Raw genomic sequence first — 72089 nt, forward strand, 5'->3', positions numbered from 1 at the left:
GTAATGACTGCACTTTATATAGTAACTAATAAACTAAATACACTGCCTCAGTATAAACAGCTAATAGATGAATAATGTAATGACTGCACTTTATATAGTAACTAATAAACTAAATACACTGCCTCAGTATAAACAGCTAATAGATGAATAATGTAATGACTGCACTTTATATAGTAAATAATAACTAAATACACTGCCTCAGTATAAACAGCTAATAGATAAATAATGTTATCACTGCACTTTATATAGTAACTAATAAACTAAATACACTGCCTCTCTGTATAAATAGCTAATAGATAAATAATGTAATTACTGCACTTTATATAGTAAATAATAACTAAATACACTGCCTCTCAGTATAAACAGCTAATAGATAAATAATGTAATCACTGCACTTTATATAGTAAATAATAAACTAAATACACTGCCTCTCGGTATAAACAGCTAATAGATAAATAATGTAATCACTGCACTTTATATAGTAAATAATAAACTAAATACACTGCCTCTCGGTATAAACAGCTAATAGATAAATAATGTAATCACTGCACTTTATATAGTAACTAATAAACTAAATACACTGCCTCTCAGTATAAACAGCTAATAGATAAATAATGTTATCACTGCACTTTATATAGTAAATAATAACTAAATACACTGCCTCTCTGTATAAACAGCTAATAGATAAATAATGTAATGACTGCACTTTATATAGTAACTAATAAACTAAATACACTGCCTCTCGGTATAAACAGCTAATAGATAAATAATGTTATCACTGCACTTTATATAGTAACTAATAAACTAAATACACTGCCTCTCTGTATAAATAGCTAATAGATATATAATGTAATCACTGCACTTTATATAGTAAATAATAACTAAATACACTGCCTCTCAGTATAAACAGCTAATAGATAAATAATGTAATCACTGCACTTTATATAGTAACTAATAAACTAAATACACTGCCTCTCAGTATAAACAGCTAATAGATAAATAATGTTATCACTGCACTTTATATAGTAACTAATAAACTAAATACACTGCCTCTCAGTATAAACAGCTAATAGATATATAATGTAATCACTGCACTTTATATAGTAAATAATAACTAAATACACTGCCTCTCTGTATAAATAGCTAATAGATAAATAATGTAATCACTGCACTTTATATAGTAAATAATAACTAAATACACTGCCTCTCTGTATAAACAGCTAATAGATGAATAATGTTATCACTGCACTTTATATAGTAACTAATAAACTAAATACACTGCCTCTCTGTATAAACAGCTAATAGATGAATAATGTAATGACTGCACTTTATATAGTAACTAATAAACTAAATACACTGCCTCTCTGTATAAACAGCTAATAGATGAATAATGTAATCACTGCACTTTATATAGTAACTAATAAACTAAATACACTGCCTCTCTGTATAAACAGCTAATAGATATATAATGTAATCACTGCACTTTATATAGTAAATAATAACTAAATACACTGCCTCTCTGTATAAACAGCTAATAGATGAATAATGTAATCACTGCACTTTATATAGTAAATAATAACTAAATACACTGCCTCTCAGTATAAATAGCTAATAGATAAATAATGTAATCACTGCACTTTATATAGTAAATAATAACTAAATACACTGCCTCTCAGTATAAACAGCTAATAGATGAATAATGTAATCACTGCACTTTATATAGTAACTAATAAACTAAATATACTGCCTCTCAGTATAAACAGCTAATAGATAAATAATGTTATCACTGCACTTTATATAGTAACTAATAAACTAAATACACTGCCTCTCAGTATAAACAGCTAATAGATAAATAATGTTATCACTGCACTTTATATAGTAACTAATAAACTAAATACACTGCCTCAGTATAAACAGCTAATAGATAAATAATGTAATCACTGCACTTTATATAGTAACTAATAAACTAAATACACTGCCTCAGTATAAACAGCTAATAGATAAATAATGTAATCGCTGCACTTTATATAGTAACTAATAAACTAAATACACTGCCTCAGTATAAACAGCTAATAGATGAATAATGTAATGACTGCACTTTATATAGTAACTAATAAACTAAATACACTGCCTCTCAGTATAAACAGCTAATAGATAAATAATGTAATCACTGCACTTTATATAGTAACTAATAAACTAAATACACTGCCTCTCAGTATAAACAGCTAATAGATAAATAATGTAATCACTGCACTTTATATAGTAACTAATAAACTAAATACACTGCCTCTCTGTATAAATAGCTAATAGATATATAATGTAATCACTGCACTTTATATAGTAACTAATAAACTAAATACACTGCCTCTCTGTATAAACAGCTAATAGATATATAATGTAATCACTGCACTTTATATAGTAACTAATAAACTAAATACACTGCCTCTCTGTATAAATAGCTAATAGATAAATAATGTAATCACTGCACTTTATATAGTAAATAATAACTAAATACACTGCCTCTCGGTATAAATAGCTAATAGATAAATAATGTAATCACTGCACTTTATATAGTAACTAATAAACTAAATACACTGCCTCTCAGTATAAACAGCTAATAGATGAATAATGTAATCACTGCACTTTATATAGTAAATAATAACTAAATACACTGCCTCTCGGTATAAATAGCTAATAGATAAATAATGTAATCACTGCACTTTATATAGTAACTAATAAACTAAATATACTGCCTCTCAGTATAAACAGCTAATAGATAAATAATGTTATCACTGCACTTTATATAGTAACTAATAAACTAAATACACTGCCTCTCAGTATAAACAGCTAATAGATAAATAATGTAATTACTGCACTTTATATAGTAACTAATAAACTAAATACACTGCCTCTCTGTATAAACAGCTAATAGATAAATAATGTAATCACTGCACTTTATATAGTAACTAATAAACTAAATATACTGCCTCTCTGTATAAACAGCTAATAGATGAATAATGTAATCACTGCACTTTATATAGTAACTAATAAACTAAATACACTGCCTCTCAGTATAAACAGCTAATAGATAAATAATGTAATCACTGCACTTTATATAGTAACTAATAAACTAAATACACTGCCTCTCTGTATAAACAGCTAATAGATATATAATGTAATCACTGCACTTTATATAGTAACTAATAAACTAAATACACTGCCTCTCGGTATAAACAGCTAATAGATAAATAATGTAATCACTGCACTTTATATAGTAACTAATAAACTAAATACACTGCCTCTCAGTATAAACAGCTAATAGATGAATAATGTAATCACTGCACTTTATATAGTAACTAATAAACTAAATACACTGCCTCTCTGTATAAATAGCTAATAGATAAATAATGTAATCACTGCACTTTATATAGTAAATAATAAACTAAATACACTGCCTCTCGGTATAAACAGCTAATAGATATATAATGTAATCGCTGCACTTTATATAGTAACTAATAAACTAAATACACTGCCTCTCGGTATAAACAGCTAATAGATAAATAATGTAATCACTGCACTTTATATAGTAACTAATTAAATACACTGCCTCTCAGTATAAACAGCTAATAGATAAATAATGTTATCACTGCACTTTATATAGTAAATAATAAACTAAATATACTGCCTCTCTGTATAAATAGCTAATAGATAAATAATGTAATCACTGCACTTTATATAGTAACTAATAAACTAAATACACTGCCTCTCAGTATAAACAGCTAATAGATGAATAATGTAATCACTGCACTTTATATAGTAACTAATAAACTAAATACACTGCCTCTCAGTATAAACAGCTAATAGATGAATAATGTAATCACTGCACTTTATATAGTAACTAATAAACTAAATACACTGCCTCAGTATAAACAGCTAATAGATATATAATGTAATCACTGCACTTTATATAGTAAATAATAAACTAAATACACTGCCTCTCAGTATAAACAGCTAATAGATAAATAATGTAATCACTGCACTTTATATAGTAAATAATAAACTAAATACACTGCCTCTCAGTATAAACAGCTAATAGATAAATAATGTAATCACTGCACTTTATATAGTAACTAATAAACTAAATACACTGCCTCTCTGTATAAACAGCTAATAGATAAATAATGTAATCACTGCACTTTATATAGTAACTAATAAACTAAATACACTGCCTCAGTATAAACAGCTAATAGATAAATAATGTTATCACTGCACTTTATATAGTAACTAATAAACTAAATACACTGCCTCAGTATAAACAGCTAATAGATAAATAATGTAATCGCTGCACTTTATATAGTAACTAATAAACTAAATACACTGCCTCTCTGTATAAACAGCTAATAGATAAATAATGTAATCACTGCACTTTATATAGTAAATAATAACTAAATACACTGCCTCTCAGTATAAACAGCTAATAGATAAATAATGTAATCACTGCACTTTATATAGTAAATAATAAACTAAATACACTGCCTCTCGGTATAAACAGCTAATAGATATATAATGTAATCACTGCACTTTATATAGTAACTAATAAACTAAATATACTGCCTCTCTGTATAAACAGCTAATAGATGAATAATGTAATCACTGCACTTTATATAGTAACTAATAAACTAAATATACTGCCTCTCTGTATAAATAGCTAATAGATAAATAATGTAATCACTGCACTTTATATAGTAAATAATAACTAAATACACTGCCTCTCAGTATAAATAGCTAATAGATATATAATGTAATCACTGCACTTTATATAGTAACTAATAAACTAAATACACTGCCTCTCAGTATAAACAGCTAATAGATATATAATGTAATCACTGCACTTTATATAGTAAATAATAAACTAAATACACTGCCTCTCAGTATACACAGCTAATAGATAAATAATGTAATCACTGCACTTTATATAGTAAATAATAACTAAATACACTGCCTCTCTGTATAAATAGCTAATAGATAAATAATGTAATCACTGCACTTTATATAGTAACTAATAAACTAAATACACTGCCTCTCAGTATAAACAGCTAATAGATAAATAATGTAATCACTGCACTTTATATAGTAACTAATAAACTAAATACACTGCCTCTCTGTATAAATAGCTAATAGATAAATAATGTAATCACTGCACTTTATATAGTAAATAATAAACTAAATACACTGCCTCTCTGTATAAACAGCTAATAGATGAATAATGTAATCACTGCACTTTATATAGTAAATAATAACTAAATACACTGCCTCTCTGTATAAATAGCTAATAGATAAATAATGTAATTACTGCACTTTATATAGTAAATAATAAACTAAATACACTGCCTCTCTGTATAAATAGCTAATAGATAAATAATGTTATCACTGCACTTTATATAGTAACTAATAAACTAAATACACTGCCTCTCAGTATAAACAGCTAATAGATAAATAATGTTATCACTGCACTTTATATAGTAACTAATAAACTAAATACACTGCCTCTCTGTATAAACAGCTAATAGATAAATAATGTAATCACTGCACTTTATATAGTAAATAATAACTAAATACACTGCCTCTCAGTATAAACAGCTAATAGATAAATAATGTTATCACTGCACTTTATATAGTAACTAATAAACTAAATACACTGCCTCTCAGTATAAACAGCTAATAGATAAATAATGTTATCACTGCACTTTATATAGTAACTAATAAACTAAATACACTGCCTCTCAGTATAAACAGCTAATAGATAAATAATGTTATCACTGCACTTTATATAGTAACTAATAAACTAAATACACTGCCTCTCTGTATAAACAGCTAATAGATAAATAATGTAATCACTGCACTTTATATAGTAACTAATAAACTAAATACACTGCCTCTCTGTATAAACAGCTAATAGATAAATAATGTAATCACTGCACTTTATATAGTAACTAATAAACTAAATACACTGCCTCTCTGTATAAACAGCTAATAGATGAAATAATGTAATCACTGCACTTTATATAGTAACTAATAAACTAAATACACTGCCTCTCTGTATAAACAGCTAATAGATAATAATGTAATCACTGCACTTTATATAGTAAATAATAAACTAAATACACTGCCTCTCTGTATAAATAGCTAATAGATGAATAATGTAATCACTGCACTTTATATAGTAAATAATAACTAAATACACTGCCTCTCTGTATAAACAGCTAATAGATATATAATGTAATGACTGCACTTTATATAGTAACTAATAAACTAAATACACTGCCTCTCAGTATAAACAGCTAATAGATAAATAATGTAATCACTGCACTTTATATAGTAAATAATAACTAAATACACTGCCTCTCTGTATAAACAGCTAATAGATAAATAATGTAATCACTGCACTTTATATAGTAACTAATTAAATACACTGCCTCTCAGTATAAACAGCTAATAGATAAATAATGTTATCACTGCACTTTATATAGTAACTAATAAACTAAATACACTGCCTCTCTGTATAAACAGCTAATAGATATATAATGTAATCACTGCACTTTATATAGTAACTAATAAACTAAATACACTGCCTCTCAGTATAAACAGCTAATAGATATATAATGTAATCGCTGCACTTTATATAGTAACTAATAAACTAAATACACTGCCTCTCTGTATAAACAGCTAATAGATAAATAATGTAATCACTGCACTTTATATAGTAACTAATAAACTAAATACACTGCCTCTCAGTATAAACAGCTAATAGATGAATAATGTTATCACTGCACTTTATATAGTAACTAATAAACTAAATACACTGCCTCTCGGTATAAACAGCTAATAGATAAATAATGTAATGACTGCACTTTATATAGTAACTAATAAACTAAATACACTGCCTCTCAGTATAAACAGCTAATAGATAAATAATGTAATCGCTGCACTTTATATAGTAACTAATAAACTAAATATACTGCCTCTCAGTATAAACAGCTAATAGATAAATAATGTAATGACTGCACTTTATATAGTAACTAATAAACTAAATACACTGCCTCTCAGTATAAACAGCTAATAGATAAATAATGTAATCACTGCACTTTATATAGTAACTAATAAACTAAATACACTGCCTCTCTGTATAAACAGCTAATAGATAAATAATGTAATCACTGCACTTTATATAGTAACTAATAAACTAAATACACTGCCTCTCAGTATAAACAGCTAATAGATAAATAATGTTATCACTGCACTTTATATAGTAACTAATAAACTAAATACACTGCCTCTCAGTATAAACAGCTAATAGATAAATAATGTAATCACTGCACTTTATATAGTAACTAATAAACTAAATGCACTGCCTCTCTGTATAAACAGCTAATAGATAAATAATGTAATCACTGCACTTTATATAGTAACTAATAAACTAAATACACTGCCTCTCTGTATAAACAGCTAATAGATAAATAATGTAATCACTGCACTTTATATAGTAACTAATAAACTAAATACACTGCCTCTCTGTATAAATAGCTAATAGATAAATAATGTAATCACTGCACTTTATATAGTAAATAATAAACTAAATACACTGCCTCTCAGTATAAACAGCTAATAGATATATAATGTAATCGCTGCACTTTATATAGTAACTAATAAACTAAATACACTGCCTCTCTGTATAAACAGCTAATAGATATATAATGTAATCACTGCACTTTATATAGTAACTAATAACTAAATACACTGCCTCTCTGTATAAATAGCTAATAGATAAATAATGTAATTACTGCACTTTATATAGTAAATAATAAACTAAATACACTGCCTCTCAGTATAAACAGCTAATAGATAAATAATGTTATCACTGCACTTTATATAGTAAATAATAAACTAAATACACTGCCTCTCAGTATAAACAGCTAATAGATAAATAATGTTATCACTGCACTTTATATAGTAAATAATAAACTAAATACACTGCCTCTCAGTATAAACAGCTAATAGATAAATAATGTTATCACTGCACTTTATATAGTAAATAATAAACTAAATACACTGCCTCTCTGTATTAATAGCTAATAGATAAATAATGTAATCACTGCACTTTATATAGTAAATAATAACTAAATACACTGCCTCTCTGTATAAACAGCTAATAGATAAATAATGTAATCACTGCACTTTATATAGTAACTAATAAACTAAATACACTGCCTCTCTGTATAAATAGCTAATAGATATATAATGTAATCACTGCACTTTATATAGTAACTAATAAACTAAATACACTGCCTCTCTGTATAAACAGCTAATAGATAAATAATGTAATCACTGCACTTTATATAGTAAATAATAAACTAAATACACTGCCTCTCAGTATAAACAGCTAATAGATGAATAATGTAATGACTGCACTTTATATAGTAACTAATAAACTAAATACACTGCCTCTCTGTATAAATAGCTAATAGATAAATAATGTAATCACTGCACTTTATATAGTAACTAATAAACTAAATACACTGCCTCTCTGTATAAACAGCTAATAGATAAATAATGTAATCGCTGCACTTTATATAGTAACTAATTAAATACACTGCCTCTCTGTATAAACAGCTAATAGATATATAATGTAATCACTGCACTTTATATAGTAACTAATAAACTAAATACACTGCCTCTCTGTATAAATAGCTAATAGATAAATAATGTAATCACTGCACTTTATATAGTAAATAATAACTAAATACACTGCCTCTCAGTATAAATAGCTAATAGATAAATAATGTAATCACTGCACTTTATATAGTAACTAATAAACTAAATACACTGCCTCAGTATAAACAGCTAATAGATAAATAATGTAATCACTGCACTTTATATAGTAAATAATAACTAAATACACTGCCTCTCAGTATAAACAGCTAATAGATATATAATGTAATCACTGCACTTTATATAGTAACTAATAAACTAAATACACTGCCTCTCTGTATAAATAGCTAATAGATAAATAATGTAATCACTGCACTTTATATAGTAAATAATAACTAAATACACTGCCTCTCAGTATAAACAGCTAATAGATAAATAATGTAATCACTGCACTTTATATAGTAACTAATAACTAAATACACTGCCTCTCAGTATAAACAGCTAATAGATGAATAATGTAATCACTGCACTTTATATAGTAACTAATAAACTAAATACACTGCCTCTCAGTATAAACAGCTAATAGATAAATAATGTAATCACTGCACTTTATATAGTAACTAATAAACTAAATACACTGCCTCTCTGTATAAATAGCTAATAGATAAATAATGTAATTACTGCACTTTATATAGTAAATAATAACTAAATACACTGCCTCTCAGTATAAACAGCTAATAGATATATAATGTAATCACTGCACTTTATATAGTAACTAATAAACTAAATACACTGCCTCTCTGTATAAACAGCTAATAGATAAATAATGTAATCGCTGCACTTTATATAGTAAATAATAAACTAAATACACTGCCTCTCGGTATAAACAGCTAATAGATAAATAATGTAATCACTGCACTTTATATAGTAAATAATAACTGTAGCGGGTCTCGGTACCCCAGACTGGGTATACCCGCTAAAGTCAGCTTCCTCCCACCAAACGCCAACCCATGAGCCTCCACTGGATACCTGCCGCTATTAGAATAACGGCCGCTGCTAGTTGTTATAGCTACCCCCAAGAACATTAGCCAAGACTGAATGCTTGAGGGTCAAAAATGTGAACTGCTTTATTGCACAGAGAACACAGCTTTTATACATTTCCAACAAAGGGAGAGTTACCACATAATCAATAGAAACAAATATTATATAATGGGACAAACATCAGACAATGGTTAGTTAAACAAGATTCTAATCACATCCTGACATACAAAAGGACAATTGATGACTCACAAAATAACAGAGAGACACTTTACAACTAGACTTGATATACAGACACATAACAGCAGGAGGTCTCAGCATTAGATTATCTGTGCTGTGTATAATCTCCTGCTCTGTGTCTCACACACAGACTAGATATACAGACACATAACAGCAGGAGGTTGCAATCAGCTCAAACATTCTGAGTCTAAAGGGGGAGGGGTGGTTGGAGCAGGCAATAGTGAATTGGGCTCTCACATTATACTCCAACAAAACACAGGAATCCCAACTCTGTATCAGTTCCCTCCAGTCCTCAGAGTCTCTGGGAATTCATGGGAACTGGGTAACCCTGAATCTAGTGCAAAAGTACTCCAAATGTACCCTGGGCACCCACCTCCCAAATCATAGAATCCCCTCAAGTTCTTGGGTCCATAGTCAGTGGGGAGGAGGCTGGCCTGCAGTCCTCTCCAAGTACAAAAGTAACATAAGCTTCCGTTACATTTCCCCCCCCCCCCCCGGGGTAGACTAACCAGGTACCAGACCACCCACTGGTTTGGACCTGTGTTAGTCGGATGGCCCAGCCCAAAACTTTCTTCCATTTTTGTTTTTGGTCACTGCCACTGGGAAGTGAGAATGCTGATCTCCTCTTCCTGGAACACGCTAAGCTGCTGGGGAGAGAGGTCGGCTACCTCCTCTCCCTGGGCCCTGCTTTGTTGCTGGGGAGAGAGGTCGGCTACCTCCTCTCCCTGGGCCCTGCTTTGTTGGTGGGGAGAGAGGCTGGCTACCTCCTCTCCCTGGAACTGGTTCTCCCGCTGGGGAGAGAGGTCGGCTACCTCCTCTCCCTTGAACTGGTACAGCAGCTGGGGAGAGAGGTTGGCTACCTCCATTCTCTGGAACTGACTCTCCTGTTGTGGGGAGAGGTCAGCTACATCCTCTCCATGGAAAAAGCTTTGCCACTGGGGAGAAAGGAAGGCTACCTCTTCTCCCTGGAACTGGTTCTGCTGCTGGAGAGAGAGGTCGGCTACCTCCTCTCCCTGTAACTGGCTCTGCCACTGTGGGGAGAGGTCGGCTACAGCCTCTCCCTGGAAACCTTTCTTCCGCTGGGGAGAAAGGGAGGCTACCTCTTCTCCCTGGAACTGGTTCTGCCGCTGGGGAGAGATATCGGCAACATCCTCTCCCTGGAAACCGTTCTGCCACTGGGGAGAAAGGAAGGCTACCTCTTCTCCCTGGAACTGGTTCTGCTGCTGGGAAGAGAGGTCGGCTACCTCCTCTCCCTGTAACTGGCTCTGCCACTGTGGGGAGAGGTCGGCTACATCCTCTCCCTGGAAACTACTCTGCCGCTGGGGAGAGAGGTCAGCTACCTCTTCTCCCTGGAAACAGCTCTGCCACAGGGGAGAAAGGATGGCTACCTCCTCTCCCTGTAACTGGCAATGCCGCTGTGGGGAGATGTCAGCTACATCCTCTCCCTGGAAACCACTCTGCCGCTGGGGAGAGAGGTCAGCTACCTCCTCTCCCTGAAACTGACTCTGCTTCTGTGGAGAGAGGTTGGCTACCTCCTCTCCCGGGCTTCCTGGAGCTGCCGCAGGTGCTGGGCAGAGGCCAGGGGTGCTCTGCCATGTTGCCATCTCTTCTGCTGGAGACTCACCAGTGTGTCCCTCCTCAGAGAAAAAGTCTATTAAATTATAAACCTCTGGAGCCTGTGGCTGTGTAGAGAAATCGACTACCTGAGACTCCAGAGATATCAAACTTGCTGGACAGAGGCCATTGGTGCCTTGCCCTGTTGCCAGCGCTTTTACTGTTGTGGCAAGCTCAGGGCAAGGCTGCTGATTGTGGTCTAGCAGCTCATGGTAGCTCATTACCGGTTGCCACTCCTCTGAGGAAAAGTCCAATAAATCCTTGATCACTACACCATATCCCTCTTCAGGCTCTGAGGCATGCTGCTGAACGAGATCTAAAAGCCTTTTATATGCCTTTTCTAGCTCCCACTCGTGGGCAGCTAGGTAATCAAGATCGTCCCTCAGCCCGGGTATTTCTGTAAGGTTCAGCCTCAGCTCTCTATGTTCCAGTATGTCCTCCTGACGCCACTCTGCCATACTCCCGCAGTGGGGGTCCTGTGTGAGACTTTCAAATAGCAATCCTGGGCCGCCGTAGTCATAGCCCTCTGTAGGATCATCCGTCTCCATCTCCTGACTGGACACCTGGGCCACATACCACCGCAGTGCCCGGTACCCTTCATCCACCTCCATCTCTGTCTGGACCAATCCGTCCAATTTGGCCATCCATTCGTCCCGGGGCTGCTTTCCCAGGAATGGCATTCGTAGATCCATCTGGAGCCAGTATTGCTGCTCTGGAGTAGGAAGGGACTTTCCCTGGTAGTCTTGTTCGAACTGGAGAGCCTCGTGCCAGAGTTTCCGTCGAACTATATCCTTCCAGGCCAGTTTGCCCTCTGCCTAGACAGTGCCATCAAACTGGGCCAGCACTGCCTGCAATCTCCACTGGAATTCAGCCTCCATTTCCATTGAGGTCGCACTGGTAGTTTGGAACTGCTCCGTAAGGAGGAAGCAGATCCCACCGCTGCCACCAATTGTAGCGGGTCTCGGTACCCCAGACTGGGTATACCCGCTAAAGTCAGCTTCCTCCCACCAAACGCCAACCCATGAACCTCCACTGGATACCTGCCGCTATTAGAATAACGGCCGCTGCTAGTTGTTATAGCTACCCCCAAGAACATTAGCCAAGACTGAATGCTTGAGGGTCAAAAATGGGAACTGCTTTATTGCACAGAGAACACAGCTTTTATACATTTCCAACAAAGGGGGAGTTACCACATAATCAATAGAAACAAATATTATACAATGGGACAAACATCAGACAATGGTTAGTTAAACAAGATTCTAATCACATCCTGACATACAAAATGACAATTGATGACTCACAAAATAACAGAGAGACACTTTACACCTAGACTAGATATACAGACACATAACAGCAGGAGGTCTCAGCATTAGATTGTCTGTGCTGTGTGTAATCTCCTGCTCTGTGTCTCACACCTAGACTAGATATACAGACACATAACAGCAGGAGGTCTCAGCATTAGCTTGTATGTGCTGTGTGCAATCTCCTGCTCTGTGTCTCACACACAGACTAGATATACAGACACATAACAGCAGGAGGTTGCAATCAGCTCAAACATTCTGAGTCTAAAGGGGGGGGTTGGAGCAGGCAATAGTGAATTGGGCTGTCACATTATACTCCAACAAAACACAGGAATCCCAACTCTGTATCAGTTCCCTCCAGTCCTCAGAGTCTCTGGGAATTCATGGGAACTGGGTAACCCTGAATCTAGGGCAAAAGTACTCCAAATGTACCCTGGGCACCCACCTCCCAAATCATAGAATCCCCTCAAGTTCTTGGGTCCATAGTCAGTGGGGAGGAGGCTGGCCTGCAGTCCTCTCCAAGTACAAAAGTAACGTAAGCTTCCATTACAATAACTAAATACACTGCCTCTCAGTATAAACAGCTAATAGCTAAATAATGTAATCACTGCACTTTATATAGTAAATAATAAACTAAATACACTGCCCGCTGCCATGTGGAACCACCACTCGATCCAGCGCTGCTGTATGCGTGCTATGATAGCTGAACACCAGAGCCTCCGTTCTGACGCGGAAAAAGTCGGGTCTGATGGGTAGACTGAAAACCCGGGACTGCTCTATGTAGACACTAACACCTACAGTATGGCACAGAATAAAAATGACCCCTCTCAAGGCTGCAATGCAAGTCCTCATGATGAAACAAATAAATGGGCACTAGACTATAAGTATGAGTACATAACACATAATAAACGTTTCTCAAAGCCCTTCACCCATGAGGAAAGAAACGCTAAAGTCCTGAAAATCACGCCAAAAACAACCATCCGAATGATCTGGTCCTTCCATCTATATAGGATATAACTATCCTTAAAAATGCGACCTGCAGAACAGCCCAATATTGCAATGTGCAATGGCTTCATACATCAAGCAAAGGGAAAGCCGCCAATGCCTCTGTCTGATGGAGTACCTCAAGGATCTGTTCTGGGTCCTCTTCTCCATTTATACTTCTTCGCTGGGTAAACTCATCAACAGTTATGGCTTCAAATATCACCTCTATGCTGATGACACCCAGATCTACCTCTCCACCCCTGCTCTCTCTCCCTCTGTCCTTTCTCATGTCAGCGACTGCTTATCTGGTATTTCTTCCTGGATGCCCTCTCACCACCTAAAGATTAACATGTCCAAGACTGAGCTCCTTCTTATCCCCCTCTCAAGCTCTACGCTGATTTCTCTATCCCTGTTGACGGCATCACCATTTCCCTAAGTCCGCTGTCTCGGAGATAAACTTGACTCAAATCTATCCTTTGCCCCCCATATCCAATCGCTTTCTACATCCTGCCCCAACCATCTATGCAACATTTCCAAGATTTAACCTTTTCTGTGTGCTAACACCACAAAGCAATGAAATCCATTCCCTTGTTATTTCCCAACTTGACTACTGCAATAACCTACTTTCTGGCCTTCCTCTTTCCCGCCTCTCCCCCCTTCAATCCATCCTAAATGCCTCTGCCAGGCTGATCCACCTTTCCCGTCGCTCTGTATCTGCTGCACCTCTCTGCGAGTCCCTTCATTGGCTCCCCATACACAGCAGAATTAAATTCAAAATTCTCACCCTTGCATACAAAGTGCTCACCAACACCGCTCCCCTCTACCTATCCTCTCTAATCAACAAGTATACTCCAGCTGCCCACTAAGTTCCAACAATGACCTGCTCCTTGCATCTGCAACTATCACCACCTCTCATGCTAGAATGCATGACTTCTGTCGTGCAGCACCTACCCTCTGGAACACTTTCCCTCGTTCTATCAGGCTTTGCCCTAATCTTTTTTCTTTTAAATGCTCTCTGAAGACTTTTTTGTTCAGAGAAGCCTACCACCCAATTCAATAATAACTTAATTTCACTCACCTAACATTTCCCTCGTCTAACTCTGCATTAACATCTTTCTCAATCTTGCAGTCCTCACCTCCTGTTTCTCAACCTCCTATCCTTCAAGATTGTAAATTCCCACGGGAATAAGGCCCTCAATTCCTCCTGTGTTTGTAAATGTTGTCCTGTTTCTTAGAAGTTTTATATTGTTTTATTTAATGAACTGTATCCATGGACAGCGCTGCGGAATATGATGGCGCTTCATAAATAAGGTATAATAATAATAATATTCCTGAGGTGCTCACCCCAACGTGTTCTCAAACACCTACTAGTATGCCAACAATATTGCTTGCCACATACGCAAGTAATAAGATTAATAACACAAATGCTTTCACATGTTATTCTAGTTCTAATAGGAAACACTTCTCCTGTAAAGTTGGATTTAAAACTAGTATCCTTATGCCTAATATATTTGCATGTTAAACATCTATTTTTAGCACATTTAAAGACCCCTTTTTTGAGATTTAGAAAACCGGAAGATTCCTTACACTTTTTGGGATCCCTCAAAACCTTTTTTAGTGGCACCCACCTTACTTGGAGCTAGGGAATTTTTTTTAGGGTAGGAGCCCTTCTAAATACACAAAGCAGTTTTTCACCCACTATTTCTTTCAATATTGTGTCATTTTGTAAGATGGGCCAATATTTCTCTATTGTGCATTTAATTTCTCTGTAGTTACTGTTGAATTGTGTTATAAATGTTGGTGCATTCTCATATTTATTCTCTGTTCTGACTTTAGGCTGTAACAGTTCACCCCTATCTCTAGCTGCAGCCTTTGTGTACCCCTGAGCTAGTATTCACAAATGATATCCTTTTTCTTTGAACCTACTCATTAAGAGGTCCACTTCCTCTCTAAAATCATGATCCTTATTGCAATTTCTATGTAGTCTACAGAATTGGCTGTACAGAATATTATTCAACCATCTAGGATGATGGTTACTCCTATCAATGTAGCTATTACAATCTACCTTCTTTAAGGTGGTTTTGGAGTATACACTCCCATCTGTATCCCACACTAGGGTGACATCCAAAAACTCCATACTCACTGCATTGATATTATGTGAGAAAGAGATCCCAAAGGTATTATCATTAAGAAATTGTATGAAGCTTATGGCCTCTTCTTCAGTCCCACTCCATATAAAAAGGTCATCTATGAAACGGCCATAGTAGACAACACTCGCCCAAAACTTAGATGGGTACATGTGTTGTAATTCAAAATAACCCATAAATAAATTAGCAAAGCTCGGGGCGAATGTTGTCCCCCATGGCCGTTCCACAAGTCTGCAAAAAAAAAAAGTATCAGGATATATAAAATAATTGTGTTTTAACACAAAATTAATAGATTCAAGAATAAAGTTTCTCTGTTTCTCTGGCATGTACATATCTTGCTCTAAAAAGAAAATGTATGCTTACCTGATAAATGTATTTCTTTTTTGACACAATGAGTCCACGGATCATCTTAATTACTAATGGGATATTCACCTCCTGGTCAGCAGGAGGCGGCAAAAAGCACCACAGCAGAGCTGTTAAATAGCTCCTCCCTTCCCTCCCACTGCAGTCATTCGACTGAAGTTAAGGAAAGAAAAGAAAAAGAAAATTTATGCTTACCTGATAAATTTATTTCTTTTTTGACACGATGAGTCCACGGATCATCTTAATTACTTATGGGATATTCATCTCCTGGTCAGCAGGAGGAGGCAAAGAGCACCACAGCAGAGCTGTTAAATAGCTCCTCCCTTCCCTCCCACTCCAGTCATTCAACCGAAGTTAGGAAGAGAAAGGAAAAGCCAAGGTGCAGAGGTGTCTGAAGTTTACAATAACCCACAACCTGTCTAAAAGAACAGGGTGGGCCGTGGACTCATCGTGTCAAAAAAGAAATACATTTATCAGGTAAGCATAAATTTTCTTTTCTTTTTTAAGACACGATGAGTCTACAGATCATCTTAATTACTAATGGGATTCAATACCCAAGCTAGAGTACACAGATGATACGGGAGGGACAAGACAGGGAACCTAAACGGAAGGCACCACTGCTTAAAGAACCTTTCTCCTAAAAGAGGGCTCAGCCGAGGCAAAAGTGTCAAATTTGTAGAACTTTGAAAAAGTGTGAAAAGAGAACCAAGTTGCAGCCTTGCAAAACTGTTCCACAGAAGCTTCATGTTTGAACGCCCATGAGGAAGCAACAGCCCTCGTGGAATGAGCCGTAACTCTCTCGGGAGGCTGCTGTCCAGCAGTCTCATATGCAAGACGTAGGATACTCTTCAGCCAAAAAGAAAGAAGTAGCCATAGCTTTCTGTCCCTTACGGTTTCCTGAGAAAACCACAAGCAAAGAAGAAGACTGACAAAAAGTCCTTAGTCGCCTGCAGGTAAAACTTTAAAGCACGGACCACGTCCAAATTGTGCAGAAGTCTTTCCTTCTGAAAAGAAGGCTTAGGACACAAGGAAGGAACAACAATCTCCTGATTAATGTTCCAATCAGAAACAACCTTAGGAAGAAATACTAATTTAGTACGTAAGACTACCTTATCTGAATGGAAAATAATGCAGAGAGCTCTGACACTCTCTGAGCAGAAGAAATAGCAACAAGAAACAAAACTTTCCAAGATAACAACTTAATATCTAAGGAATGCATAGGTTCAAACGGAGTCCCTTGAAAAAATTTTTAGAACTAAATTAAGACTCCATGGAGGAGTAATTGGTTTGAGCACAGGCCTGATCCTGACCAAGGCCTGACAGAATGATTCTACATCTGGAACATCTGCCAGACATTTGTGTAACAAAATAGATGAGGCCGAACCTACTTAATTTCAGAGTGTACCATATCCCCAGTTCCCCCCCCCCATCTAGGTTAGTCCTCTTACCCCCTTTTTTTTTTTGCCACATCCACAATGAGAATTAGCATGCTCAGTGCCTTACCTCCCCCACTAAACGAAGCCTGCTTCTCAAATTTTTAAAAGCCCAACGCTTGGATGTAGCTTTTATACAGGAGACTCATTGGATGGAGTCTCGGGCCACCATGTTTAAACCTAGGGATTTTCCGGTTCGTCTGTCCTCTACCTTTCATAAAAAGGCTAGAGGCGTCAGGGTGTTGATTGGTAGACACATATCCTACAAGCCTATTTACTTTGAATCTGACCCTTCGGGCCGATATATTATATGCGTCTGTCGCCTCGACAACACTCTGGTGGCTTTGTACTCCCCTAATGTCAACCAGACCCATTTCCTTAGTAGTATACTGAGTAAGGTGAGTCGACTTAAACAAGGACATGTACTTATAGATGGAGATTGCAACCTGGTGTGGGACCCAGATGAAAACTATAGTCCAATTTCCCTCATAAATGGCGATGTAAAAATATACGCCAAGATCCTGGCCTTGAGGTTAAATAGGGCCCTCCCGGTCTTGATCCACCCAGACCAGGTGGGATTTACCCCTGGACACCAGGGCTCGGACAACACAAGACGCCTGCTGAACATCTTTTTTGAGGCGGCAGCACTCGGGATCCCACTGGTTACCCTGTTATTGGATGCTGAAAAAGCGTTCGACAGGGTCCGGTGGGATTATATGGTTGAAGTCTTGCGCTCTTTCGGGTTTCCTACTGCCTTTATCACGGCAGTAATGGCTCTTTACTCCAGCCCATCAGCCAGAGTAAGAGGATTTGTATCTAGGGCCTTTGATATAAAGAATGGCACAAGACAGGGGTGCCCTCTGTCACCTCTTCTTTTTGCCCTGATGATAGAGCCTTTGGCAACCAGGCTTCGGTCAACCCCCTCCGTCCAGCCCCTAATACTTTACGATGCTCCGCAGGTTCTGGCACTGTTTGCAGATGATTTGACAGTATTCCTATCTGAACCGGAAGAATCGCTTCCTGAACTGTTCAAAATATTGGCTGAATTTGCAAATTTAACATATTATAAACTTAATTACAATAAGACAGAAGCCTACACTATAGGCCTGTCCGAGACCACATTAGAGACCTTGAGAGGGTCTTACCCTTTTAAATGGTCCACTGAAGGACTAAAACATTTGGGTATAATGCTCTCATGATCCCAAACGAATTGTGGCCACGAACTATGGGTCCCTTCTTAGGGATTTTCGGCAGACTGTTGCTGGCTGGAAAGTTTCGGAGGTGTCTTGGACGGGTAGGGTCGTGGCTGAGAAGATGCTGTTGCTCCCAAAGCTGACTTACCTATTTAGGTGCCTCCCGGTTACAGTCCTGGCATATCTTCTCAACCATTTCCAGTCTGTCTTTACAAAGTACATTTGGAAGGACCGTCACGCGAGGCTGCCTCTGACGCAACTACAAAAACCAAAAAGATGTGGGGGCATCTCTGTGCCTAATATCCCCTATTACTACAAAGCAGCTATGCTCTCACATATAACTGCTTGGGGGGTTAAAGATTGCTCCTCTTGCTGGTTCCAAATAGAACAGGGTTCGTTACCTGCTGGAGTCGACTTGGCCGACCTTATATGGATCCCGGACCATGCTGAGGTCTTAAATGGAATCCATAATCGCATAATCAAGACCTGCCTGAGAATTTGGAAGGAATTACGATCCCTTGATTCGGTCGTGCCACACCCCTCCCCAATACATTCAATTAGGGCTTTGTTGCATTACCTCCCTGACTCCCACCCCAAGAAGTGGGAGGCCTTGGAGATCAGACTGATTTCGGATCTGTATAGAGGGGACGCATTAGTTATCCCACCCCACGCCTACCCAATGGACAACTTCCCCAGAGAGCTACAGTTCGAGTACCTTCGCCTGGTCTCACTCCTTCTGTCTTGGGGATTTCAGAAATCGAACACGCGAGTCCTCACCAAGTGGGAGAGGAGATGGTTGACGGGCATATCTCTACGGGGAACCCTATCGTTCCATTACAAAGCTCTACTCGACTCCTTCTGCTTCATTAAAACCCAGTCTACAGAGGATTGGGAGAGGGACCTGGGGGTGGTGACCTCTGATGGGACTTGGCAGCGCGCTCTCCAGGATGTCAACGCAGCAGTTTGGTGCTCTAATCTGTTTGAATTATACATTAAAATCCTACTCAGGTGGTACTGGGTCCCGACCAGGTTGCACAGAATATTCCCCTCCCGTTCAGCGGAATGCTGGAGGGGTTACACACGATGAGGTACACACCTACACGTCTGGTGGCAATGCCCCAGTCTGGGAACCTTTTGGACTCAGGTAGCGGACTTACTAAGACAATTACGTTTGACTGACAGTCTTACGGGAGACATGGCACTTTTTCACCTTGGACTGCAGGATCTCCCAAAACCAACCCGACTACTTTGTGTTATCATTCTCCTCACAGCAAAACTTGTTATAGCTAGACACTGGACAAAAAACACACTTCTAACACTAGCCCCAGTACTGGAGACCCTAGACTATATTAAAAAAATGGAAGAATACGCGTTCAGAGTTGAGGGCCGCTATGACCTCTATTGCTCTATCTGGTTCTTATGGGATGAACATAGGGGGGTTGGAGATACATCTGGGCAACTCCTAGACCAGCTGACGGTCAGCTTGCTCCGTAATACTTTAGGCTAGTCTGGACTGATGGTGGCCCGATCATCCCTTCATGGTCTCTTGGACCCCCCTTTGTTTTTTGTTGTTGTTTTTTTCTGCCCCTACCCCCCCCCAGAAGAGGTTCTTCGGGTTTCTATACCTCCCATTACCCCACTATGCTTGTTTGATATGTCATGCTTTAAAGTTTAAAAATTTACATATTGTTCATTACGGATTGCTCTACTCTTGTAAAACACTCTTGTAAAACGCCGAGAACTATGTCTTCTGATAAGTACCAGCTACCAGATCCTGACTGTGGATCTATTTTACATTGTTGACGCCAGAGTGTTTCACGATCTAAAAACGGAGGCAACAATGAAGGACAATACCATAATTCAATTAGTGTTTTGTTTATACTTGCTTACGGTGCGCAATTACAGATTGGTATTATTGCCTGAAATATTGTCCTTCATCCTGAGATTGTAACTCTGATTTCCATTGCCTTAATAAAAATATTTTTGGAAAAAATAGATGAGGCCGAGATTTGCCCCTTTAGTGAACTCGTCGATAAACCTTCTTCCAAACTTCTTGGAGAAAGGACAAAATTCTAGGAATCCTAACTCTACTCCATGAGTAGCCCTTGGATTCGCACCAATAGAGATATTTACGCCATATCTTATGGAAAATCTTTCTAGTTACAGGTTTACGAGCCTGAATCATGGTCTCTATGACCGAGTCAGAAAAGCCCCGCTTGGATAAAATTAAGCGTTCAATCAAACCACCATCCAAAGGACCATCGCAGAGCTGGTTGAAAGTTTCTCCGAAACGGAAGAAAAATCGAGATCTCACTGATATGACTGTAACAGGAGATAAAACCACTTCTTAACTTTCCACCCTGGACTGGTAAGGTTGATGAAGACTCCTACGGGTCACTATTGGTATTTTCTATATGGGAAAGATGCTACACATAACAGAACTATTCCAGGGGCAAGAACCCAGACTTGAATAGCTGCGTAATCAGTGCCTAACCATGACTGTATATGGCTTGTTATGGGACTATTGACTTCTTTATACTGCATAAAAAAGTTAACAGGATACATAGTCGTATTAATTTATTACGATAGGTGGTAGCTAAATTACCTTAGGTTGTTTGCAATTGTTTATAAAACGTTATGCCTTTATCTCACAAGATTATTATATCTTTGTTAAGCAGGAATAGGTATTGTACAAACTCCTCAAGATAATGTTTACCTCAATTGGCGGGTTTGTCCAAGAGGTTATATGTTCATTTATGTTATTATGTCTTTTTTGTTGTTATTGTTTTTTGTATTGTTCTCTTCATAATTGCAATCTAAATTCGGAATGCAGACACAGAGATGCAATCTCATGGATACAGTTATGTCTTCTCCCACAGTCAAGTCAGTATAGCTCACAGAACACTCTACTATCTAGACAAGTCTACAGGGGCTATGCCCACCACCGATTTTCAGGTATTGGGGTTCTTTTTCTCACACCACATAGGTCAGTACAAAATGGAAAATGCAGGCACAAGGGATAAGTAATTTGAATTTAATTACAGCTAACACAAAGGGTCTTAACAACCAATATAAACTAAACCTGGCCATGAAAGATTTTAAACAGAAAAAGGGGGACATAGTTTTCGTTCAGGAAACACACTTTCTCAGGGGACGGGAACCTAAAACATTTGCTTATAAATTTGGTCCTACGTACTACGCATCTAACAACACAAAGACAAATGGTGTGGGTATCCTTATAAACAGAAAGATCCCATTCACTCTAATTAAGAAATACTCAGATAAACATGGACGTTACCTAATATTGATAGGGAAGATATATAATTCTATGGTCATCCTTGTGAACGTGTATGCCCCAAATACTAAACAGGATGTATTTTTCAAACATTTGGCTAATCTGATCCTAGAGGCCTCAAAATGATCAATCATAATGGGGGGTGATTTTAATCTGACATTGAATCCCACTTTAGACAACTCGAACCAGACCTCCTCTGTTCCACACAAAGTGATTAATTCGGTTAAAGCATATATGAGAGATCTGACTCTGCACGATGCGTGGAGAATAACATACCCGGAGAGTAGGGAATATACTTTCTACTCCAATCCGCATAATAGACACTCTCGCATTGACTATTTCATGGTAGATGTTACTAGTTTAGCTATGGTCACACGGCTGAGGATACTTCCTAACTCGTGGTCAGACCATTCAATGGTTAGATGCGAGTTTCACTGGCCTCACATTCCTAGATGTCACAGAGTCTGGAGAATGGAAGATAGTATAGTTGAAGATCCTATACACTATCAGCGCATTGAAAAAACCATGATAGAATATTTTACTCTTAACGCAAACACCCCCCCCAAAGTAGACAGTAGAACTCTGTGGGATGCACATAAGGCAGTTATAAGAGGAGAACTGATTAGCATTCATACTTTTCAGACCAAACAGACTAATATAATTCTAAATGACGCACTAACCTCACTCGCACTTCTAGAAGAACAACTAACAAAGCACCCAACACAGACAGACATTCTTCAAAAACTAACAGATAGTAGAACACGGGTCAATTTTTTAATGGGCAAGGAATGTAAACAACAAGCCCATAAGCTAAATCAGAAATACTATGATGGTGATAACAAGAGTGGTCCAATATTAGCTAGGAAGCTAAAAAGAAGGATTAACAGGAACTATATCTTAACACTACTTGACAAACAGAATAAAGAGATCCACACTTCCGAACAGATAGCGGAAAGCTTCAGGTTATATTATGAACAACTTTATAATTTAAACAGGGGGGCAGCAGGCAGTCAGATAAAAACAAAAGCATCAATGAGTACTTGAAGAACATATCCCTTCCACAAATAACAGAAGAGCAGAATCAAACTCTAGAGGAACCAATAACTTATAACGAAATTAAAAATGTCATATCTCAGCTCCCTACTAACAAGGCCCCAGGCCCGACGGCTTCACTAACCATTATTTTAAAAAGTTTAAAGATATATTGATACCCCATATGCTATCTCTCTTTAACGATACCACTGAGGAGTCACCTTTCACATCATCAGGTCTGGAGGCTCATATAACAGTCTTGCCAAAACAAGGCAAACCCCCAAATAAAACCAAAAATTTTCATCCCATCTCCCTCCTGAATGCGGATATAAAAATATACGCGAAAGTGCTAGCAAACAGATTAAAGTTAATTCTGCCGCATATTATATCTAATGACCAGGTGGGTTTTATACATTCGCGGGAAGCAAAGGATAATACGGTTAGAGCTTTCCACCTGATCAATCACATACAAACACATAGGATACCAGCGGTGGTGGCCTCAACCGACGCGGAGAAAGCTTTTGACCGCGTCGGTTGGGCCTTTTTACGTCAGACACTCCAGAAATTTGGGATGGCTGACTCTTTTCTATCTAAGGTGTTTGCTCTTTACACGTTACCAGTAGCAAGGGTAAGGGTGAATGGTATTCTATCAAATAAATTTCACATAACCAATGGGACTAGACAGGGTTGCCCCTTATCTCCCCTGTTATTTGCCTGTGTGGTGGAAGTCTTAGCATCAAAAGTAAGATCCAATCGGGATATTTCAGGCATTAAAATTATATCCACAGAACATAAAACCTTATTATATGCCGATGACATCCTGTTTTTCCTTACAAATCCGTCTGAATCAATTCCACATTTACTACACGAACTAGGTAGCTTTCAATTAGTTTCTAATTTTTTGGGCCTAGATTTAGAGTTCGGCGTTATCCGTAAAAACCAGCGTTAGAGGCTCCTAACGCGGGTTTCTTACGCACTCCGGTATTTAGAGTTTATTTACCGCCACTCAAAATACACCTAACGCTCACCTTTCTACTGCCACCTCAGACCCAGTAGTAAACATATACCGCAAAAAAAAACATCCACGAATCACAAAACAAATATTACACAAAGTACACTTACACTCATACAAACACAACACTATCTTTATTTTTCTTATATTTTTTTTTTTCATTAAAATACAAAGGATTAAAGTTGCGAGATCTCGGGTGTTTGAAAAAAATCCACACAAATCCATTTTCCCATTGACTTACATAGACACACGGGAAAAGACCCTCATATACCTACATCTAACTAATAACATTATCACAAACATACACTCATCGATGCATACAAACAATATACACCACATGACATACACAAAATATTTATTTATTACAAAAAGAACACGATTTAGCGACTTTTTCACACAAGATCATGACGTCACTCACTTTACGAGGAAAACCAGTCTTAGAAAAAAAAAAGAGAAATATTTGGAGCCTCCATTGACTTCTATTGGGAAGACGTGCTCGTGCACGCGAAACCCTCATTTCCCTAACGCACGCAAATAGCGTAGACTGAAAAACTCCAAATACCAGCGCTAGAAAATACATGATTTCATGCGTTAGACCTAGCGATGATAAATAGATCAAGAAATGACTATTTCCCTATGGTGGACATATGGTTTTTAATATTAAATATTCACCACACCATAAATATTTTTAACACTTTTAGATTACATCAACTAAAAATCCCCATCACTAGTAACACATTATTATTTCAATAAAATTACATTTACAATTAAAATAAAATTCAATACACATTTCTGGATTCACAAACACTACACAATGGGAAACATCTCTCATTTACCTTTATTATTGCATTTCAGTTATTCAACTCATATGCTTGCAGCAACTGCATATCTACATAGGCTTAACACATAATCAGTCATGGATGCACATACATTACGTTTAACATTCACTCATACATGTGCATTCAAATGATGGGGGACAAACACATTACATTCTCTACAGGAATCACAAAACACAACATATGGATTTGACTGTACTTGTAACATCATGATTCCATCACCAGAAACCATTAGGAATTACGTACAAGAAGAACATCATTACACCAGATTACAGATGTCACTTTATGGGAAGGAACAACAATGCCAGACCGCTATATACAAGTCAGCATATGTGGGACACAATCACAATATATACGTACATGTACATAACACGCATCACCCATCACGCAACCACAAAGCACACATTTATATTTTATTCAGCACACAATAACAATGTAGCACAATACAACAACACAATGAGGATTTCACAACTACATAGGCAGGTTAATAATATCATGACGTCATTAGAAGATTCAACCATACACATCACAGATTCACGACTGTACCGCCCCTTTCGGAACTTTAACACTCAATACTACAATACAACATATACGTAAACCACACTTTTGAACAGCATTATTATGGAGATTTCAATGGGACAATTAAGAAATATTGTCAGATCGCAAATCAATTATATATACAATACTACAGATGGCAGACGGAAGTTATTCAGTATTCGTGCAATTTTTATGGGACGCATACAATATTGTCAGATATAAAATCACTTATATATATAATACTACAGATGACAGCCGGAAGTTATTCAGTATTACTGCGATTTAAAAGGGACGCATACAATATTGACAGCTCAGCAATCACTTATATATACAATACTACAGATGACAGCCGGAAGTTATTCAGTATTAGTGCCATTTGAATGGGACGCATACAATATTGACAGCTCGGCAATCACTTATATATATAATACTACAGATGACAGCCGGAAGTTATTCAGTATTAGTGCCATTTGAAAGGGACGCATACAATATTGACAGCTCGGCAATCACTTATATATTCAATACTACAGATGGCAGACGGGAAGTTCGGAATTATTATTGCGATTTAAAAGGGACGCATACAATATTGACAGCTCGGCAATCACTTATATATACAATACTACAGATGGCAGACGGGAAGTTCGGAATTATTATTGCGATTTAAAAGGGACGCATACAATATTGACAGCTCAGCAATCACTTATATATACAATACTACAGATGACAGCCGGAAGTTATTCAGTATTAGTGCGATTTGAAAGGGACGCATACAATATTGACAGCTCAGCAATCACTTATATATACAATACTACAGATGACAGCCGGAAGTTATTCAGTATTAGTGCGATTTTAAAGGGACGCATACAATATTGACATCTCGGCAATCACTTATATATACAATACTACAGATGGCAGACGGAAGTTATTCAGTATTCGTGCAATTTTTATGGGACGCATACAATATTGTCAGATATAAAATCACTTATATATATAATACTACAGATGACAGCCGGAAGTTATTCAGTATTACTGCGATTTAAAAGGGACGCATACAATATTGACAGCTCAGCAATCACTTATATATACAATACTACAGATGACAGCCGGAAGTTATTCAGTATTAGTGCCATTTGAATGGGACGCATACAATATTGACAGCTCGGCAATCACTTATATATATAATACTACAGATGACAGCCGGAAGTTATTCAGTATTAGTGCCATTTGAAAGGGACGCATACAATATTGACAGCTCGGCAATCACTTATATATTCAATACTACAGATGGCAGACGGGAAGTTCGGAATTATTATTGCGATTTAAAAGAGACGCATACAATATTGACAGCTCGGCAATCACTTATATATACAATACTACAGATGGCAGACGGGAAGTTCGGAATTATTATTGCGATTTAAAAGGGACGCATACAATATTGACAGCTCAGCAATCACTTATATATACAATACTACAGATGACAGCCGGAAGTTATTCAGTATTAGTGCGATTTGAAAGGGACGCATACAATATTGACAGCTCAGCAATCACTTATATATACAATACTACAGATGACAGCCGGAAGTTATTCAGTATTAGTGCGATTTTAAAGGGACGCATACAATATTGACATCTCGGCAATCACTTATATATACAATACTACAGATGGCAGACGGGAAGTTCGGAATTATTATTGCGATTTAAAAGGGACGCGTACAATATTGACAGCTCGGAAATCACTTATATATACAATACTACAGATGGCAGCCGGAAGTTATTCAGCATTAGTGCAATTTTAAAGGGACGCATACAATATTGACAGATCGACAATCACTTATATATTCAATACTACAGATGGCAGATGTTACTTTATCGTTTACAAACAATATTGCAGCAACATTGATCGATCACATTTGATGCACATTATACACAACTATGCACTTTCATTCATGTTAGCCTGGACGTGTGCTTGTTACTATAAGATCGCGTTTAAGAAATATTGATTACGCATATGATCAAACATTACAAACATGCACTGTATGTGTGATATTTGACACTTTCACATTGAGAATCATTGTTTGAAACTAACATTTCAGCAAACAACAAATAAACGCCCACTGTGAAAGCATTCGCGCCGCTCACATACAAACAAGTGAATACAATCAGCAATCATTACAAACTCACTACCATTGGACTAATTGTACTATAAATCCCCCAAACAACATGGCCAATGCATCACTTGTGATCCACATCAGATCAAGTGCTTACCTTGTTACGCTGTTCTGAAAGATGGATGACGATGACATGGTAGACGCTGCTGGTGGTGCTATTGGCGAACTAGCTGTTGGTCGAATCAGGCAGCCTCGGCGGCTCAGACCGAGACGAAGGGCTCGTCTGGTTCGAGGTCCTCGTGTCTACAGGGTGAGACCCACCTTGGAAAACATGAGTGACTTTGAGGTTTTTGATAAGTATCGGCTCGATCGCGAACAGCTCATTGGCCTTTACGAGCTTCTTAAACCTCATTTGGAGCCACGTATACAAATAAGGACTGCTGTTCCCCCCATGAGTAAGATGCTAAGCTGTCTATACGTCCTGGCCTCAGGGAGTTTTCAATCCGGAGAACTGTACATGCATGGCCTGGCTCAAGGTACATTCTCTGGGGTGTTTAATAACTTTCTGGACGCCATGGTACGTATCAGTAAGCAATACATAGGATTCCCACAGAATGATGGTGATTGGAGGCGCCTGAAGCGGGAATTCTTTGATATTGCTCAATTGCCCAATGTCTTGGGAGCCATTGATTGTACCCACATTGCGCTGCGTGCTCCAATTGATGACTTGCCCTTCAGAAATCGCAAACATTTTCATAGCCTCAACGTGCAGTATGTTTGTGACGCACGGATGAGGATTATGCATGTGTATGCGAATTTTGGAGGGGCTTGTCATGATGCCCGCATCCTCTCTCTGTCGTCCCTGTGGAGACAGTTTGAGGAAAGACAAATGCCCCCTGGTTATCTCGTTGGTGAGTATTTGTGCTCAACATGGTTAATTATTTTGACAATTGCCCCTGTATTTTTTAACTGTTAGCGTCATGTTCAGCTATAGGATTAAATTTAACCATTTGTTATTTACCGACGCTAATGTCTAGTTTTATTGAAAAGCAGATATGTAGCATGTCTTACCTTAAGTGTTCAGATAGAGAATGCAATGTAACCATGTAGTTAGCATTTTACACAAGGTTTGGTTTAGTCAAAATACGCATATGTAGCATGTCTTAGATGAAATGGCAAGATATTAGCTCATGCAATTTAACCCTGTCATTGTCTTTTTCCGCTAATGTCTAGTTTTATTGAAATGCAGATATGTAGCATGTCTTACCTTAAGTGTTCAGATAGAGAATGCAATGTAACCATGTAGTTAGCATTTTACACAAGGTTTGGTTTAGTCAAAATACGCATATGTAGCATGTCTTAGATGAAATGGCAAGATATTAGCTCATGCAATTTAACCCTGTCATTGTCTTTTTCCGCTAATGTCTAGTTTTATTGAAATGCAGATATGTAGCATGTCTTACCTTAAGTGTTCAGATAGAGAATGCAATGTAACCATGTAGTTAGCATTTTACACAAGGTTTGGTTTAGGAGAAATACGCATATGTAGCATGTCTTAGATGAAATGGCAAGATATTAGCTCATGCAATTTAACCCTGTCATTGTCTTTTTCCGCTAATGTCTAGTTTTATTGAAATGCAGATATGTAGCATGTCTTACCTTAAGTGTTCAGATAGAGAATGCAATGTAACCATGTAGTTAGCATTTTACACAAGGTTTGGTTTAGGAGAAATACGCATATGTAGCATGTCTTAGATGAAATGGCAAGATATTATCTCATGCAATTTAACCCTGTCATTGTCTTTTTCCGCTAATGTCTAGTTTTATTGAAATGCAGATATGTAGCATGTCTTACATTAAGTGTTCAGATAGAGAATGCAATGTAACCATGTAGTTAGCATTTTACACAAGGTTTGGTTTAGGAGAAATATGCATATGTAGCATGTCTTATATGAAAAGGCAAGATATTAGCTCATGCAATTTAACCCTGTCATTGTCTATTTCTGGTAATGTCTATTTTTATTTAAATGCAGATATGTAGCATGTCTTACCTTAAGTGTTCAGATAGAGAATGCAATGTAACCATGTAGTTAGCATTTTACACAAGGTTTGGTTTAGGAGAAATACGCATATGTAGCATGTCTTAGATGAAATGGCAAGATACAGATTTATATATAAATTTATTTTTTTTATTTTATCTTTCTGACAACTTTTAATATGGATTATGGTTTTTAACAAATATATTTATACAACAATATACTAGTTTAAGTATTCTGTTTGAATTATGTTCTGTTCTAAATTTATAGGTGATTCTGGGTACATGAGCCGGCCTTGGCTCATTACCCCCTTGCGTAGCCCAACTGATGTGTCTGAGGAGCGCTACAATAGGGCTCATAAGAGAACCAGGGCGGTGGTTGAAAGGATGTTCGGGCTCCTGAAGATGAGATTCAGGTGCCTGGACCGTTCTGGAGGAGCACTCCAGTACAACCCAAAGAAGGTGGCTAAGATCGTTGTAGCCTGTAGCGTCCTGCATAATATTGCACAGCGGGCTGGGATGCTGCAGGCCGTCCCGGTGGACAGAGACCTCCTCAGAGATGAGGAGGATGATCCTGTTCTAGAGGGGGAATTCCAGGACGAGGGACTTGATGTCAGAGCAGACGTCATCAACCGCCACTTTAGACGGTAAATAATAGAAGTTACACTGGAGTATTTTCAATAGATGTGAACTCTAGGGAAATGACAAGTAGAGAATTGTGCAAACATGTTAGTATTGATCAAATGTTAGAATAATCTTTATTTCTCATAATATAGGTGATGCTCTGGGCATTGGGTCCTATAGCGAGTCTTTGCCACCTGGTTTTTAAAGAGGACATCAGATGGTAAGTAGAAATGTATGGACTGTTGCTGGCATGATTTGTACACAAATACATCATATGGCATACATTTTAAAAAATATAACTTTGTTTACACATTACTTAAAATGTACATAATCAGAAAGGGATACTCTAGAATGACTATGGTTCAATGTCACACAGAGGTTTGTTCTGCTCAATATGACTCATCTTCACACTTGATAGAAAATAACACAGGTTCATACACAGGCTTAGTAAGCTAGTGATAGATATTTATTATGAAATGGGGGGTGGGAGAGGGGTACAGAACTTATTCACACACTTGTATGAAATCTTTATATATAATTTCTTACATTAGGGAGATGACTTAATCTAAAGACTGAAAGGGAACAATGTGAAGCCTGACAGTGAAGATTTCCAAGACTGACAGTGGGGAAAAAGCCAAGATTGAAATTGAAGTATACCAATGGGATCATGTCTGGCATTATATTTCAATTCTGCTGACCTTGAAAACCATACAAATACATGTTCACATGGTAAGTGCAAACTATTTGATAGAATAAGGCTGTGGAGACATCCTATTGGAGACACTTAGATGATTTTCTATTTTGTAGATGGTATTTCCCAGTCCTCTATTTAATGAACTGATGAATAATACACCTATTGAAGATCAACTGTTTACCCCTGAATTTACTTTCAAAGACCATGCATTGTCCAGGTTGGTGTACCAATGCATGCTAGTGAAGACTGTAGAATATTAGTAGCTTACATACATTAGTCATATTTAGTTCTTTATTAGATATTTAGGGATCACAATCAGACACTTAGATGATTGTACTTTTTTAGATGGTATTTCCCAGTCCTCTATTTAATGAACTGATGAATAAGACACCTATTGAAGATCAACTGTTTACCCCTGAATTGACTTTCAAAGACCATGCATTGTCCAGGTTGGTGTACCAATGCATGCTAGTGAAGACTGTAGAATATTAGTAGCTTACATACATTAGTCATATTTAGTTCTTTATTAGATATTTAGGGATCACAATCAGACACTTAGATGATTGTACTTTTTTAGATGTGATTTCCCAGTCCTCTATTTAATGAACTGATGAATAAGACACCTATTGAAGATCAACTGTTTACCCCTGAATTGACTTTCAAAGACCATGCATTGTCCAGGTTGGTGTACCAATGCATGCTAGTGAAGACTGTAGAATATTAGTAGCTTACATACATTAGTCATATTTAGTTCTTAATTAGATATTTAGGGATCACAATCAGACACTTAGATGATTGTACTTTTTTAGATGTGATTTCCCAGTCCTCTATTTAATGAACTGATGAATAAGACACCTATTGAAGATCAACTGTTTACCCCTGAATTGACTTTCAAAGACCATGCATTGTCCAGGTTGGTGTACCAATGCATGATAGTGAAGACTGTAGAATATTAGTAGCTTACATACATTAGTCATATTTAGTTCTTAATGAGATATTTAGGGATCACAATCAGAAAAAGGAATACATATTATAGTTGATATAGAGGTATTTGAATGGACATGAAATATTACATTTATGTTCAGCATACATATATTGTTTACATGTGATATACATTATTATGTATAATTTTAATTTTTGATATTTAAATATAATTTTTAATCAACAATATAATGGTGTATGTATTTCATTAATTTAAAATCAATGTAATGATTATCTTTAAAAAATGTTGATCAAAGTTAGAGCATAGACACCATATGATTTTAAATGTATTTTATGAATATTTTACAACGTGTGTATTAACTTTGTTCCATTTTTATTATTTGTCATTTCAGATTGGCATCTGATGACTTCCTGGAATATTTAATTATTTTCAATTAAATATATGTTTATTTTTAACAGATTCTAATATATATCAATATAATCTGTAAATAAATAAAACTTGGACTCCCATGACTGGTAGTTGGCTATTTGACAAGCACATGCATAAGAGAAAATAATGCATTAATAGTAGAAAATAAAAATCTTCAGAGAATATTAAAATATATCTTTTAACATTAATTGGGGAGTCAGATTCTTCAATGCTTTTATATTTAAAAAGTATATATTAAAAATATTTAGGATATGTATTAATATTATGATTGTTTTAACATTTAATAAGGTGAAGTGGTTCAATTACATGAAAGTGACAGTGTTGTTGAATGTAAAAAGAATTGTATAAGATCATGTATCTTCCTTAGGTATCTCAAAACATTATTAGAAAATATTTTACAATTATTACATTTATAAATGGTAGGTCATTTAACTTGATATTTTTACAAAATTAGTTATTGGATGCCAGGTTAATCTATGTAATTTTCTAGTGGAGTCATTTAACTATACTTAGTAATATTATGTATTTATTACAATCTTACCTCTTGGGTTAGACATCAAATATCTATATAGAATGTAATTTCCCCTTTAGTTTATTTTGTCAATCTTAAATCAAAATACAATATGTTTGTGTCCTTAAAGGGGTCATTCAAAATGTATATTTTGTATACATTGTAACAAATATCATACAAGAATTTAAACATATTTAGAATGTACTATAGAATTACATTCAGTCTTTAAATATACTTGTTAAAATACAAATAAATGCACATATCTTAGTCAATGATATAAGGCATCTATATGCAAACAACAATCAGCATCAAAATAGCCTATGTAGAGATGTATTTAATCCACGAATATATATATAATTACAATATAATGATTGAATAACAAAACATATTAAGTTGGTCAAATATAAGATTATTATACAAAATGCATACATAACATATAGCTTAATGTCCCTCTACGCTGAAGGCTAAAAAAGACATCATTTAATAAATATATTTCAGTCAGTGTGTAAAACAATCTAGAAGTTAATCTAAATTTGCTTTACTCATATGTTAGACTCATTTAGCAAAATGAAGGTGCCTAGGTTTATGATATATTAAGCATTATTGTTAAATGTTTATTTAAAGGGACATGAAATCAAAATATACTTAAAGGTAGCCATTTAAAAAAACAATGATTTATACATTCTGAATGAGTATTCTATTTTAATCAACTTTAAAACTTGTCTCATATTATGAATGCTCATTGTGATGTTGCTATCATTACTTTAGAAATAAGGCAGTAAATAGCTAATTTATTTGCTTCAGTACTCTGGACAGAACTTGATTGTTTGGAATAATTGATGCAACAATCGTCAAGGACAACCCAGGTTTTTATTAAACAATTGTCCGTAATATAAAATATCATTATTGATTTGCAAAGAAACATAACAAGATAACTTAACATTTGATAATCGTATTAAATAATAAAGTTGATTAACATTTCATGCTCAATCACCAATGGTAAATTTGTTTGGACAGTGTCCCTTTAAGAGATTTAAAGAGTGTATTTACTTCTCTTCCTATCTTGACATACTTTGCTTGAAAAGCATATCGAGATAGGCTCAGTAGATGAAGATTGGTGGATGCACAGAGATGCCTTATGTGATTGTCTCAACCATGTGCATTTAAATTTCTTCTGTTGAGGATATATAAATACTAAGAGAAAATGATTTACAGTTTAAAGTCTAAACAATCTTCTATCTCTACAGATCATTTGATACAATTGTTTGTTTGTAATGTCTCTTTAAAACTAAAGACGCCATTGCACAATAACATATATGAGCACTTCAGAGAAATACAAGCTCGAGGTTTATTTGCGAATAACAAAGCTGTAGTTTAACATTTATAAACAGATTATCCAAGTTACTGACATTCTAACCGGAATTTTAACATTAATAAATATTGCGTGGGAAACGCATCTTCAAACACAAGATTAGCATATTTAAACATTAGTGTAATGTCACGCAATAGCACACAATCAATGTGCATTAGAAATACATTTAATAGAGCAATGTCAATACTTCACAATCAATTTATTTAAAGAACAATAAAGACATACAATATTAAATGTGTATTTGTATTAAAGAAACAGACCGTTATTAAACCGAGAAATGTCTACAACATTAATAATGTGACAGGATTAGATTTTAAACAGTATTTAATCATTAATATTTCACGGATCCCGGATATTAAATCTGCGTCACACATATCCGCATGACAGGCCCATGAGTTACAAATAAGTCTACATGAAATATGAAGTTACAGCACCACCAAGCGGTATGTGTAAGGAAGTTACTAAGATATGAAACATTAAGGAACGGCCAATCAGAGTTCATCACACAAACACAACTTGAGTCAGGATGGTCTCACAGACATTATAACAATATTTCAAACTTTTATCCAATCAGATGTACAGATAAATTGTCCCATGGTGCATCTCATGTTTACTTCACCATATAAAAGTCCATTACACGTTGCCATCTTTGTCAGTTCTCTAATGCCTGCAGGCAGTTTATATTATTATAATATATTTATTGGACAACCCAGCAGGCATGTCAGTTCCCAGGTTCACCAAGGAGGAGAGCGCTGCACTGGTCCACGCCGTCAAGGACTTTTATCCCCAGCTGTTTGGGAACAAGAGGAGCTCGACAGATGCGCCTGTTAAGAAGGCCCTCTGGGAGTCTATCACCAATGCGGTTAGATTGGTGTGTGACGTCCAGAGGACCCAGGATCAGATCATGAGGAGATTCGGAGATATGAGGTTGCGTTTATCGAAAAAAGTCAACCTCATAAGGGACTGGGTACAAGCCCGTAAAAGAGGGGGCCAAAGAAAGGCCCCGCGGAAACTGTACCTACTCCCTTATGAGGTGACTTTATGCGAGCTCCTCAATCTCCGGGTCCCCAAAAGATTTAGATCCTCGCCATCCTCGGCCTCCTCTTCTTCCCTCCCAGCTGCGGGATCTCAAAGTCCTGACGCGGGGGACAGGGCAGATGCTTCTCCGTCCGGTGGCCTGGGAGGAGCCGATAGAGAATCTGAACCAGGTAATTATCCAACTTCATATAATATTTATAATTTTAAAAATCAAAAATGTGTATTTAGTCAGATACTAAACCTATACAGATCTCACAACATACACTACATATGATGTTTAGATATCTGATTTTAGATTATTGACACATGAAATAGGAATGATGTTTCTTGCGCTCTACAGAATATGCATCACAGAGCGGAAATGTAATTTCGCATCCACGTTAACATGGGTTTGCGGAAATTGGCATTGCTTTATACATGTTGTTCAAATGACGGATGCGTAATTCCGCTTGGAATCATTGCGCAATGATCGCGAAAATGGCATTTCTCATCCACGTTAACATGGGTTTGCGGAAAGTGGCATTGCTTTATACATGTTGTTAAAAATTAAATGGAAATTCTTAGATTAGTGAAGAATACAGTATTCTTATTTTAAATATTATATCTAATAAAAAACGAATAATACTAATAAATTATAACATATGGCCATCAATTGATGATTATGTAATAACAAGCAGATATTCTTAAAGATACAGTAAACAACACAACTGATTGAAAATAAGAGTCCAGGATATATTTATCATTAATTTAATTGCGGAAACTATTAACTCATGGGACTACCAAAGGATTAATATTTTTCTATTGATTTGATATTAATGTAAATATTTTAAACATGGCATGATTAGTATTAATGATATGCAATCCTCATTTAATATATTACAGATATGGATGTGGCTGCTGGATCCTCAAGCCAGGGCTTGTCACAGTATGGTATGTCTCATTTTAATTGACATTTGTCTTAGAAACATGGAATGAACATTACATACTAAATACACATTGTTCAATATTTATATGTAATGTCTATTTAATAGATGAAAATTATATAATTATTCGGATATCCTTAAATAACATATTTGATTTTAATTGCATGCTCAATACCATTCATTACATCAACATATGGAGTAGATAATTCATTAACAAACAACAACATTGTGGAATCTATTTAATTTTAGATTAAAGGGATACTGAGCTACAATTATTAATATTGTCTTTCACATACAGTATGCAATATTAATAAACATAAAATATAATACTATCATCATATGTGACATATTCTATTGCTAAATGTAGTTTAAAATAAAGAAAGTACGTTTATGTGCATCTAAATATTTGTTGACCAACCTGGGTTTATATTGATGATTGGTGGATACCTTCAACAAACAATATTTATTGAATCCAATATTCCTTATCTGCCTTTAAGATTAATATCGAACAACATTCTAATTATAATAGGAGTCAATGTTAAATCATTTTTTACATTTTGAACATAGAAATCAATTATTTAAATTAATCATGTCAGTGTCCCTTTAAGACAAAATAGATTCATTCATCTTTACATTATTTTTATTAAAAACTATTGATATATAAATCTAATTATCTGTTGGAGTTACTTTATAGATATCTGCATACTCTAACAGCACCATGATTACATATTTGTAATAATCAAGTTTGTTATGTATTGTGATAAATATGTGTTGTGTCCTAAACAAGATTACTGTACATTGAAAAAATGGGTCGATGTGACACATGTTTGTTTAGATTTGTCAACAGATGCTCCTCAATATGTGGTTTGTGTGTATTCTTGTAACTTCTTAAGGACATATGACGGAATAATTCCGTCATAAAACAATTGAGCTAAGTGAAAGCTGTGTCCTTAAAGGGTTAAGAACATTGATCATTGGGTATATTTAGATATGCAATAGCAGCATCTGAGATGAATTTGATGTCTAATGTAGTCTGACATTAAACATATGTTCAATACAGATATGTTTACAGAATCCCCTTGATTCAATCAAGCATTTTCTGGTGTAATGACTGCTCTATTCTTCACAATTTAAAGTTGATTAATGTTAAAATTCTAGACAGATGTGATTTAGTGATATCCAAAATGTGTTTAATAATATATATCTATATCATTCATAGAGAGAGTTGGTGTGGGAAGCCCACAGGAATCCAGCAGTGACATAGAGCCGCCTTTGCGGTCTCCTGGTAAGTCCATTGACTCATTTATATGTAATTGAAGGTGTATTGCTAATCAATATTATGATCATGATTCCGATGAAGCATAACATTATAAAAAAACATAGAATTTATGTATGAGATGTTAATATATTTTCTTTACATTTTCAGATGGATCCACCACTTCTGGTCATCTGGATTCAGCCCCTGCCCAGTCACAGACCCCTCCCCGTGCACACACCCCTGACCATGGCCACACCTCTGCACACACCCAGAGCACTTCCCATCACCAAACTCATGTCCATGCCCCGACCACTGCCAGCCCTTCCCATATTTCATATCCTGTCCCTCCCAAAAAACGCCCATACACCCCCCTTCGCCGCTCTCCCCGTATTCTGGCCCGTACAGCTGTCCAGACCCAAACTCCCCACTCCCCAGCTGTACGGCCTACCCTGGAGCAGCAGCTCACCACTCCCCAAGCCATTCCCATCCCTCCCCAAGCCATTCCCATCCCTCCCCAAGCCATTCCCATCCCTCCCCAAGCCAATCCCATCCCTCACCCCTGTTTAAACCTTCATTGTCCTGGGTGTCAGATTGTCCTTCCCAGGCACAGCTGTAAGTATCATTCTAAATACACTTTATAAGATACTTAAAGGTACAGTGAAGTTAAATTGGTTAAATTGTGATTCAAATCCAGCATGCAATGTTAAGCCAATGTATAATAGAATACTCTTATGAATTATTCGTCATTCTCTTGATATATTTATGGAAAACAACTTATTCCTATAATTAGTTTAAACAATAAAATAAATGTGGCCATCATTTCTTTATTGTTGGATGAATGTATCCATCAACCAGCATGCACAAACAAAGTTCATCAACAAATATTGGCTTCCATAAAAACCAACATTCTTGCATTCAAAATATAGCTTGACAATTAAAACATATAATGAATATGTGTAATTTCTAAAGATTTGTCATGTCATGCTCTATCTGAATCAGTCCATTAAATATTTAGGTTCATTGTCCCTTTAATTGGATATCACTACATATACCAAACACCACTACTTGGATCAAAAATTTTATGTCCAAATGTGGATACATTATCTCTTGTCTAACCCAGTGGGAATTTAATTTCTTCTGGTTGCTATGTTTACACAGCTTGTCCTCAATGCCAAAATGTTTAAGGATAGGTGTGCCTACCACAGTCTAAATTGAATTTTTAAATTGCTGATGTAAGTACAATGTAAATCCTTTAACAAGATTTGATACACTCAAGCTGTATAAGTGGATCATCTAAAAACAATTAAAGGGGACAACATGTTTGAGTAACATGAGCCTTTAATGATTTCTGTCTGACTGAATAACCTAATTCATGTGTAAAGAATATATGAAAAATAATTTATGTAAATAATTATTTTTCTTTATGATGACAATGTATGTATTAAAATATTTTATTCTGTTGTGTAATTATCCTTAATATTTAATTTTATTTTATTTTAGGCTGTGACTCAGCATGGCTCATGCTAGAAGGGATAGCAAGAGTAGAGCAGGCCGTGTTGAGGAACGCAGATGTCCTGAGAGGGATGAACAACACCATGCAGGCCCAGCTCCGGATTCAGGACTTGACTCTGCGTGAAATTATGCAATTACGTTCAAGGCCTGAATCTGGAGCTGGACATGCACAGGACAATGAAGATGATGACCAGTAAGTGGAGGATCTGGATATGCTCCATGGTGGCAGATAATAATCCTCCGTCCACATGTTGAATTAGTATTTATATTGTTGCCATTTGGCCTTTTTATCAGTTTATTGTTGTGCCTGTTGCACTCTTTTACCTTGTCATGTGTCTCCAATGAGGCTATGCTGGCCCTTGGCAACTCTCTTCATGGACTGTGATGCACTGTGTTACCTTGCCATGTGTCTCCAATGGGGCTATGCTGGCCCTTGGCAACTCTCTTCATGGACTGTGATGCACTGTGTTACCTTGCCATGTGTCTCCAATGGGGCTATGCTGGCCCTTGGCAACTCTCTTCATGGACTGTGATGCACTGTGTTACCTTGCCATGTGTCTCCAATGGGGCTATGCTGGCCCTTGGCAACTCTCTTCATGGACTGTGATGCACTGTGTTACCTTGCCATGTGTCTCCAATGGGGCTATGCTGGCCCTTGGCAACTCTCTTCATGGACTGTGATGCACTGTGTTACCTTGCCATGTGTCTCCAATGGGGCTATGCTGGCCCTTGGCAACTCTCTTCATGGACTGTGATGCACTGTGTTACCTTGCCATGTGTCTCCAATGGGGCTATGCTGGCCCTTGGCAACTCTCTTCATGGACTGTGATGCACTGTGTTACCTTGCCATGTGTCTCCAATGGGGCTATGCTGGCCCTTGGCAACTCTCTTCATGGACTGTGATGCACTGTGTTACCTTGCCATGTGTCTCCAATGGGGCTATGCTGGCCCTTGGCAACTCTCTTCATGGACTGTGATGCACTGTGTTACCTTGCCATGTGTCTCCAATGGGGCTATGCTGGCCCTTGGCAACTCTCTTCATGGACTGTGATGCACTGTGTTACCTTGCCATGTGTCTCCAATGGGGCTATGGTGGCCCTTGGCAACTCTCTTCATGGACTGTGATGCACTGTGTTACCTTGCCATGTGTCTCCAATGGGGCTATGCTGGCCCTTGGCAACTCTCTTCATGGACTGTGATGCACTGTGTTACCTTGTCATGTGTCTCCAATGGGGCTATGCTGGCCCTTGGCAACTCTCTTCATGGACTGTGATGCACTGTGTTACCTTGTCATGTGTCTCCAATGGGGCTATGCTGGCCCTTGGCAACTCTCTTCATGGACTGTGATGCACTGTGTTACCTTGCCATGTGTCTCCAATGGGGCTATGCTGGCCCTTGGCAACTCTCTTCATGGACTGTGATGCACTGTGTTACCTTGTCATGTGTCTCCAATGGGGCTATGCTGGCCCTTGGCAACTCTCTTCATGGACTGTGATGCACTGTGTTACCTTGCCATGTGTCTCCAATGGGGCTATGCTGGCCCTTGGCAACTCTCTTCATGGACTGTGATGCACTGTGTTACCTTGCCATGTGTCTCCAATGGGGCTATGCTGGCCCTTGGCAACTCTCTTCATGGACTGTGATGCACTGTGTTACCTTGCCATGTGTCTCCAATGGGGCTATGCTGGCCCTTGGCAACTCTCTTCATGGACTGTGATGCACTGTGTTACCTTGTCATATGGCTCATATATTCCTTATTTTTACAAGATTATTTATAAACGTTGTGTATGTTTTCTTACATACTAATAAAATACATTTTATTTCACAAATCTTTGTCCTCATTCTTCCTGTTATTTTTTGAAAGCTCTAGTTTATGTTGTTTATCCTTAAAGGGACCTAACAAATATATTTGTTATAATGAAATCATATATGTAAGACAATAGTAAATGACTTTAAGATTAACATCTCCAATGTAATCTTATTATTTGTGTTTATATTATTTTCTCTTAGCTCTATCATTGCCTGATTATGATTAGCAGAGTAATTTCTTTATATATGTATATATATTTTTGTATTTGTGTATATATGTATATTTAAATGTTCAGATCCATGTGTGTATTTATAAACTCTGCATGAATTGATGCACCTTTACCAAATGATCTGAGTATTGATACAATGATATAATCCCTGTAAAGTGTTAATTTTATTTAAATAGTATTGACTATGTGTATGCTCTTTTTAAAAACAAAATAATGTCCCTTTAAGTGATGTTGATCACTATTGTAAATGAATGTATTTCCATTTGTAAAGCGTTTTTGTCCTTTTTACAAGAACAAGGACATATAGTTTTATTAATAAACAATCTTATTGTAATGTTGACAGCACCTGTATTTCATTTTCAAATCTATATTATTGTCAAAGTGTAACCAAATCAATCTCTGTGTGTAATGCAAATAATGTAGATGATGAATATTAGTTAACTAATATGTTAACAAAATACATCTCCTCCCATATATGGCTATCGGTAGGCTGACAATAATTAAACTTGAATAAATGACACGTTTAATCAATACATGTATAACTATTGTTATTCAACAACAATCCAAACATATCTTAAAACATCAATGGCATATGTATTTCTCATGTGTATCTTTTAAATGTTAAAGATATACACCATAGCTATAGTTCAAGGGACAGTCAAGTCCGAAAAGATGATTCATGATTTGGTGACATTCCTAGATAGCAATCTACACACATACTAGTTCCTAAAATATAAATACGTTTCTTAGTGATATGCCAAGATGTCACTGAGTCCTTGTATTGTCTGCGGTTTTTCAGCGATCTCGGATGCGCCATGTTGCTTAAGACGTCACCTGCCAGGCTGTCCAATGATTCCTTGTATTGACTGACGTTCTTACGTGATCAGGAATATGCCTTTTATTGGATTGCGTTTTGACGCGATCAAGGATGCGCCTTTTTTTTTTTGTGCGTTCTTACGTGATTAATAATGTGCCTTTCATTGGATGGCGTTCTTACGTGATCAAGGAAGCGCCATGTTAAGACGGAACATGTAAAGGTAAAAAAACGTGTGATTGGATTGCGTAGTCCCGCAATATTTGTGCACGTTAAAAACGTTTGTGACTGCATGCAATTTTACAAAGCTTGCGAATATGTATTATTTGCATCATGTTACATTGTTGACCCGTAGCTGATAAAGACCAACACATTCTCTTTTGCTGGATGTCTGGTTGAATCAACGAACGAAAGCAAAATGTTTTCATGCATAGGATATTTATAGGCAAGTGCAAATCTCTCCAGTCCATGTTTAATATGTTTGTCAACAATGTTCCTTTTTCTGAAAAATTACTGTTGTGTTTAATGTTGAACATATCTAATTAATAAATATGCGCTATTGTGTTTGAATAAAGTAATCAATATGCATTTATCATATGCTAAATATATGATGCCGACTTCTTCTAAATGTAATTTCGTTGTATATTTTATGAAAGGTTCATTAGACACTCACATTATAAATAAAAATATTTGATTTTGTCTCTAGTTAGATAGTCCATTGTTTAACCAATCGGTTTATTTTGTCTTGTGTTGTAATAAAATGTAAGTAATTTTCTTAATCCTCGCAAAGCCAATGAGTTTCATGTGAGTACCATCTCCAGCTTTGTCCAGTTTGTGTAAAGGGTCTTTTCATATGTTAATGATGGGGTATTGTGTTGTTTTACGGTTGTAATGGTGGTTCATCTATATTTTCAATATAGCTAACCCTATTTTATTTTCAAGTGTTTGAAGCTTTTTAATATTGATATCAGTATATGTTAATCTTGTTGTTTGTAGTAGTGTCTATTACATACAGTTATGTAAAAAATATAGGATACTGTTCCTTGAATGCAAATGTTGTTTTTTGTATCATGTATGAGATCCACATAGTTTAATCTTCAAATTTATTTTTGTTAGCATATTTCCCCCCCCCCCACTCCTAAAAGGACTTTAAACCATATTCATTGTTAAAAAAAAATTCTTTACAATAAAATATTAACACAATAATGTCTCTTAAAGAAAATAGACTTTATTTAACACGTCAATATAAATGTTATTTAAATTTTTTTTTTTTTACAAAGTACATGTAGATATACCAACAAGCTTAAAATATGTGTTAGCATATGTAATGTTGTTAAAGGGACAGTTTAGAAAACAAAATTTAAAAACATTATTCGAAAAGTCAATTCTGTAATATCAAGGATATCAAATGTTTATCAACAATTGAACATTTGTCTGGGTTTATTTACATTTGCTCTCTAAACCTATGAGGTTGGTGTGCTCATTTCTTAAATCTTGAAGAGTGCTTGTAATCATTATACAATTTGAGCACTAGAGGGCATTTGGATAGCATTTGTATATGTAAAACCTTGTGCTCATACAGCATATTATTGACCATGTATTGATCATTGATATCTAAAATGTTGTTATGTCAGAACAACAAATAAGTGGTCATTTTTCATAGTCATAGATACAAGGGTAAGCACATAAGTCACACATGTATTTCTCCATGTTTTGTTGTTTCAAACTTTATAATGCGTAATACAGTGTTTTCTTTGTAATCAATAATTTTCTGACTGTCCCTTTAAGCTGTGTTATTGGCATTCAAACAGTAATATGCCATCATGGATAATTGTTATGGTAATTTAGTTAGCGATTCGGGAAACAGTTGGGACATCACATCACAGAAACCAATCAATATCATGAACAAGGATAGGTATGTGATGATGTGGTTTTCACACACTTATAACCCACACTCTGCAAAGAATCTTCCTCCATGGACCCGGTCCCATAGAAGTCGATTATATACAGAGTGTGGTCCACAAGTGTATGAAAACCACATCATCACATACCTATCCATTACACAAAAAAAATATTTGAAGATGGAAAAAAAAACTTACTTCCTCTTCCTTCCCCTCTTCCCACGGGGCTGAGGCTCTGGGAGAGGCAACTGCCGACTCCGAAGAGTCCTCCTTGGAGCTGTTGTGGGAGGAGTGGAAGGAAGAGTACTGGGACGACCAAGGTGAGGAGTAGATGGCTGAGGAGGAGGAGAAGATGGATGAGGAGGAGAAGATGGCTGAGGAGGAGGAGGAGTAGATGGCTGAGGAGGAGGAGGAGTAGATGGCTGAGGAGGAGGATGACATGGGCCGGCAGGAGGAGATGGCCCAGCAGCAAGAGGCCCAGCAACAAGAGGCCCAGCAACAGGAGGTAGACCAGCATGCGCCTCCCGGAAAAATGTGAACATTTCCTGATGTAGATTAAACATTCTTGTTTGTCCTTCTTGTATTCTATTCAGTATATTGATTATTTCATTTTGGCCTTGAATTATTTGATTCTGCCCATCAAGTATTCTGCGTCGTCCTTCTATGTTTTCTATCCGGGAGGTACGCATCTGGTCTATGTACTCCAGTAGAACCCGCACCTCCGCTATTTCTTCTTGTTGTGCCTGTTGAACCCGTGCACGGCGGGGTGCCCGTGCACGGCGGAGTGCGGGTCTTTGAGGGACCTCGGGTTCCGCGGGTTCCGCGGGTTCCGCGGGTTCCGCGGGTTCAGCGGGATCCTCCTGTGCTTCCGGGGCCTCTTCATCATCTCCCGTGCGCTGTTCGTCACGGGGGGCCTCTTCCCTCCGAAGTGGGAATTCCTCACCACCACTCTCATCCCGGGGAGATGCAGGAGGCTGTGCTGCCTCGTCCCCAGACTCTGTATATAAATTAAAAAAAAAAAAAAAAAATATATATATATTAGCATATTTGCAAATCAAGGTTTAAATGACTTAGCTTACGATACAATTACAAATGCAGAATCATTAATCCACTTTGAAATCTAACAAACAATCAATACGATTTCCGCTTTTTCTAAACCGTGTTTGTGATATCTGGTCAATGTGAATGTTTTTGCGTTTGTTTTCAGTCTGTTTAAATGCACACCTAACCTATAGCCTAGATACTGATGTAACCGCAAAGTAATAGAATGCGTGTAAACAGCGTAATAGCATTAATCTGATCCTTAACACATGAAACCCAATGTTTGATCTTTCATGATTTAGAAGCATACATTTAGTATCAACTTTCGAATGTACTTTTCTTATCTAATTAGCTTCATTCTTTGGATATTCTTTGCTGAAAAGCATATCTAAATATGCTTATAAGATGCTGATTGTTAGCTGAATATAGCTGCCTCCTGTGATTGTTTCACCGTGTGCATGGCTATTTCTTCATTAAAATATATCTCAAGAATGAATCAAATTAGGTAATATAAGTACATTTGAATGTTTTGTCAAATTGTATTCGCTACCTCAATCATGAAAGTAAATGTTTGCGTATAGTGTCCATTGAAATACATTCGTATGTGAAATTATTGTTCAATGAGCTTACCGTCAGATGAGAGTGGCAGGTTCCCGGTATCGATTCCTCCGATACCGACTACTTCCACCTCGGAGATGCTGGGCCGCAACATTTCCTCCCATCTGCAGTACTCCATTTCAAGGGCAGGGCCGCCACCGGTCCCTGCGGCATGTCGGGCCTCCAGGCTTAACTTTTTTTTAAGTTCAAGTTTACAGTCCCGGTACCGATGTTTTATAGAATCCATATCCCGGTTCCGGCCACCCACTGCATTGACTGCATTCCTAATCTCGTTCCAGAGCCTCCTCCTGTCAGTCGGGGTAGTCTTCTGGTGCTGCAGCATCCTATGCCTGGCCATATAGGCCTCTACGAGGGCCTCCTTCTCCTCCATCGTAAACCTCGCCTCCCTAGTCGCCTTGGCCTTCCCCTGTGACGATGCCCTCTGTTTCCCGGACTGTGAAGCCCTACTCTGACCGCCACTGGGCCCAGCCACTTGGTCATCTTGAACCAAGTGGCTGGGTCCACCCACCGCTTCCACCCCCGCTTCCTGCCCCCCTTCCTGCCCTGTTCCTCTCCCCCTCCCTCTACTCCCCCCTCTACCTGTCCCCTGCCTGGCCTCCATCTCCTCCCTAAACTAAACCCCAAATAATCAAACAAAAAGTGAGTGTGATGAAATGAAAGGGGGTCAAAATAAAGAACTAAAAAGACAAAAAAGGTGCTTAAAGTGTGAGGGATGTAAACAAAACAAAGAGGGTAAGGAGTATTTAAATAAACGAAAAGAATAAGACTAAAAGGAGGATATGTAAACTAAATGTAACTAGGGGATGGGTATGGGATGGGTATGGGGTATGGGATAAGAGTAAATGGGATGAAAGGGAATGGGACTACAAGGAATGGGGTATGGAGTGTAGTATGAGGGGGTAGGGGGTATGGAGTGTATGTAGTGTTATTGATAAGTGTATGTATGTATTGAATGTGTTTGCGTGTAAATGTGTTAAGTGTACAGATAAATCACTCGCTCGCTAACTCACACTACTTCTAATTCTCAATAACAAACACTCCCACTAACGCTCACTAACTACCACTAACTGACGCTCACACTAACAACTATCACTAATAACTCCCACTAACTCACTCACGCTCCCACTAACAGACTCTCTCCCACTCCCACTAACTCCCACTAACTCACTGACTCTCTCACGCTAACACTACCAACTGACTCTCTCACGCTAACACTACCAACTGACTCTCTCACGCTAACACTACCAACTGACTCTCTCACGCTAACACTAACTCACTCTCAAAAAATCTCTAACTCTCTATTCTTAAATCTCAAAAGACCCACCAGCAACACAGTCAAAGAAGCCATGCTTGTGTGGTGCTTATATACCCTGTGTAAATGTTTAATGATGTCCCAATTTCCATTGTAATTAGTGTTCAGGTGTGCTTTATTAGCAATTAATATTATTGCAATGTGTATTAGGTGTGTTAATTTGCGCATGCTCATTTAGAGTTGGTATTTGTGGAATGTGTAGAATGCGATGATGTCATAGTGTTCGTTTTCGCTTTCATTGTCCAAAAGTATTCTTTTTAAATGTGAATTTGCGATGGTGTGTTCTTCGTGAAGTGTTGTATATGTATGTTTTTCATAATATATAATGATATTGAATGCGATTTTGTTTATAGTGTATGTATATATTTTTTAATCCTTGTTGTTATTGTGCGATTTTCCGCATCTTAAAGTATATGCGTATTCCCCGTATAAATAGTATTAAAACTTCCCCCGCTTGTGAATGTGTAATGCTTGTGTGCTTTGTTGATTGATTGTTGTTGTGACATTTGCGGCGTGTTATTGTTGTGCATGATGTGGTATGCGTCATATGACCGAGCTGTGCGTATTCTCGCGAGATCGAGTGTTAGGTGAAAAAAGGCAATTTATTTGATTTCCCATTGATCTCTATGGGAGACTGTCTAACGCGGGCAGGATTACGCGTGTGACATACACGCGTTAGGAGCATCGTTAGATGGTCTTATCTTAACTCTAAATACCGGAGTCAAACAATGACGTGCGTTAGACATAAACACGCGTGGCGTTAACAGCCCATCTACCGCCGAACTCTAAATCTAGCCGTTAGTGAATAAAGGTAAATCAGAGATGCTGATTCTGCAATGCAATGATAAAATCACGACACGCATAACAGAGATATGTTCGTTCAGAGTACAAAACTCTGGTTTAAAATATTTGAGGGTTGTGCTAGCCCCCACCTCACAAGAGATGTTTCAACTTAATTATAAACCTATGCAGAAAGCCTTTATTGCGGATATGTCATCTTGGAGGTCACAACACATAACATGGCTGGGTCGAATTCATGCCATAAAGATGAATATCCTGCCATGCCTTCTTTATCTACTACAGGCCTTGCCCATCCCGCTCCCTCTAAATTATCTATCTAACTTGCAGAAACACATATTTGACTATATTTGGCACAAACGCAAGGCTAGAATTAATAGAAAACTTATGTTTCTACCTATAAAAAATGGAGGACTTGGAGTTCCCCATCTTAAAAAATATAGACAGGCAGTTTTCATGCAAAGGTTGGTAGATTGGTTCACAAATTATGATACCAAGGCCTGGGTCAAGTTGGAACACAATATAACTGAGCAAAGTCACTTGGGGGTGTTATGTTGGCAGAGGAGGCATTTCTCAGAATGCAGTAATTTCAGAAACAATTAAGACATGGGACAAAATTTTGAGAGAATATCCCCATGTATCCTCCAGATTTTCCCCCTTGACCCCCCTCTTGGATAATATCGACTTTATGCAAGGGAATAAACTCACGAGAACCCCCAGTCTCATAAATAGTCAAAGAGCAGTAATGATAGTTCAACTAGGGAATGAACAAGGACTGAAGACCTCAGATGAGTTAATAGAAGACGGGCTTACTATTTTCAAGGACTGGTATTTACTACGACAGTGTCACTCATACATATATAAACACCATGATAGGAAAAACCTCTTACGCTCCTTAACTCCATTCGAACATATGTGTAAATCGCCCTCTCCGATTAGAAGAACTCTTTCACTAACATATTCTATCTTGCAATCATCACTAAATATACCACATTATATAGAGAGCTGGGAGAGGGAGCTCAGCCTAGACCTTTCACATATGTTTGCCGCTATAACAAAAACCTCAACTTCTAGCAGGCTAGTTGAATTGAATCTCAAAATTATACAGAGATGGTATTTTACTCCTTCTAGGATACATAGGATATTCCCATCTAGCAATAGTAGTTGTTGGAGGTGTGGGGCCTGCATGGGAGACATGACACACATATGGTGGACCTGCCCTCCCCTTAAAAAAAGGTGGGAGGAGATCTCCAAAGAAGTTTCGACCATGTTAGAAATGGACATACCAGTTGACCCACTGATATGGCTGTTTAATATAGTTAGTGTTAAGACTCCGATCCATAAGAGAAACTTGTTGTACATAGCGAGTAACGGTATTAAAAGTTTAGTGGCAAAAAACTGGAAGAGCATAGAAATTCCCACACTAGTTCAGTGGCAAAGTAACTTAAGACGCATTTTAGATTTGGAGGAGGAGTATGCCTATTTGAAATATAGAAGGTTAGATAGATACATCCAAATGAAAATAATGTGGGAAACCTATATTAACAACAAAACACAACAGCATAGTCTGCACACAGTGATTTAAGGGTCTGTAAGAGATTTGACAGTTTCAATATCATGTCTGAGCCGATATGTGTTATTTATTAGAGAAGAGACATGTACAATATTCTGACAAGACAAATTACTTTGTTATTGTTTTATTGATGTTTATAATACAAATGTAACAGCATTGTTTAGTATATACACTTGGATTGTTTCCTTTGTTATTTGATGGCTTTGATGTCACAGCCAAGATGTAATTTCTGAAACTTACTTCAATAAAGCTGTTTTTTGAAAAAAAAAAAATAAAAAAAAAATTAAGCGTTCAATCATCAAGCAGTCAGCTTCAGAGAAACTAGATTTGGGTGAAGGAAGGGCCCTTGAATTAGAAGGTCCTTTCTCAATGGAAGTCTTCAAGGTGGCAGAGATGACATGTCCACCAGATCTGCATACCAAATCCTGCAAGGCCAAACCGGTGCAATGAGGATCACTGATGCCCTCTCCTGCTTGATTTGAGCAATGACCCAAGAAAGAAGAGCAAACGGAGGAAATAGGTATGCTAGACTGAAGGTCCAAGAAACCGACAGAGCATCAATCAGCTCCGCCTGGGGTCCCTGGACCTCAACCCGTATCTCGGGAGCTTGGCATTCTGTTGAGATGCCATGAGATCTAATGCCGGCTGACCCCACCTGAGAATCAGGCTGGAGAACACTTCCGGATGGAGTTCCCACTCCCCCAGATGAAAGGTCTGCCTCCTCAGAAAGTCTGCCTCCCAGTTGTCCACCCCTGGGATGTGGATAGCTGACAGCCAACAAGAATGGGCCTCCGCCCACTGAATTATCTTTGTTACCTCTGTCATCGCTAAGGAACTCCTCATTCCTCCCTGATGTAGTGTCTGACTGGAACCTGATAAACTGGACCAAGGCTAACTGTGGCCAGGCCAGAAGAGCACTGATGATTGCTCTCAGCTCCAGGATGTTTATAAAAAGAACAGACTTCGACTGAGTCCACACTCCTTGAGCCTTTAGGGAACCCCAGACTGCTCCCCACCCTAGAAGGCTGGCGTCTGTTGTCACAATTACCCAAGATGGTCTGTGAAAGCAGGTTCCCTGGAAAATATGATCCAGAGACAACCACCATTGAAGAGAATCTCTTGTTTCCTGCTCCAGTAGTATTCGAGGAGACAAATCCGTATAATCTCCGTTCCATTACCTGAGCCTGCTTAACTGTAGGGATCTGAGATAGAACAAAGCAAACAGGATGATGTGCCGCTACCCTCAGCCCGATGAACTCCATGCACTGAGCCACTGATGGTCGCGGAGTGGACTGAAGGGCTAAACAAGAATCGAAAATCTTTGATAGGGAATCTATTATGGTTCCCAAGAAGTAACCCTTGTCTTTGGGACTAAGGAACTCTTTCCCAAATTTACCTTCCACTCGTGAAACCACAGGAAGGAAAACACTGTGTCCGTGTGGGATCTTGCTTGTTGTAAGGATGGAGCCTGGACTAGGATGTCGTCCAATGCAATGCCCCTTAACCGAAGCACCATCAACAGTGATCCCAGAACCCTTGCTTAGGAACTTGTGATGATCCATGTGAATGGGAACATGAAGATACGCGTCCTTTAAATCCACGGTTGTCATAAATTGACCCTCTTGGATCAAAGGGAGAATGGAACGAATAGTTTCCATCTGATGACGGTACTCTGAGAAATTTGTGTAGACCTTTGAGATTTAAAATAGGTCTGAAGGTTCCCTCTTATTTGGGAACCATGAACAGGTTGGAATAAAATCCCAGACCCTGTTCCTGAAACCGAACAGGAACTATCACTCCCATGTCAGAGAGATCTCCTACGCAGAGTAAGAATGCCTCTCTTGTACTGCAGATAATCTTGAAAACAAAGATCTGCCCCTGGAAGAAAAAATCCTGAACTCTATATTGTATCCCTGGGATACAAAATCCTCCCGGATTGGGAACAGGCCTGTCATGCTGACATTGATTCATCAGCAGGATTCTTGGATTGCTTTCCCCTATTCCAAGATTGACTGGGTTTGGACCGCTCCTACTTGGAAGAAAGAGTTGAACAACTTCCTTTGAAAGATCGAAAGGAACTAAACTAAACTGCTTTCTTATCCTGTGGGAAGGAATTACCTTTACCTCTCGTAAGAGAGAGAATTTCTGTTAAAACAGAACCAAACAAGGTTTTCCCTTGTAGGGAATCACTAAAAATTTATACTCAGATGAGGCATTCGCAGTCTTAATGTTCTGCGGGCCTTATGGCACAGCCTGAAATCCTAGCTCCCAGTTTAAAAACCTTGAAGTGGAGCATCTGACATAAAGGCGTTGGCTAACTTAATTGCCTCAACCCTTTCCTGGATTCCTTTGAGAGGAGTGTCTGTCCTAATAGAACAGACAACGCATGAACCAGTATGCCACCGCACTGGTGACAAAACAATACAAACCGCAGGTAGTTGTAACTCTAACGTACACACAATCCCTGGGTACCATTGGAAAAACTCCTTGATAGAGTCTGCTAAATCTGGAGGGATACCCAGTTTCTCCCTATCCTTCCAATCATCCTTGTAAAGATTGCTGAACTTAAAGAAATTGACTACGCCGGTGAAGTCGGCGGTGTCCAGGGTAGCTCAAACCTCCTAAAATAACAAACGGAGGTGTTCAAGCTTAAACTGAAAGAAAAAACTTCAGTATCAGACAAAGGAATTACACAGAGTCTGAGCTTTCCCCCTTATATACTACCGAAGTATCCTCCTCATGCTTCAGTATCAGACAAAGGAATTACACAGAGTCTGAGCTTTCCCCCTTATATACTACCGAAGTATCCACCTCATGCTTCACTATCGGACAAAGGAATTACACAGAGTCTGAGCTTTCCCCCTTATATACTACCGAAGTATCCACCTCCTGCTTCACTATCGGACAAAGGAATTACACAGAGTCTGAGCTTTCCCCCTTATATACTACCGAAGTATCCACCTCATGCTTCAGTATCAGACAAAGGAATTACACAGAGTCTGAGCTTTCCCCCTTATATACTACCGAAGTATCCACCTCATGCTTCAGTATCAGACAAAGGAATTACACAGAGTCTGAGCTTTCCCCCTTATATACTACCGAAGTATCCTCCTCATGCTTCAGTATCAGACAAAGGAATTACACAGAGTCTGAGCTTTCCCCCTTATATACTACCGAAGTATCCACCTCATGCTTCACTATCGGACAAAGGAATTACACAGAGTCTGAGCTTTTCCCCTTATATACTACCGAAGTATCCACCTCATGCTTCACTATCGGACAAAGGAATTACACAGAGTCTGAGCTTTCCCCCTTATATACTACCGAAGTATCCTCCTCATGCTTCAGTATCAGACAAAGGAATTACACAGAGTCTGAGCTTTCCCCCTTATATACTACCGAAGTATCCTCCTCATGCTTCAGTATCAGACAAAGGAATTACACAGAGTCTGAGCTTTCCCCCTTATATACTACCGAAGTATCCACCTCCTGCTTCACTATCGGACAAAGGAATTACACAGAGTCTGAGCTTTCCCCCTTATATACTACCGAAGTATCCTCCTCATGCTTCAGTATCAGACAAAGGAATTACACAGAGTCTGAGCTTTCCCCCTTATATACTACCGAAGTATCCTCCTCATGCTTCAGTATCAGACAAAGGAATTACACAGAGTCTGAGCTTTCCCCCTTATATACTACCGAAGTATCCTCCTCATGCTTCAGTATCGGACAAAGGAATTACACAGAGTCTGAGCTTTTCCCCTTATATACTACCGAAGTATCCTCCTCATGCTTCAGTATCAGACAAAGGAATTACACAGAGTCTGAGCTTTCCCCCTTATATACTACCGAAGTATTCTCCTCATGCTTCAGTATCAGACAAAGGAATTACACAGAGTCTGAGCTTTCCCCCTTATATACTACCGAAGTATCCTCCTCATGCTTCACTATCGGACAAAGGAATTACACAGAGTCTGAGCTTTCCCCCTTATATACTACCGAAGTATCCACCTCCTGCTTCACTATCGGACAAAGGAATTACACAGAGTCTGAGCTTTCCCCCTTATATACTACCGAAGTATCCACCTCCTGCTTCACTATCGGACAAAGGAATTACACAGAGTCTGAGCTTTCCCCCTTATATACTACCGAAGTATCCTCCTCATGCTTCACTATCGGACAAAGGAATTGCACAGAGTCTGAGCTTTCCCCCTTATATACTACCGAAGTATCCTCCTCATGCTTCAGTATCAGACAAAGGAATTACACAGAGTCTGAGCTTTCCCCCTTATATACTACCGAAGTATCCTCCTCATGCTTCAGTATCAGACAAAGGAATTACACAGAGTCTGAGCTTTCCCCCTTATATACTACCGAAGTATCCTCCTCATGCTTCACTATCGGACAAAGGAATTACACAGAGTCTGAGCTTTTCCCCTTATATACTACCGAAGTATCCTCCTCATGCTTCACTATCGGACAAAGGAATTACACAGAGTCTGAGCTTTTCCCCTTATATACTACTGAAGTATCCTCCTCATGCTTCAGGGAGGAAAATTCAGAATAGATACAACTGTATTAGCAACATTTCCTCAAGCGTTTTCCCTACAGCATAGGAAAAACAGACAATACAACATATATCGCTTAAATGATTTTATGGAAGCGATGTCTTGACGAATAACTGCAGGTAAAGTTTGTGAGGAAGCGCAGGGCACTGCATGTTTGGGCTATACATTTTTTTGTACATTTGCGAGAAAATATTTTATTCCTCTGGAAAGAACCTCTCACAACATAGTGAACAGAGAAAACATGATTAATCAAATAAAAGTTTTTAACCTTTTTAATAAAATTAGCATATAAAAACCATACTCTCTCTTTATTTAAGTGGCAGTTCTCTCACAACATAGGGAACAGAGACAAAATGATTAATCCAATAAAAATCTTAACTTTTAATAAAATTGAACACATAAAGACTGTTACTGTCTCTTTAAATGTTAAACAGTAACTTTCTTATCTGGGTGGACAGAGATGACTTAATAGGTCACATAACAGACTCTACTGTGTCTTTAAATTTAAAAGAATGACTTTTTATTCGTATGCAAGCAGAAAAAAGGGTGGTGTTATGCAGGCTTGTAGTTTTGAACTAGAAGAAAATCAAATATGCAGATTTAAAATGTGAGCTGAATCCTATTTAATTTGTTGCTACTTGTAATGTTTCCACTTAACTATTCAAGGGAAAAGTTTACTGTAGCAGTTTAGTCTTCCAAAAGCTTTAAGAATTCTATTGCAGTGTTTAGGCAATAAAACTTCTTCAAGTTGGTTAAAGTGATCACAAGAGAAGTGCATGAGCAAGTATATATACTGATATGAATATTTGTGGATTCATATGTAAATTCACTAAATATTAACAAGGTTCCGGTATACAATACATTGGCTTATATGATGGATGCAAAACACAGGTGGATAACACAATGTGGCAGGAAATAATATGCAGACAGAATCTAAGAAATGAGGACGAAGGTGTTGATACACAATGCAGCGGAGATAGACTGAAACAGCTGAGAAAGTCGGACTCGGTAAAATATTGTGGACACAATGCGGTGACAAAATCCTAACCGGTTACAATGTTTGGAGAGAAGGATCTGATGATATGTTTTAAGCTACGGATCAGATGTTCCTGGTCTGAGAGTGTTTGACCGTGAAGATGCGATGACAAGGAGGTGGTCTCAGTATGCTGCGAAAGTCTGATGCAGCTCAGTGCTTCCGAGAAGCGAGCAGGCTGTAGAGCTGTGAACAGGTTCACGTAGGAGGCGTGTACTGGAAAATCCCAACTCAGAGGGATAAACGAATAACGAACAATGGATAGAGTGAGGGGAAGGTTTATAAAGGGAATAAAGATCAACCAATTAAAGTGACAGTAGACTTCTAATAAACCCCTAAAGGTATCAAACATGACAGGTGGATCGGTACATAAGGAAGTCCTTATGTCTTGTACTACTTTAAAAATAATAAACTCTTGATTGAAGAATCTTTTCTAATACCTCACTTTCATCAGTAACGATTGCTGCATCAGCAAACCCCCTCTACACCTCAGCTTAACGCAGCTGAGGTGCCTGTCAGCCCATCCACACAAAATTCTGCTCCAACTGAAGCGCTGCTCTAAGCGCCAAAAACTTAAACTAAACAGCCTCCATCCTTTGAGAACTGTAAGAAGAGGAACAGCTGCGGAACTAAAATGGTGCCACATAAGTACCGCCCATCGTGGGCGTATCAATAACTCGCCATTGCCAAAAAAAGAAAGGATTGACCAGCTTTATAAATAATTGCGTAGTCCGTTAGTTTAAACACAAAAACCCCCTACGCAATGAGCCTGCTCTAAATTTCATTTAGCAGCTCCCAAACCCATAGTAATCAACATGTAATCTCCCGGTCGGTTAAAATTATGATATGAAACCTGCCGGGAGATGAGGGTCATGTCGCATTCAGCCCCAGTGCCTGCGTCCAAGTTTTCCTAGTATCCCCTAACACAATAGGAGAATCTATCTCAACTTTAATGTGGCTTGAATAGAAATTTAGAATAATAAAGCCCAAACTGTCATAGTGTCCCCTAACACAATAGGAGAATCTATTCCGTAATTTTAATGAGGCTTTGAATAAAATGAGATTTCACTTCTATCCCTAGATAAAAAGTTAGCACTTACCTCATCTTCTGCCTGACAGCAAGGCAGATCCCAGGTTTAAGAGGCCCTCTCCCTCCCATTGACCTGTGGAAAAAAGGCATGCTGAGTAATCCTTTTCCTCAGACTAAGGCATACAGGGAAGCAAAATACATGGGAGGCGCAGTGAGAATTATGTCCCACAAGTTCCCATTGCTCTAAAACCACCAAAAGCTCTACTGTAGAGACTGATTTGGACTACGGCTACACCCTAGAACAAAGCAGCACAATCTTGTACTACTTTAAAAATAATAAACTCTTGATTGAAGAATCTTTTCTAACACCTAACTTTAACTCTTCCTAGCACTAACGTAGGCAAAGAGAATGACTGGGGTGGGAGGGAAGGGAGGAGCTATTTAACAGCTCTGCTGTGGTGCTCTTTGCATCCTCCTGCTGACCAGGAGATGAATATCCCATTAGTAATTAAGATGATCCGTGGACTCATCGTGTATTAAAAAAGAAAACCAAGGTGCAGAGGTGTCTGAAGTTTATAATAATTAACAACCTGTCTACAAGAACAGGGCGGGCCGTGGACTCATCGTGTCAAAAAAGAAATAAATTTATCAGATAAGCATAAATTTTCTTTTTTAAGACACGATGAGTCCACAGATCATTATAATTACTAATGGGATCCAATACCCAAAAGCTAGAGCACCTGAAACAAGATCGCTAAAACCATGGAATCTATTATGGTTCCCAAGAAAGTTACCCTTGTGCTTGGGACTAAGGAACTCTTTTCCAAATTTACGTTCCACCCATGAGATTGCAGGAAGGATAACACCATGTCCGTGTGAAATCTTGCTTGCTGCAAGGATGGCGCCTGGACTAGGATGTCATCCAGATAGAGCCCCAGTGCAATGCCCCATAACTGAAGCGCCGCCAACAGCGATCCCAGAACCTTTTTTAAAAACTCTGGGAGCTGTGGCAAGACCGAAAGGAAGAGCCACGAACTGGAAGTGTTTGTCCAGCAAGGCAAACCTTAAAAAGGACATTTATGCTTACCTGATAAATTGATTTCTTCTACGATACGACGAGTCCACGGATTTTATCCTTACTTGTGGGATATCCTCCTGCTAACAGGAAGTGGCAAAGCACAGCAGAGCTGCATATATGTATATATAGCTCCTCCCTTCCCCTCCACCTCCAGTCATTCGACCAAAGGTTATAGGAAGAGAAAGGAAAAGCTAAAAGGTGCAGAGGTGACTGAAGTTGTAAATAATAAAAACTTTAAGCCGTAGACTTGTCGTAGCGTAGAAGAAATCAATTTATCAGGTAAGCATAAATTTCCTTTTCTTCTACAAGATACGACGAGTCCACAGATTTCATCCTTACTTGTGGGATAAAATACCAAAGCTACAGGACACGGATGAAAGGGAGGGACAAGACAGAGACCTAAACGGAAGGCACCACTGCTTGAAGAACTTTTCTCCCAAAAACAGCCTCAGAAGAAGCAAAAGTATCAAATTTGTAAAATTTGGAAAAAGTATGAAGGGACGACCAAGTCGCAGCCTTACAAATCTGTTCAACAGATGCATCATTTTTAAAGGCCCATGTGGAAGCCACAGCCCTAGTAGAATGAGCCGTAATTCTTTCAGGAGGCTGCTGTCCAGCAGTCTCATATGCCAGGCGGATGATACTTCTCAGCCAAAAAGAAAGAGAGGTAGCCGTAGCTTTCTGACCCCTACGCTTTCCAGAATAAACAATGAATAATGAAGATGATTGACGGAAATCCTCAGTTGCCTGTAAGTAAAACTTTAAGGCACCACCATGTCCAGGTTATGTAACAGACGCTCCTTCTTAGAAGAAGGATTAGGACACAAGAAAGGAACAACAATTTCCTGATTAATATTCTTATTTGAAACAACCTTAGGAAGAAAACCAGGTTTGGTACGTAAAACCACCTTATCAGAGTGAAATATGAGATAAGGTGAATCACACTAACGCTGAAAGCTCAGAAACTCTTCGAGCAGAAGAAATAGCAACCAAAAACAGAACTTTCCAAGATAACAATTTAATATCTATGGAATGCATAGGTTCAAACGGAACCCCTTGAAAACTCGAAGAACTAAATTTAAACTCCAGGGAGGAGTAATTGGTCTAAATACAGGCTTAATTCTAGATAGAGCCTGACAAAAAAATGAACATCTGGCACCTCTGCCAAACGCTTGTGAAACAAAATTGATAAAGCAGAAATTTGTCCCTTTAAGGAACTTGCTGATAACCCCTTCTCAAATCCTTCTTGGAGAAAAGACAGAATATCGTCCAGATAAGGCGCCACTGCTATGCCTCACAGTCTGAGAACCGCCAGAAGAGACCCTAGAACCTTTGTGAAGATTCTGGGTGCTGTGGCCAACCCGAAGGGAAGAGCCACAAACTGATAATGTTTGTCCAGGAAGGCAAACCTTAGAAACTGATGATGATCCTTGTGGATAGGAATATATGAAGGTAAGCATCCTTCAAGTCCATGGTAGTCATATATTGACCCTCCTGGATCATTGGTAAGATTGTTCGTATAGTCTCCATCTTGAACAATTGGACTCTGAGAAACTTGTTTAGACACTTGAGATCTAAAATGGGTCTGAAAGTTCCCTCTTTTTGGGAACCACAAAAAGATTTGAGTAAAACCCCTGCCCCTGTTCCAATTTCGGAACGGGACAAATTACTCCCATGGTAGATAGGTCTTTTACACAGCGTAAGGATGCCTCTCTTTTTATCTGGTCTATAGATAATCTTGAAAGATGAAATCTCCCTCTTGGGAGAAAATCCTTGAATTCCAGTTGATAACCGTGGGTCACTATTTCCAGCGCCCAGGAGTCCTGAACATTTCTTGCCCAAGCCTGGGCAAAGAAAACATAATTTATGTAAGAACTTACCTGATAAATTCATTTCTTTCATATTAGCAAGAGTCCATGAGCTAGTGACGTATGGGATATACATTCCTACCAGGAGGGGAAAGTTTCCCAAACCTCAAAATGCCTATAAATACACCCCTCACCACACCCACAAATCAGTTTAACGCATAGCCAAGAAGTGGGGTGATAAGACAAAAGTGCAAAAGCATAAAAAATAAGGAATTGGAATAATTGTGCTTTTTACAAAAAAATCATAACCACCACAAAAAAGGGTGGGCCTCATGGACTCTTGCTAATATGAAAGAAATGAATTTATCAGGTAAGTTCTTACATAAATTATGTTTTCTTTCATGTAATTAGCAAGAGTCCATGAGCTAGTGACGTATGGGATAATGAATACCCAAGATGTGGATCTTCCACGCAAGAGTCACTAGAGAGGGAGGGATAAAATAAAGACAGCCAATTCCGCTGAAAATAATCCACACCCAAAATAAAGTTTAAATCTTATAATGAAAAAAACTGAAATTATAAGCAGAAGAATCAAACTGAAACAGCTGCCTGAAGTACTTTTCTACCAAAAACTGCTTCAGAAGAAGAAAACACATCAAAAATGGTAGAATTTAGTAAAAGTATGCAAAGACCAAGTTGCTGCTTTGCAAATCTGATCAACCGAAGCTTCATTCCTAAACACCCAGGAAGTAGAAACTGACCTAGTAGAATGAGCTGTAATCCTTTGAGGCAGAGTTTTACCCGACTCGACATAAGCATGATGAATCAAAGACTTTAACCAAGACGCCAAAGAAATGGCAGAGGCCTTCTGACCTTTCCTAGAACCGGAAAAGATAACAAATAGACTAGAAGTCTTTCGGAAATTGATAGTAGCTTCAACATAATATTTCAAAGTTCTAACTACATCCAAAGAATGCAACGATCTTCCCTTAGAATTCTTAGGATTAGGACACAATGAAGGAACCACAATTTCTCTACTAATGTTGTTAGAATTCACAACCTTAGGTAAAAATTAAAAGAAGTTCGCAACACCGCCTTATCCTGATGAAAAAATCAGAAAAGGAGACTCACAAGAAAGAGCAGATAAATCAGATACTCTTCTAGCAGAAGAGATGGCCAAAAGAAACAAAACTTTCCAAGAAAGTAATTTAATGTCCAGCGAATGCATAGGTTCAAACGGAGGAGCTTGAAGAGCCCCCAGAACCAAATTCAAACTTCAAGGAGGAGAAATTGACTTAATAACAGGTTTTATACGAACCAAAGCTTGTACAAAACAATGAATATCAGGAAGACTAGCAATCTTTCTGTGAAAAAGAACAGAAAGAGCAGAGATTTGTCCTTTCAAGGAACTTGCAGACAAACCTTTATCCAAACCATCCTGAGGAAACTGTAAAATTCTAGGAATTCTAAAAGAATGCCAAGACAAATGATGAGAAAAACACCATGAAATGTATATCTTCCAGACTCGATAATATATCTTCCTAGATACAGATTTACGAGCCTGTAACATAGTATTAATCAGAGAGTCAGAGAAACCTCTATGACTGAGAATCAAGCGTTCAATCTCCATACCTTCAAATTTAAGGATTTGAGATCCTGATGGAAAAAAAGGACCTTGTGATAGAAGGTCTGGTCTTAACGGAAGAGTCCACGGTTGGCAAGTGGCCATCCGGACAAGAACCGCATAACAAAACCTGTGAGGCCATGCTGGAGCCACCAGAAGAACAAACGAGCACTCCTTTAGAATCTTGGAAATTACTCTTGGAAGAAGAACTAGAGGCGGAAAGATATAGGCAGGATGATACTTCCAAGGAAGTGACAATGCATCCACTGCCTCCGCCTGAGGATCCCTGGATCTGAACAGATACCTGGGAAGCTTCTTGTTTAGATGAGAAGCCATCAGATCTATTTCTGGAAGTCCCCACATTTGAACAATCTGAAGAAATACCTCTGGGTGAAGAGACCATTCGCCCGGATGTAACGTTTGGCGACTGAGATAATCCGCTTCCCAATTGTCTATACCTGGGATATGAACAGCAGAAATTAGACAGGAGCTGGATTCCGCCCATACCAGAATTCGAGATACTTCTTTCATAGCCAGAGGACTGTGAGTCCCTCCTTGATGATTGACATATGCCACAGTTGTGACATTGTCTGTCTGAAAACAAATGAACGACTCTCTCTTTAGAAGAGGCCATGACTGAAGAGCTCTGAAAATTGCACGGAGTTCCAAAATATTGATTGGTAATCTCACCTCCTGAGATTCCCAAACCCCTTGTGTTGTCAGAGACCCCCAAACAGCTCCCCAACCTGTCAGACTTGCATCTGTTGAAATCACAGTCCAGGTTGGAAGAACAAAAAGAAGCCCCCTGAACTAAACGATGGTGGTCTGTCCACTACGTCAGAGAGTGTCGTACAATCGGTTTCAAAGATATTAATTGAGATATCTTTGTATAATCCCTGCACCACTGGTTCAGCATACAGAGCTGAAGAAGTCGAATGTGAAAACGAGCAAAGGGGACCGCGTCCAATGCAGCAGTCATAAGACCTAGAATTTCCATGCATAAGGCTACCGAAGGGAAAGATTGAGACTGAAGGTTTCGACAAGCTGAAACCAATTTCAGACATCTCTTGTCTGTCAGAGACAGAGTCAAGGACACTGAATCTATCAGGAAACCTAAAAAGGTTACCCTTGTCTGAGGAATCAACAAACTTTTTGGTAAATTGATCCTCCAACCATGTTCTAGAAGAAACAACACTCATAAAAGACTGGAAAGGTTCTTTCTAGTGAAAATGAGCAAAGGGAATTGAATCCAATGCTGAGGCCATAAGACCTAAAACTTCTGTGCATATATAGCAACTGAAGGAAATAATAGAGACTAAAGGTACCGACAGACGGAACCCAATAGAATTATCCCTTGTCTGATAGAGACAAAGACAGTGACACAAACAATCTGGAAAGCTAAAAAAGGTGACCCTTGTTTGAGGAATCAAGAGCTTTCGAAAAAAAGATCCTCTAACTATGTCCTGAAGAGCAAGTGAATCATATGAGATTCCGCATCCTCAGAAAATAATCTGAATGAAAACAGAAAAATGAAAATATGCATTTATTGTATCTAAGGAAAACAAATAATGCTATCAATGACCATAAAAAGGCAAAATAGTTTGAATAAAACTCCAAACCCGGTTCCTAAAAAAGGAACTGGAAGAAATACCCCAGAAGATTCCAGGTCTGAGCAGCGCTTGAACCCCATGGGTGCCTAGCCATGCTTCAACAGTATCCAAAACATATAGGACAGAAACACACTTAAAGAAAGTGTTAGCCTTACTGGAATAAAATCAAAGAAATTTGGACAAAATAGAACCAAATAAATTTCAAAGAAGTCTTAACCTGCCCCTTACCAGCCAAGCTGGAATACGGCATGTACATCGCAATATTAGGGAGCTGATTTCGAACCCCAATTAAAAACATGTTACTTGGGAAAGAACTCAGGAATTTGTTCCTTAATAAGAACAACCAAACTAGTATAAGCTTAAAGTTTTAGTCTTAGAACTCAATCTTGAAGCCCAGAGTAACAGTTAAGAATTGAATCCAATTATAAAACAAATAATTGATTATCTTAGAACAAAAGAAATATGGATTTTTTTTTGATTTTTTTTAAATAGATTTTTATTGAGGTTTTGCGAAGACAGTACAACTGATATAAGACATCATATCATTGCTTCAAACTTGAGCAGTACATTTCAATTAAAAAACTTTTACAAAATACAATAATGAAATTTTCCATATAGATAATCCTATACAGAGCTAAACAGAACAAGAATGGGACAGGAACCTCATTTTCTTTTCACAACCTAAAAGTTAGCTATTTGAACAGTCATGGCAAAAGTCATAGATTTAGAATAGGTTGACAGGGGGTAGTTAGAATAATATAAAAAATGGAGATATCTTTTTGCGGTGTGGATTATACGGTAAACTATAAATATATGTTTGGAGAAAGATACTAAGGTTAGGATACGGCATAAGCAAGACAAGCCATGTAGTTAGTCCTCCTAGAGTAGGAGGTTCATTATAAGGAGGGGGGGGGGAGGTGATGGATAGGTGCGGCAAGAAGGGTATAAAGTTTAATATCTAGTATAAAATCACTTGAAGAGCAAGTGAATCATATGAGATTCCGCATCCTCAGAAAATAATCTGAATGAAAACAGAAAAATGAAAATATGCATTTATTGTATCTAAGGAAAACAAATAATGCTATCAATGACCATAAAAAGGCAAAATAGTTTGAATAAAACTCCAAACCCGGTTCCTAAAAAAGGAACTGGAAGAAATACCCCAGAAGATTCCAGGTCTGAGCAGCGCTTGAACCCCATGGGTGCCTAGCCATGCTTCAACAGTATCCAAAATATATAGGACAGAAACACACTTAAAGAAAGTGTTAGCCTTACTGGAATAAAATCAAAGAAATTTGGACAAAATAGAACCAAATAAATTTCAAAGAAGTCTTAACCTGCCCCTTACCAGCCAAGCTGGAATACGGCATGTACATCGCAATATTAGGGAGCTGATTTCGAACCCCAATTAAAAACATGTTACTTGGGAAAGAACTCAGGAATTTGTTCCTTAATAAGAACAACCAAACTAGTATAAGCTTAAAGTTTTAGTCTTAGAACTCAATCTTGAAGCCCAGAGTAACAGTTAAGAATTGAATCCAATTATAAAACAAATAATTGATTATCTTAGAACAAAAGAAATATGGATTTTTTTTTTATTTTTTTTAAATAGATTTTTATTGAGGTTTTGCGAAGACAGTACAACTGATATAAGACATCATATCATTGCTTCAAACTTGAGCAGTACATTTCAATTAAAAAACTTTTACAAAATACAATAATGAAATTTTCCATATAGATAATCCTATACAGAGCTAAACAGAACAAGAATGGGACAGGAACCTCATTTTCTTTTCACAACCTAAAAGTTAGCTATTTGAACAGTCATGGCAAAAGTCATAGATTTAGAATAGGTTGACAGGGGGTAGTTAGAATAATATAAAAAATGGAGATATCTTTTTGCGGTGTGGATTATACGGTAAACTATAAATATATGTTTGGAGAAAGATACTAAGGTTAGGATACGGCATAAGCAAGACAAGCCATGTAGTTAGTCCTCCTAGAGTAGGAGGTTCATTATAAGGAGGGGGGGGGGGGAGGTGATGGATAGGTGCGGCAAGAAGGGTATAAAGTTTAATATCTAGTATAAAATAAAATATAAAATCCTAGAGGCTCATTGTGGGTTATAGAGAAGATAAGTAGGTAAATACGCCATACAGTATGATATGAATATTCAGACTACTACATTTTAGGGGAGTATAGTCCTGTATGTAAGATCATTGACATGTTGGATATCAGGTGAACATTGAGAATAAAATGGTTACCCGTTAAGCTAATGGTATATCCGGCAAGATAAGATTACTCGTGCCACATAGAATATAAATCTGGGGAGTTTAGACATATGGAAATGAATAATATATATGATGGAGTAGGATAGTAGTGAGAAACAGCTTCAACTTACAGGCATACTTGCTTGCCCAAAAATATAAGTGGCACTGAAGTAAAAAGGGCAGGGGTTAGCTAGGCATTGTAATGGAAATATGAAATAAGACAGCTTCAAACATTTGTGTTTTCAGTTACCCCACCGCCCAGACACGGGCCCTATGCCCAGGCGGCAAGACAAATAGGCAACTATAATTACAGTATATAACAATATTTTCCAGATAGGAAATCATCCTAAAAACACTAATGTATCATACATCCAGAATATTGTAGTCCCAGGAGCAGATTGTGGAATTTCAAAGAGCATTAAGCACAGAACGCTTTAGTAAACAAACAGTGAATAAACCATCTAAAAGTGCGAGCAGTTATTACAGTATTAAATTAGGGACATTAGTTTACAGCAAAAATTCGCGTGGTTACCTATTATAGTATAGAAAGCGCAAATAATAAAGCTTTAAGTGGTATGAATATGCTGAAAATAGTAGCACCTGATGCCACATTATATTTGGTAACATATAGATTATTGCTAGAGCTTAAAGGTTATCTAGTTAACTCACAACAAATAACATATAGCATGAATAACAAAACCATAGCTAAATTAGAAAATCAATTTAACTGTTAAATGTAAAATAGCTTGTAGCATAGTAGGCCTAATAGGGCTTTTAATCTCACTGCTAATGCTGCAGTATAGATAAAGTAGCTATCAGTGCTCTAGATGCCAGTGTGTGAGAGTCATAATTCTGGCCAACAAATGGTAAATATGGCAAAAACAATAGTGAGCAAGTCTAATATATTTTTTACAGTAATTATCTCAGGGCAAGATGTCAGCTCAACATCCAGACTAGACAGGTCAGATCACCTGAGAGTAATAGAAGCAGGAGCGCTATCCTACCCCTGCTTTCAAGGTGGTACAAGTGTCTGTAATGTGGCACACAGGGTTCCCTGACCGTGCCCGAATGTCAGATGAGAGATCAGACTGTAAACTCAGCGGGGCACCAGGGTCTAACTCCTCACCTACAGCGCAAGTCCCCAGGGCCAAATCCTTCCTTTGTCGGCCAGCCAGTAGGTTTGAGATCTTTAGGAGAGGCTTGTACGCTGCGCGCTTCACTGACCCTGCAGCTTGCTTTATGCGATCCTGAGAGTCCTCCGCATCTGAATGACCAGCCGCAGCTCCCATGACTGCAGACCCCCTGCCAGCTGAGGGTCCGCAGAACAAAGTGGATTCGAAGCAGTTCTTCTTTGCTGAAAATGGGCCAGAGTAGCCCTGCGATTGGGGTTCTGTAAGTAGAGACGGAGGGACGCTGCAGGAGACCAATGCTATGCCTCCGGGGGTAGACAAAAGATTGTTGGTGCTGCCGCGGGCCTTGTTCAAGGGGTTAGGCACGATGGCGCCACAAACAGAGTCTAGGGCAACTGTAAAGGCCTCTCGGTACTGCCGCAATAGGAGGTCAATGTCCCGCAGGAGGGCAAGTGGATCCATGGTAGGAGGCGGTCACTGGCAGTGTCCTAGCGATATGGTGAGCTGCTGGCCAGGAGATAGAATTCTGATATTTGTGTCCCAATATCGGGAAAGACAGTAGCAGGATGTTTTCGACAGCAGGTATGCAGGCCAGAGGTACTGGCGGCCTCGTGGTAGCGTAGAGAAGTGAATCAAGAGCCGATATTTATCTGTTTCTTTAGTTCTTTATATTGTTCTTCCATAGGTATAGTCTTGTCAGGGTGATAGGTGATTTTTGGAGAAAAGGTTGCAGGTATATGTGGTAAAAAAGAACCAAAATTGAGCAAAAAATGCAGGAGCTCTTGCTATGTATGTCCTATCACCCTGACGGTTGGCTCCGCCCCTTTTTTTTTTTTTTTTTTTTAAATCACAAAATTCTTCTAGCTAAAATAGCTAAAGACATAGATTAACCCTCATTTGCGAAAATATTCAATAAAATGAAGACACAAATGAAATTATTAGCATGATAGTCCAGTTTAAAGGACCAGTCAATACAGTGGACTTGCATAATCAATAAATGCAAAACAACAAGACGAATGCAACAGCACCTAGTCTAGTAAATGTTGTCCCTTAACAATGCTAAAATAAATCATAATCTGATACTTGATCTTAAAGTAAACAGAAAAAATGAAGCAATTGCAATATCCAAATAAATCACAGGACCAAGAAAAGTACCTGAAACTAAATAATTTTCCATAAATAAGATACAACTATCTAAAGGAAAATAAATACTATTTTGCTATAGAAACAATAGCATAATTAGTAGAAGTAGAGATAGCCCCAATAAATTGGAGAACCCTCAAAATTGAATTTAACTGCTGGCAAAGAATATAGTTAAAAACTTTGAAGAAGGAACAAAAGAAAATTCTCAGCCTATTCCATTCCCTAGAATGGGGAATTGGAAAGAAAAACCTCTGAAAACACAGAAGAAATAAATAGGCAGAAATAGTGTTAGCTAGTCTTAAAGAACTAGTTACCTTAATATCCAAAATAATCAACACCTTTTCAACAAAGAACAAATGTACTTTAATAATAGAAAAATAATAAAAAAGTAGATTTGTTAGTGTCAATATCTGATGAAGAAAATTTCTGAAAGAGAAAAAACATCATCAGAGAAGGATAAATCAGTATGTTGTTGGTCATTTGAAACTTCAATAATTAAAAAAGAAGTGAAAAAGACCTAAAAATTTTATTAGAAGGCACGAAGTCAGACAAAGCCTTTAAAATAGAATCAGAAAAATATTTCTTATAAATCTTCTAAATATTTCTTGTAAGAAAGGAAATATATAAAGCATAAACACTAATGGATTCTGCATGTAAAAGTATATCAAAATAACTTATTACAAACCATAGCTAAATATAAACATTTATAACATTTAAAATAAATGAACTTAGCTTTGGTAGAACTGAAACTCAGCGTTTTTCCAGAAGTGGCTTCTGATTCAGGGTCAATCTGAGACATCTTGCAATATGTAATAGAAAAAACAACATATAAAGCAAAAAAGATCAAATTCCTTAAATGACAGTTTCAGGAATGGGAAAAAATGCCAATGAACAAGCTTCTAGCAACCAGAAGCAATAAATAATGAGACTTAAATATTGTGGAGACAACAATGACGCTCAAATTTTGGCGCCACATCCGGTAACGCCGACATTTTTTGGGCGCAAAAAACGTCAAAAAAATGACGCAACTTCTGGCGACACGTATAACGCCGGAAATGACAAGAAAATGTTTGCGCCAAGAAAGTCCGCGCCAAGAATGACGCAATAAAATTAAGCATTTTCAGCCCTCGCGAGCCTAACAGCCCACAGGAAAAAAGTCAAATTTTAAGGTAAGAAAAAATGATTTATTCATATGCATTATCCCAAATATGAAACTGACTGTCTGAAATAAGGAATGTTGAACATCCTGAATCAAGGCAAATAAATGTTTAAACACATATATTTAGAACTTTATAAACAAAGTGCCCAACCATAGCTTAGAGTGTCACAGAAAATAAGACTTACTTACCCCAGGACACTCATCTACATGTAGTAGAAAGCCAAACCAGTACTGAAACGAGAATCAGTAGCGGTAATGGTATATATAAGAGTATATCGTCGATCTGAAAAGGGAGGTAAGAGATGAATCTCTACGAACGATAACAGAGAACCTATGAAATATACCCCGTAGAAGGAGATCACTGCATTCAAATAGGCAATACTCCTCACATCCCTCTGACATTCACTGCACGCTGAGAGGAAAACCGGGCTCCAACCTGTTGCAGAGCGCATATCAACGTAGAATCTAGCACAAACTTACTTCACCACCTCCACAGGAGGCAAAGTTTGTAAAACTGATTTGTGGGTGTGGTGAGGGGTGTATTTATAGGCATTTTGAGGTTTGGGAAACTTTGCCCCTCCTGGTAGGAATGTATATCCCATACGTCACTAGCTCATGGACTCCTGCTAATTACATGAAAGAAAGAAAGTCTGCCCCCTACTAGATCCAGTCCCGGATCGAGGGCCGCCCCTTCATGCTGTCTTTGTAGCAGCAGTGGGCTTCTTGGGTTGTTTACCTTTATTCCAGTTCTGGTTGGGTCTCCAGACTGACTTAGATTGGGAAAAATTCCCTTCCTGCTTTGTGGAGGAAGAGGAAGCAGAGGGTCCTCCTTTAAAATTCCGAAAGGAACGAAAATTATTTTGTTTACCCCTCATCTTAACAGACTTATCCTGAGGTAGAGCATGGCCTTTACCTCCTGTAATGTCAGAAATGATTTCCTTCAATTCAGTCCTGAAAAGGGTCTTACCTTTAAAAGGAATAGCTAAAAGCTTAGTTTTTGATGACACATCAGCAGACCAAGATTTGAGCCAGAACGCTCTACGCGCTAGAATAGCAAATCCTGCATTTTTCGACGCTAATTTAGCAATTTGAAAAGCAGCATCAGTAATAAAATAATTAGCAAGCTTGAGAGCCTTAATTCTATCCAAAAAGTCTCAACCTTCAGGGACTCTTCCAGAGCCTCAAACCAAAAAGCTGCTGCAGTAGTTACTGGAACAATGCAAGCAGTAGGTTGTAAAAGAAAACAGTGATTAATAAATAATTTCTTTAGAAGACCCTCTAATTTTTTTAAATCTCTCCCTCAGACAGCAATTGCCTGACCCGCAACTCAGAACACTGTGAGGGTACATCAGAAATAGCTAATAAAGCATCAGAGGATTCAGTATTCACATTAATACCTGACCTACTGCGACCTACTGCGTTTACCCTGCAACACTGGTAATTTAGATAATACCTCTGTAAGGGTAGTTGACATCACTGCAGCCATCTCCTGCAGAGTAAATTAATTAGACGCACTAGAAGTACTTGGCGTCGCTTGTGTGGGCGTTAAAGGTTGTGACACTTGGGGAGAATTGGATGGCATATCCTGATTCTCTTCAGACTGAGAATCATCCTTAGGCACACTTTCTTGACCTAAAATATGGTCTTTACAATGTAAGGCCCTTTCAGTACAAGAGGTAAACAATGTAAGAGGGGGTTCCACAATAGCTTCTAAACACATAGAACAATGAGATTCCTCAATGTCAGACATGTTGAGCAGACTAGTAATAACCACAGAAGTCGTTAAAACACTTTATTGGTTTAAATAAATTTTGAAAAACGTGTACTGCGCCTTTAAGGCATAAAAAGCGCACAATTTTTCCAAACTGCTTCAAAAACGTTATTTTTCTTTGAAAATTAACTGAAACTCATTAATGGCTCCAACAATTATTGCACCCCAGGAGTAAGGGGAGAAATGAATCTCTAAAGGTAACTTAAATCACAAAAATGTCAATTGTCACAAAAATACCCCCTGCACCTGCAGAGCTGTGGCACCTACCTGCCCCCAGGGTACTTCAAAATGACTCACCAAAAATCCGAACCAGAGAATCACCGTCTAGGAGCAACCGGAGTCACTGCTTGCTGCTTCTCAGCCAGAAGGAAGTGTGCATCTGAGCGCGCAAAACTAAGCCCCGCCCATCATGGCCGATGTTCGAGTAGGCCTCAAACAACCGCATGGAGAAGCGTTTTTTTAAGCAAACTAAGTGGAACATAAAAAACCCCAACAACATATCCAGTATAGTCACACCGGTTATTAAGTGCCAATAAAAAAACGATTAACAGTTTCTGCCTCTCCCAGTGTCTAAGGAATGCCCATTATATGATTGCCAACAGAATAAAGCATAGGTCTCCAGTAACACCCCTCCGTTTAACAGGTCTACTGCTTACCCCATTCCTTATAGGGAAATAACTGCCAGCCAATTCTTATATATCAAGTCTCCTCAGAAATAAAGGGCTGCACATACCTCAATGCTGCTTGTAGCATGAAACCGTTCTCCACACTGAAGATGTCTTATGTGTTACCTTCAGAAGTCTTGTGGGAACTAACATGGATCTTAGTTACAGTTGCTAAGATCATCAACCTCAGGGCAGAAATCTTCTTCCATATCCCCCTGAGGGAAATAGTACTCACCGGTACCATTTAAAATAAAAAACTTCTTGATTGAAGAAACTAAAACTAACACCTCACTTTACCTCTTCCAAGTATAACACAGGCAAAGAGAATGACTGGGGGTGGAGGGGAAGGGAGGAGCTATATATAAAAGTATTTTCTATAAGAAAAAACTAAGGGGACGCGCTGTGGTGTTGATAAAAAATGTATTGATGTGAATGAAACTCCCTCTTGTGTCGTGTGAGTTGAGCCGTGACAGGTAAGTATGTAAGAGTAGAGGTGTATGTGTGTATATGATTGGGTGAAATCTTGTTAATCAAGAGAGAATGTGTGAATATTGCAAAAACCTAAAAACTTGCAACAAAATATGTGAACAGTTGAATTGATTAAACACAAAAAACTGAGAAGTCCAATATGTGATAAGTGTTCAGAGATAAAAAGTCCAAATTCAATGTAAAGGCTATATAAAGAACAAAAGTTCAAAGGATCAAAACAAATGGCTTGCTCCGCTTGAATCCAAGGTGTGATGAATCAGGAAATCTAGGAGGATAGAAAAACAAGGGGCGCCAACATAGTGTGAATCAGTTTGGAAAACTGGAAAACAGTAGTTATAATAAAATCTACTCACAAGTGGAGTGGCACCTAGAACCAACTGGGTGCATACAGGCAGGCTGACATTCAGGACCAGCAGTCAGTACACTGGGGGTCTCACCCGGGAGACCTGTGGGTGGGTCAGATGAGGTAGATGGAGTCGGCTGTGAGTCGTCTGGTGAGCCGGAACGCCACTATGGAAGTCCAAAGGGCTGTGTTGTTTATCCCAAAGGTAGCTGCTCACACGATCAGCCTTATTTCCAGACGAGTTTCCAATGTCAGTGTATGGAGCAAACAGATAAAAACCAAACTAGGTATAACCACTGCAAACAGTAGTAATATTAAAAAGGCACAGAAAACCGGGTCTGTCTAAAAACAGGTATTTAATTGCTACGCGTTTCTCAGTCCGTGAAGGACCGTTTCCTCAGGCATATACAAAGGTGTTCAACAGGCTACCATTTATACCTGACAGTGACCCGGAATCTAATGTGGAGGTCATCTCCAAAAAATTGACAATAAAATGTTTAAAAACAAAAATACAATCAAAAATTGAACATGTATCGAAATTGTGTTAGAGCAGCATTCGGATAATATATTCATATCATGCTAAAAACAAAAAACAAAAAGAACAAACATAAAAACAGCATGTGTTTGCATTGATGAGTAACACCTGTGATAGTGTTTCTGAAAAAATGCTAAACCTATGTATGTATCCTATCCTATAGATAAACATGTTGTCACCTCATAAGACTATTGGGTTATATGAAAATAAGATCCCAATGGTGACTATTGTTTAGTGTGCAAAACAAATCTATATATAATAAATAAAAAATATATAAAAACTAGAAATAATATATATATGTGTTTTTCTCTGGGTTGGGCTCAAACCCTTGACCTTATGTATGCTAGGCTTTTACTGATCTAAGAGAGCTATTCAGATATGACAACAAATGAGATTGATATTACTCGCAATATACCAAACAATAGTAGATAATATGGATGTATTAGAAATATGAGTTTGCAGAAAACATTGTTCTTGTAAAGAGCCCTCATATCTTATATTCTAGAGACAAAAATAAGATGGTTATGGTCGATAGGTTCTAGATAGAACAAGAACA

General features: G+C 37.9%; 1 protein-coding gene across 1 annotated transcript; it reads left to right on the forward strand.

Moving 5' to 3' along the window:
- The first annotated feature begins 20217 nt into the window (after positions 1 to 20217).
- On the forward strand, positions 20218 to 53893 carry LOC128658292 (uncharacterized). The gene is made up of 2 exons (XM_053712826.1): positions 20218 to 20512; positions 52026 to 53893. The coding sequence occupies exons 1-2, from the start codon at positions 20218 to 20220 to the stop codon at positions 53891 to 53893; spliced, it is 2163 nt and encodes a 720-aa protein (XP_053568801.1).
- The last annotated feature ends 18196 nt before the right edge of the window (positions 53894 to 72089 follow it).

Source organism: Bombina bombina, chromosome 4, assembly GCF_027579735.1.
Source record: "Bombina bombina isolate aBomBom1 chromosome 4, aBomBom1.pri, whole genome shotgun sequence".
NCBI lineage: Eukaryota > Metazoa > Chordata > Amphibia > Anura > Bombinatoridae > Bombina > Bombina bombina.

Excerpts from the sequence above, each read along its gene's own strand:
- LOC128658292 (XM_053712826.1), top strand. The coding sequence starts at position 20,218 with ATGGCACTTTTTCACCTTGGACTGCAGGATCTCCCAAAACCAACCCGA. Across the intron at positions 20,513-52,025 it reads GCTGACGGTCAGCTTGCTCC|TATCAGACAAAGGAATTACA; the intron begins GTAATACTTTAG and ends CTCATGCTTCAG.